This window comes from Choloepus didactylus, chromosome X (genome assembly GCF_015220235.1).
Source record: "Choloepus didactylus isolate mChoDid1 chromosome X, mChoDid1.pri, whole genome shotgun sequence".
In the NCBI taxonomy this organism is placed as follows: Eukaryota; Metazoa; Chordata; class Mammalia; order Pilosa; family Megalonychidae; genus Choloepus; species Choloepus didactylus.
This window is the reverse complement of record NC_051334.1, coordinates 112,645,040-112,712,259: the sequence shown is the minus strand read 5'-3', so window position 1 is coordinate 112,712,259 and position 67,220 is coordinate 112,645,040. Positions and strand designations below refer to the sequence as shown.

Below are 67,220 nucleotides of genomic sequence, written 5' to 3'. Positions count from 1 at the left end.
CTACAAATGCTAGAGGGGATGTGGAGAAATTGGAACTCTTATTCATTGTTGGTGGGACTGTATAATGGTTCAGCCACTCTGGAAGTCAGTCTGGCAGGTCCTTAGAAAACTAGATATAGAGTTACCATTCGATCCAGCGATTGCACTTCTCGGTATATACCCGGAAGATCGGAAAGCAGTGACACGAACAGATATCTGCACGCCAATGTTCATAGCAGCATTATTCACAATTGCCAAGAGATGGAAACAACCCAAATGTCCTTCAACAGATGAGTGGATAAATAAAATGTGGTATATACACACGATGGAATACTACACGGCAGTAAGAAGGAACGATCTCGTGAAACATATGACAACATGGATGAACCTTGAAGACATAATGCTGAGCGAAATAAGCCAGGCACAAAAGGAGAAATATTATATGCTACCACTAATGTGAACTTTGAAAAATGTAAAACAAATGGCTTATAATGTAGAATGTAGGGGAACTAGCAATAGAGAGCAATTAAGGAAGGGGGAACAATAATCCAAGAAGAACAGATAAGCTATTTAACGTTCTGGGGATGCCCAGGAATGACTATGGTCTGTTAATTTCTGATGGATATAGTAGGAGCAAGTTCACAGAAATGTTGATATATTAGGTAACTTTTTTGGGGTAAAGTAGGAACATGTTGAAAGTTAAGCAGTTATCTTAGGTTAGTTGTCTTTTTCTTACTCCCTTGTTATGGTCTCTTTGAAATGTTCTTTTATTGTATGTTTGTTTTCTTTTTAACTTTTTTTTCCATACAGTTGATTTAAAAAAGAAGGGAAAGTTAAAAAAAAAAAAAAAAAAAGAAAAACAAGGAAAAAAAAAAAGTTGTAGTGCCCCCTTGAGGAGCCTGTGGAGAATGCAGGGGTATTCGCCTACCCCACCTCCATGGTTGCTAACATGACCACAGACATAGGGGACTGGTGGTTTTATGGGTTGAGCCCTCTACCACAGGTTTTACCCTTGGGAAGACGGTTGCTGCAAAGGAGAGGCTAGGCCTCCCTATGGTTGTGCCTAAGAGCCTCCTCCCGAATGCCTCTTTGTTGCTCAGATGTGGCCCTGTCTCTCTAGCTAAGCCAACTTGAAAGGTGAAATCACTGCCCTCCCCACTACGTGGAATCAGACACCCAGGGGAGTGAATCTCCCTGGCAACGTGGAATACGACTCCCGGGGAGGAATGTAGACCTGGCATCGTGGGACGGAGAACATCTTCTTGACCAAAAGGGGGATGTGAAAGGAAATGAAATAAGCTTCAGTGGCAGAGAGATTCCAAAAGGAGCCGAGAGGTCACTCTGGTGGGCACTCTTATGCACACTTTAGACAACCCTTTTTAGGTTCTAAAGAATTGGGTTAGCTGGTGGTGGATACCTGAAACTATCAAACTACAACCCAGAACCCATGAATCTCGAAGACAGTTGTATAAAAATGTAGCTTATGAGGGGTGACAATGGGATTGGGAAAACCATAAGGACCACACTCCACTTTGTCTAGTTTATGGATGGATGAGTAGAAAAATAGGGGAAGGAAACAAACAGACAAAGGTACCCAGTGTTCTTTTTTACTTCAATTGCTCTTTTTCACTCTAATTATTATTCTTGTTATTTTTGTGTGTGTGCTAATGAAGGTGTCAGGGATTGATTTGGGTGATGAATGTACCACTATGTAATGGTACTGTAAACAATCGAAAGTACGATTTGTTTTGTATGACTGCGTGGTATGTGAATATATCTCAAAATGAAGATTAAAAAAAAAAAAGCTGTTATATCAAACATGTATTCATGTAAAACTAAAATTTAGTTTTCTTTCTATTATAATAATGAAACTTTCTTAAATTATTAGTTTGTTCTTAATAAAAGGTTATGGAAAGTAAAAAAAAAATAAACTAGAAACTAAAAAGGAATATTTATGTAATGCGTTAGGAATAACCTCCAGATTGACCTCTTAACTCTTTGTGATCTCTCACCCACTGAAGCCTTATTTTGTTTCATTTTTTCCCCTTTTGGTCAAGACGGTATTCTCAATCCCACAGTGCCAGGGCCAGGCGCATCCCTGGGAGTCCTGTCCCTCATTGCCAGGGAGACTTACACCCCTGGGAGTCATGTCCCACGTGGTAGGGGGTGTAGTGAGTTTCTTTGCAGAGTTGGCTGAGAGAAAGAGGCCACATCTGAGCAACAAAAGAGGTTCTCTAGGGGTGACTCTTGGTCATAATTATAAGTAGGCTTAGTTTCTCCTCTGCAGAACATCCTTTTAAATGTACAGCTGTGCTTGGAAGTAAGTAAACACCAAGGGTCAAAACACAAAGTAGAACCAAAAGCCAGGGCATTTAGTGAGAGTTGGAAGTTTTATCTACTCTGTGGGTGGGGTGAGGGAAGCTTGGTTATCTCACTAAGTAAGGTGCTTAGGTTTTTATATTTTTTTAAATTACCAAATACTTTATTTTCTGATGAAAAATTTTCCAGTGTGGAGACGTTTGCCTGCCTCACAACCTGCTTGCATTTGTGTGTACATCTCTGCACACTCATTCAATTTTATGTTTTATTTGCATTTCTTCTTCCATTCCTTTTTTAAAATGCAATTTTATTGAGATATGCTCACATATCATACACTTACAGTATCATCACATAGTTGTGCATTCATCACCAAAATCAATTTTAGAATGTTTGCATTACTCCAAAAAGAAAAATATAAAAGAAAACCCAAAACATCCCATACCCTTATCCCCCCACCCCTATCCCACTATTGTTGACCCCTAGTATTGGTGTGGTGCATTTGTTACTGTTAATGAAAGAATATTAAGATATTACTATTAACTACAGTCCATAGTTTGCAATAGGTACATTTCCCCCCATATGCTCTACTATTAACTCCTTGTAAAAGTGTCGTATATTTGTTCTGGTTCATGAAGGAACTTATTTATATTTGTAGTGTTAATCATAGTCACTGCCCACCACAAGGTTCACTGTGTTATACATTCCCATATTTTAACCTCTAGCTTTCCTTGTGGTGACATAAATGACTCTAAACTACTCCTTTCAACCACATTCATATATAATTCAGAATTATTAATTTTACTCATAATAACATGTTACCATCATCTATATCCACTTCCAAACATTTAAGTTCAACCTTGTTACAAATTCTGCACATATTAAGCAATTGCTCCCCGTTCTCTAGTCTCACTCTATCTCCTGGTAACCTTTGTGCTGGTTTGGATATATTATGCCCCCCACAAAAGCCATAATCTTTAATCCAATCTTGTTGGGTGGAAAGTTTTGATTGAATGTTTCCATGGAGATGTGACACAGTCAACTGTGGGTGAGACCTTTGATTAAATTATTTCCACAGAGGTGTGGACCCCACCCATTCAGGGTAGGTATTAACTAAATCACTGGAGTCCTATTAGAGAGCTCACATACAGAAGGAGTGCAGAGCAGCTGAGAGGGATATTTTGGAGAGAACCTAAGAGCTGACAGTGACGCTGACACTTGGAGATGCTTGGAGACATTTGGAGATATTAGCCCAGAGTTTGTTCCAGGGAAGCTAAGAGAGACAAGCCCAGAGACATTTGTGAGATAGCCATTTGAAACCAGGGCCCAGGATTAAAGGATCAGTAAATGCCAGCCAGGTACATTCCCAGCTAACAGAGGTTTTCCAGATGCCATCGGCCTTTCTTCAGTGAAGGTATCCTCTTGTTGAGGCGTTAGTTTGAACACTTTTATGGCCACAGAACTGTAAATTCGTAGAGAAATAAATCCCCTTCATAAAGGTCAATCCATTTCTGGTATTTTGCATGATGGCAGCATTAGCAATCCGGAACACCTATTTTCTAGATTTTATGAATATGAGTCTACATGTTATAATTAGTTCATATTAGTGATATCATACAATATTCATCCTTTTGTGCCTGACTCATTTCACTCAATATAATGTCTGCAAGGTTCATCCATGTTGTCACAGGCTTCCGGACTTAATTCCTTCTAACTGCTGGATAATAGTCCATCATATGTATATACCATATTTTGTTTATGCATTCATCGGTTGATGAACACTTGGGTGGTTTCCATCTTTTGGCAACTGTGAATAATGCTGCTATGAAATTTGTGTGCAAGTGTCTGTTTGCATCCCTGATTTCAGATCTTCAGGGACATACTGAGTAGTGGGATTGCTGAATCATAAGGAAACTCTATATTTAGTTTTCTGAAGAACTGCCAAACCATCTTCCACAGTGGCTGTACCATTTTACATTCCCACCAGCAATGAATGTGTTCCTATTTTTCCACATCCTCTCAAACACTTGTAGTTTCCTGTTTGTTTAACAGCAGCCATTCTAGTGGGTGTAAAATGATATCTCATTGTGGTTTTCATTTGCATTTCCCTAATAGCTAGTGAAGATGAGCATCTTTTCATGTACTTTTTTTTTCCCATGAACAAGAACATTCTTTTATGCAATTCCATTAAGCGCAGCTAAGAAGTACAAGAGATTCAACAATGATACAAAGCTTACATTCTATATTTCCTTTTTCTTATGTCTCAATTGTGTCCCTTTGAGCCACCTGTCCTCTATCCTCCAATCCCATCCAAGTTCATCATTAGCATTCAATTGTCATCTAGTTAGACTGTCTTTTTTTTTTTCAGTTGTGGAAACATATACAGCCTAAATCTTCCCATTCCACCCCCTCCCTAGCCTTCCATTAGTAGGATTAATCACATTTAGAATGTAATGCTCTTTCCCACCATCCATTACTAGAAATTTCCCTTCACCTCAAACAGCAACCCTACACTCATTTCTTAACTTCCCATTGCCCCTTCCCCCATTTCTCTTAACCCAAACTCTACTTTTCATCTCTATGGTTATATTCTCTGATAATTTCTTTGTGTTTACTGTGGGGCTTAAAATTAACCTCTTAAATCCATATCAATCTTCTTTTTCTTTGATACCACCTTCACTTCAATAGGACACATAAACTATGTTCCTATACTCCTTCATTCCCCCACCTTTGTACAGTTGTCTAAAATTACATATTTTACATTGAGTTCAAAACCACTGATTTGTCCTTAGAGTTTGTGTATTTTCTATCATGTAGGAAGTAAATAGTGGAGTTACAGTTAAAAAATTATTGACTTCTATTTGTATTCCATTGTGGTTGGACAATGTGCTTTGAGTATATTCAATTTTTTTTTTAATTTCTTGAGGCTTGTTTTATGTCCCAGCTTATGGTCGGTTCTGGAGAAAGATCTGTGATCACTAGAGAAAAATGAGTGTCCTGGTGATTTGGGATGTAAGGTACTATATTTGTCTGTTCAAATTCTCTATATCTCTTTCTCCTTTCTTTGTTTCTCTGTTGGTAGGGTTCCCTTTAGAATCTGAAGTAGGGCAGGTCTTTTATTGGCAAAGTCTCTCAGCATTTGTTTGTCTGTGAAAAATTTAAGCTCTCCCTCAAATTTGAAGGAGAGTTTTGCTGGATAAAGTATTCTTGGTTGGAAATTTTTCTCTCTCAGAATTTTAAATATGTCATGCCACTGCCTTCTCACCTCCATGGTGGCCGCTGAGTAGTCACTACTTAGTCTTATGTTGTTTCCTTTGTATGTGGTGAATTGCTTTTCTCTTGCTGCTTTCAGAACTTGCTCCTTCTCTTCAGTATTTGACAGTCTAATCAGAATATGTCTTGGAGTGGGTTTATTTGGATTTATTCTATTTGGAGTTTGCTGGGCATTTATGCTTTGTGTATTTATATTGTGTAGAAGGTTGGGGAAGTTTTCCCCAACAATTTCTTTGAATACTCTTTCTAGACCTTTACCCTTCTCTTCCCCTTCTGGGACACCAATGAGTCTTAAGTTTGGATGTTTTATTTTATCTATCATATCCCTGAGATCCATTTCGATTTTTTTTATTTTTTTCTCCATTCTTTCTTTTGTTCTTTCATTTTCTGCTCTGTGGGCTTCTAGGACACTGAGATGTTGTTCAGCTTCCTCTAGTCTTGTATTGTGAATGTCCAGAGTCTTTTTAATTTGGCCAACAGTTTCTTTTATTTCCATAAGATCTTCTATTTTTTTATTTACTCTTGCAATGTCTTCTTTATGCGCTTCTACGGTCTTCTTTATGTCACTTATATCCTGGGCCATGGTCTTCTTGATGTCCTTTAAATCCTTTGCCATGTTTTCGTTCCTCGATTGTAGTTCTTTGATTAATTTTGCGAGGTACTGTGTATCTTCTGATATCTTGATTTGTGTTTGGAGTTGGATTCTCCATATCTTCCGGTTTTATCATATGCATTAAGATTTTTTGTTGTTTTTGGCCTCTTGGCATTTGTTTTGCTTGATAGGGTTCTTTCAAGTTGTAAAAAAAAAAAGGGATATCAATCTAATTTTTCAGAAACACAGTTTGGTGACGTACACTTTCTCTAACTAACCAGCAGATGGCGTCTGTGAGTCACCTATATCCCTCAAGTCAGTTCTCAACCTTGTTCCCGCGGTGTGTGGGGAAATGATTCTTGTGGGTTCAGTTGGAGAACTTGGTTTGGGTGTGTTGCTGGAGCCGTCCACCCTGAATGTGGGGCGTGTGTACGGGTGGCCAGGGAGGAAGGGCAGTTTTAATGTTCAAATCCCCCAGGTTCCCGGAGATTCAAGGCCACCGCAAGAGTCTAAGCCTTCATTTCAGTTCAGCCCCAGACCCTCTCTCTCGCTGATCCACAAATCACCGGATTTGGTGTAGCATCCCTGGGTTCTCTGAGCGGATCCCCCCCAGCCGCGATCCTCCAGGAGCTCAGCCAAGGGAAAGCCGTGCTACGTCACCAGTGCACGCCATCCCTCAAGGGAAGCCCTGGGCCGCTGGGCCATGCGGCAGCGCGCTCTCAGCCTGAAGCAAAAATGGCCGAACGGAGCATCTCAGCCCCCTCCTCCTCGCACAGTTCCTCCTTCCCAGCTCCGGGACAACTGGCGGGGCTCTGGGCTGTGGGAACGGCCCTGGGTAGGAGTTTATCCAGCCCTCCGGGGGGCCAGCTGCTAGCCATGGGTTTCTTTCTGCTTCCAGCTCTCCCCTCCGTTCCCCCAGACCCAAGGGTATCTGCAGCGGGCTATCTTCCTGGCCAGACACTGAGAGGCTGGCCCAGCCCTCTCTTGCTGTGTTTTACTGCATGGTCCCACAATCGCAGCTGCAGCCGCTCCTGGGTTTTCCCCCTTTTTTTAAAAAAAAAAATGAGCCAGCCGGTCTCCAAACGCTGAACCCTGGCTTCCCCAGATCGCCGCGCAGCTGCGGGTCTTCCAGCCAGCTTACTCACTCGTTTCAGAATGCCAACTCCCGGTTTCACCAAGTATACAGCCCCTCTGGAGCTAGGAGCCCTCGTCCAGCTGGCACACTGCTGTAACCGGTATTCTGGGTCACTTTCTGGTTTTTAGCTAGTGTTTTTCACGGAGGCGTTTTTTCGCCCTGTCTCAGCTAGCTGCCATCTTAGTTTCCTCATGTACTTTTTAGCAGTTTGCATTTCGTCTTTGGAAAAACGTCTATTCATGTCTAGTGCTCATTTTTAAATTGGGTTGTTTGTCCTTTATTTTTGATTGTAGGATTTTTTATATATTCTGGATATCAAACCCTTGTCAGATGTGTGGCTTCCCAATATTTTCTCCCATTGAATTGGCTGCCTTTTATCCTTTTCACAAAGTCATTTGAAGCATAGAAGTATTCCATTTTGAAGAGGTCCCATTTACTTATTTTTTCTTTCATTGCTTGTGTTTTGGGTATAAGGTCTAGGATAAGAAACTACTGCCTATCACTAGATTGTGAAGATGCTTATCTACATTCTTCTAGGAGTTTAATGTACTGGTTCTTATATTTCAGTCTTTGATCCATTGTGAGTTAATTTTTGTAAAGAATGTGAGATGGGGTCCTCTTTCCTTCTTTTGGATATGGATATCCAGTTCTCTCAGCACCGTTTATTAAAGAGATTGTTCTATCCCAGTTGAGTGGATTTGGGAACCTTGTCAAAAATCAATTGACCAAAGATCTGAGGGTCTATTTCTGAAGTCTCAATTCAATTCCATTTGTCTATCTATCTAGCTATCTAGCTATCTATATTTTTATGCCAGTACCATGCTGTTTTGACCACTGTAGCTTTATAATATGCCTTAAAATCAGGAAGTATGAGTCCTCCCACTTTGTTCTTCTTTTTCAAGATGTTTATGGCTATTTAAGGCTCCTTACCATTCCAAATAACCTTGATAATTAGCTTTGCCATTTCTGCAAAGTAGGCTGTTGGAATTTTTATTGGGATTGCATTGAATCAGTAGTACAATTTGGGTAGAGTTGACATCTTAATGACATTTAGCCTTCCAATACATGAATATGGAATGTCTTTCTATTTATTTCAGTCTTTTAAAAATTTCTTTTAGCGATGTTTTTTTAGTTTTCTATGTACAGGTCCTTTACATCATTGGCTGTGCCAGTTTGAATGTATTATATCCCCCAAAACACCATTATCTTTGATGCAATCTTGTGTGGGCAGATGTATTAGTGTTGATTAGATTGTAGTTCTTTGAGTGTTTCCATGGAGATGTGACCCACCCAACTGTAGGTGATAACTCTGATTGGATAATTTCCATGGAGGTGTGGCCCTGTCCATTCGGCATGGGCCTTGATTTGTTTATTAGAGCACTATATAAGCTCAGACAGAAGGAGAGAGCTTTCTACAGCCAAGAGGGACACTTTGAAGAATGCACAGGAGCTGAGACAGTAGCTGAGACAGACACTTTGAAGGCAGCTGTTGGAAGCTTATGCAGACATTTTGGAGAGCGCCATTTTGAAACACAACCTGGGAGCAAGCAGAAGTCAGCCATGTGCCTTCCCAGCTAATAGAGGTTTTTCGGATGCCAATGGGCTTTCTCCAGTGGAGGTACCCTTTGTTGATGGACACTTTATGGCCTTAAGACTGTAACTGTGTAACCAAATAAACCGCCTTTATAAAAGCTGATCCATTTCTGGTGTTTTGCAAAAAGGCAGCATTAACAAACTGGAACACTGGCTAAGTTTATTCCTAGATATTTTATTCTTTTAGTACTATTGTGAATGGAATTTTTTTCTTGATTGCTTCTTTGGATAGCTCATTACTAGTGTATAGAAACACTACTGATTTGTGAGAGTTGATCTTGTATCTCTCCACTTTGCTGAACTGGTTTATTAGTTCTAGTAGCTTTCTCACAGTTTTTTTTATTTTCAGAACTTTCTAAATATAGGATCATGTCATCTGCAAATAGTAAGAGTTTTACTTCTTCCTTCAAATTTGGATGGCTTTTACTTCAGTTTAGCCTAACTGTTCTAGATAGAACTTCTAGCCCAATGTTGAACAACAGTGGGGACAAGGGGCATCTTTATCTTGTTCCAGATCTTAGAGGGAAATCTTTCAGTCTTTCACCAGTGAGTACGATGTGAGCTGTGGGTTTCTCACATATGCCCTTTATCATGTTGAGGAAGTTTCCTTCTATTCCTGTCTTTTGAAGTGTTTTTATGAAGAAAGGATGCTGGATTTTGTCAAATGGATTTCCTGCATCACTCAAGACGATCATGTAGTTTTCCCCCTTCCATTTGTTAATGTTCTGTATAACATTAATTGATTTTCTTGTGTTGAATCACCTTTGCATACTGGGGATAAAACCCACATGATCACAGTGTAAAATTTTTTAAATATGCTGTTGAATTCTATTTGCAAGTATTTTGTTGAGGATTTTTGCATCTATATTCACCAGAGAAATTTGTCTGCAGTTTCCTTTTCTTCTAGTATTTTTATCAGGCTTTGGTATTAGGGCGATGTTGGCTTCACAGAATGAGTTAGGAAGTATTCCCTCCTCTTCAATTTTTGTAAGAGTTTGAGCAGGGTGGTATTAATTCTTCTTGGAATGATTGGTAAAATTTACCTGTGAAGCCATCTGATCCTGGGCTTTTATTTTTTGGGAGGTTTTTGAAGTCTAATTCAATATCTTGTGATCGGTTTGTTGAGGCCTCCTATTTCTTCTAGAGTCAGTGTAGGTTGTGTGTTTTAGGAAATTGTCCATTTCATCTAAGTTGTTTAGTTTGTTGGCATACAGTTGTTCATAGGATCCCCTTATGATTTTTTTATTTCTACAGGGTCTTGATAATGACCCCACTTTTATTTCTGATTTTATTTATTTGCATCTTGTGTCTTATCTTTGTCAGTCTAGCTAAGGGTTTGTCATTTTTATTGATCTTCTGAAAGAACCACCTTTTTGTTTTATTGATTCTCTGTATAGTTTTTTTTGTTCTCAATTTCATTTATTGCCACTCTAATCTTTGTTATTTCTTTCCTTTTGCTTGCTTTGGGATTGGTTTTGTGTTCTTTCTCTAGTTCCTCCAGGTGTTCAGTTATGTCTTTGATTTTAGCTTTCTTCCTTTTTACTGTAGGCATTTAGGGCTATAAACTTCCCTCTCAGCACTGCCTTTGCTGACTCCAATAAGTTTTGATATGTTGTGTCCTTGTTTTCATTCATCTCAAATATTTACTGATTTATCTTGCAATTTCTTCTTTGACCCACTGATTGTTTAAGAGTGTGTTGTTTAACTTCCATATACATTTTTTTCCTTTTTAATTTTTATTGGGATTGTTCAGATACCATACAATTATCCAAAGATCCAAAGTGTACAATCAATTGCCCCTGGTACCCTCACACAGCTGTGCATCCATCACCACTTAATTTTTGTTCGATTTTTAGAAACTTTTCATTACTACAGACAAGAAATAAAGAGAAAGATGAAAAAAGAAAAAAAGAAAAAAAGAAAAGAAACTCGAATCTCCCATATACCTAACCAACCCCCCTCAATTGTTGACTCGTAGGGTTGGTATAGTACATTTGTTACTATTTATGAAAAAATGTTGAAATACTACTAACTATAGTATATAGTTTGCAATAGGTATATATTTCTTCCCTATATGCTCCTCTATTATTAATTTCTAATTGTATTGTCATACATTTGTTCTGGTTCATGGAAGAGATTTCTAATATTTGTACAGTTAATCATGGACATTGCCCACCATAGGATTCAGTTTTATACATTCCCATCTTTTGATCTCCAACTTTCCTTCTGGTGACATATATGACTCTGAGCTTCCCCTTTCCACCTCATTCATGCACCATTCAGCACTCACATCTTGCTACCGATACCTCTGTTCATTTCCAACCATTTAAGTTCATCCTAGTTGAACATTCTGCTCATACTAAGCAACCACTCCCCATTCTTAAGCCTTGTCCTATATCTTGGTACCTTATATTTCATGTCTATGAGTTTACATATAATTAGTTCCTATCAGTGAGACCCTGCAATATTTGTCCTTATGTGTCTGGCTTATTTCACTCAGTATATTGCCCTCAAGGTTTTGTCATCAACCCTTTTTTTTTAAATGTGGTTTTGTTCACATACCATACATTCCATTCTAAGTAAATAATTGATGGTTCTCTGTATGGTCATATATTTATGTGTTCACCACCTTCACCACTATCTATATAAGGGCATCTACATTTCTTTCACAAGGCAGGAGGGAGACTCAAAGAAGGTAGAGAGGCAAAAGAAAAAGAAAAAAGAAAGGGGAGAAAAATGACAGCTAGGAAGCAGCAAAAGGAAAAATAACCTTAAATCAAAGTAAAGAGTCAGACAACACCACCAATGTCAAGTGTCTAACATGCCTCCCCTATCCCCCCCATCTGCATTTACCTTGGTATACCGCCTTTGTTACATTAAAGGAAGCATAATACAATGATTCTGTTAGTTACAGTCTCTAGTTTACGTTGATTGCATCCCTCCCCCAATGACTCCCCCTTCTTAACACCTTGCAAGGTTGACATTTGCTTGTTCTCCCTCATAAAAGAACGTATTTGTACATTTTATCACAATTGTTGAACACTCTAGATTTCACCAAGTTACACAGTCCCAGTCTTTATCTTTCCTCCTTTCTCCTGGTGTCTCACATGCTCCCAACCTTCCTCTCTCAACCATATTCATAGTTATCTTTGTTCAGTGTACTTACATTGCCGTGCTACCATCTCCCAAAATTGTGTTCCAAACCATGCACTCCTGTCTTCTCCTATCACTCTGTAGTGCTCCCTTTAGTATTTCCTGTAGGGCGGGTATCTTGTTCACAAAGTCTCTCATTGCCTGTTTGTCGGAAAATGTTTTGAGCTCTCCCTCATACTTGAAGGACAGCTTTGCTGGATATAGGATTCTTGGTTGGCAGTTTTCCTCTTTCAGTATCTTAAATATATCACACCCCACTTCCTTCTTACCTCCATGGTTTCTGCTGAGAGATCTGCACATAGTCTTATTAAGCTTCCTTTGTATGTGATGGATTGCTTTTCTCTTGCTGCTTTCAGGATTCTCTCTTTGTCTTTGACATTTGATAACCTGATTATTAAGTGTCTTGGTGTAGGCCTATTCAGATCTATTCTGTTTGGAGTACGCTGTGCTTCTTGGATCTCTAATTTTATGTCTTTCATAAAAGATGGGAAATTTTCATTAATTATTTCCTCTATTATTGCTTCTGCCCCTTTTCCCTTCTTTTCTCCTTCTGGAACACCAATGATGCGTACATTCTTGCACTTTGTTTCATCCTTAAGTTCCTGGAGATGTTGCTCACATTTTTTCATTCTTTTCTCCATCTGTTCCTTTGTGTGTAGTCTTTCAGGTGTTTTGTTCTCCAGTTCCTGAGTGTTTTCTTCTGCCTCTTGAGATCTGCTGTTGTATGTTTCCATTGTGTCTTTTGTCTCTTGTGTTGTGGCTTTCATTTCCATAGATTCTACTAGTTGTTTTTTTGAACTTTCAATTTCTGCCTTATGTATGCCCAGTGTTTTCTTTATAGCCTCTATCTCTTTTGCAATATCTTCTCTAAACTTTTTGAATTGATTTAGCATTAGTTGTTTAAATTCCTGTATCTCAGTTGAAGTGTACATTTGTTCCTTTGACTGGGCCATAACTTCATTTTTCTTAGTGTAGGTTGTAATTTTCTGTTGTTTAGGCATGGTTTCCTTGGTTACCCCAATCACGTTTTCCCAGACCAGAACAGGCTCAAGTCCCAGAGGGAAGAAATAATTCAGTATCTGGTTTCCCTGAGGGTGTGTCTTAGAAAATTGCTCCACCCTGTGATGCCTCAGGTCACTGTGCTTTTCTCCCCAACAGGTGGCGCCTGTTAGCCTATAATTCTTGACTGGTGTGAGGAGGTATGACCATGTTCCCCCAGGCTCTGAGGTCTGGTTCTGAATGGAAAGGGCCTCACCCCTTTCCTCTTAGAGATAGACGCCCTGGGGGAGGTTGTTAGCATTTCAATGGTCTCTCTCTCTCTGCTTGTGCTATCTCCACCCTTCTCTGAGTCACAGCACTGGGAACTGAAAATGGCTAGGGCTTTCTCCACGAGCCAAAAAAGGAACAGATAGTCCCTTTCAGAACTAGTCCAAGGTGACCCTCCAGCTCTCCAAGGTCAGTCGTCACCCAAAGCCTCTGTTTCTTTTTTGGGGATTCGTACCTGTAGTGAGCAGTTCACACTCGCTACTTAAAACCCCAGTTGGAGCTCAGCTGAGCTCTATTCGCTTGCTGGGAGAGAGCTTCTCTCTTGCACCACGAGGCTTTGCAGCTCGGTCTATGGGAGAGGGGGTCTCACGACTTGGATCTGCAGGTTTTACTTACAGATTTCATGCTGTGATCTCAGGCATTCCTCCCAATTCAGGTTGGTGTATGATGAGTGGATGGTCTCGTTTGTCCTCCCACAGCTATTCTGGATTATTTACTAGCTGTTTCTGGGTTTTTTTTAGTTGTTCCAGGGGGACTACTTAGCTTCCACTCCTCTCTATGCCGCCATCTTCCACATTTTTTCATGTGTTTCATATGTTTTCATGTGTTTTCATATTTTCATGCCACATTTTTTCATGTGTTTCTTGGCCATTTGTATTTCCTCTTCAGAGAACTGTCTTTTCATATCTTTTGCCCATTTTATAATTGGGCTGTCTGTACTATTGTCATTGAGTTGTAGGATTTCTTTATATATGAAAGATATCAGTCTTTTGTCAGATACATGGTTTCCAAAAATTTTTTCCCATTGAGTTGGCTGCCTCTTTACCTTTTTGAGAAATTCCTTTGAGGTGCAGAAACTTCTAAGCTTGAGGAGTTCCCATTTATCTATTTTCTCTTTTGTTGCTTGTGCTTTGGGTGTAAAGTCTAGGAAGTGGCCGCCTAATACAAGGTCTTGAAGATGTTTTCCTACATTATCTTCTAGGAGTTTTATGGTACTTTCTTTATATTGAGATCTTTGGTCCATTTTGAGTTAATTTTTGTGTAGGGGGTGTGGTAGGGGTCCTCTTTCATTCTTTTGGATATGGATATCCAACTCTCCCAGCCCCATTTGTTGAAAAGACCATTACGACTCAGTTCAGTGACTTTGGGGGCCTTATCAAAGATCAGTCGGCCATAGATCTGAGGGTCTATCTCTGAATTCTCAATTCGATTCCATTGATCTATATGTCTATCTTTCTGCCAGTACCATGCTGTTTTGGCAACTGTGGCTTTATAATAAGCTTCAAAGTCAGGGAGTGTAAGTCCTCCCACTTCGTTTTTCTTTTTTAGAGTGTCTTTAGCAATTTGAGGCATCTTCCCTTTCCAAATAAATTTGATAACTAGCTTTTCCAAGTCTGCAAAGTAGGTTGTTGGAATTTTGATTGGGATTGCATTGAATCTGTAGATGAGTTTGGGTAGAATTGACATCTTAATGACAGTTAGCCTTCCTATCCATGAACATGGAATATTTTTCCATCTTTTAAGGTCCCCTTCTATTTCTTTTAGTAGAGTTATGTAGTTTTCTTTGTATAGGTCTTTTACATCTTTGGTTAAGTTTATTCCTAGGTACTTGATTTTTTTAGTTGCTATTGAAAATGGTATCTTTTTCTTGAGTGTCTCTTCAGTTTGTTCATTTCTAGCATATAGAAACATTACGGACTTATGTGCATTAATCTTGTATCCCGCTACTTTGCTAAATTTGTTTATTAGCTCTAGTAGCTGTATCATCGATTTCTCAGGGTTTTCCAGATATAAGATTATATCATCTGCAAACAATGACAGTTTTACTTCTTCTTTTCCAATTTGGATGCCTTTTATTTCTTTGTCTTGCTGGATTGCCCTGGCTAGCACTTCCAGCACAATGTTGAATAACAGTGCTGACAGCGGGCATCCTTGTCTCATTCCTGATCTTAGAGGGAAGGCTTTCTGTCTCTCACCATTGAGTCCTATGCTGGCTGTGGGTTTTTCATATATGCTCTTTATCATATTGAGGAAGTTTCCTTCAATTCCTACCTTTTGAAGTGTTTTTTTTATCAAAAACGGATGTTGGATTTTGTCAAATGCTTTTTCAGCATCTATTGAGATGATCATTTGATTTTTCCCTTTCGAATTTTTAATGTGTTGTAATACATTGGTTGATTTTCTTATGTTGAACCATCCTTGCATGCCTGGAATGAACCCCACTTGGTCATGGTGTATGATTTTTTTAATGTGGCTTTGGATTCAATTTGCAAGTATTTTGTTGAGGTTTTCTGCATCTATATTCATTAGGGAGATTGGCCAGTACTTTTCCTTTTTTGTAGCATCTTTGCCTGGTTTTGGTATTAGATTGATGTTAGCTTCATAAAATGAGTTAGGTAGTGTTCCATTCTCTTCAATGTTTTGAAAGAGTTTGAGTAAGATTGGTGTCAGTTCTTTCTGGAAAGTTTGGTAGAATTCCCCTGTGAAGCCATCTGGCCCTGGGCATTTATTTGTGGGAAGATCTTTGATGACTGATTGGATCTCTTTGCTTGTGATGGGTTGATTGAGGTCTTCTATTTCTTCTGTGGTCAGTCTAGGTTGTTCTTATGTTTCCAGGAAATTGTCCATTTCCTCTACATTATCCAGTTTGTTGCCATACAGTTGTTCATAGTATCCTCTTATAATTTTTTTAATTTCTTCAGGATCTGCAGTTATGTCACCTTTTTCATTCATTATTTTGTTTATATGGGTCTTCTCTCTTTTTGATTTTGTCAGTCTAGCTAGGGGCTTGTCAATCTTGTTGATCTTCTCAAAGAACCAACTTTTGGTGATATTTATCCTCTCTATTGTTTTTTTTTTTTGTTCTCTATGTCATTTATTTCTGCTTTAATCCTTGCTATTTCTTTTCTTCTACTTGGTTTAGGATTGGTTTGCTGTTCATTTTCAAGCTTCTTCAGTTGATCCATTAGTTCTTTGATTTTGGCTCTTTCTTCCTTTTTAATATATGCATTTAGTGCTATAAATTTCCCCCTGAGTACTGCTTTTGCTGCATCCCATAGGTTTTGGTATGTTGTGTTCTCATTTTCATTCGTCTCTATATATTTAGCAATTTCTCTTGGTATTTCTTCTTTAACCCACTGATTGTTTAGTAGTGTGTTGTTTAACCTCCAGGTATTTGTGAATTTTCTAAGTCTCTGATGGTTATTGACTTCTAATTGTATTCCATTGTGGTCAGAGAATGTGCTTTGAATAATTTCAATCTTTTTAAATTTATTGAGGCTTGTTTTATGTCCCAGCATATGATCTATTCTGGAGAAAGTTCCGTGAGCACTAGAAAAGTATGTGCATCCTGGTGATTTGGGAGGTAATGTTCTGTACATGTCTGTTAAATCTAATTCATTTATCAGATTGTTTAGGTTTTCAATTTCCTTATTGGTCTTCTGTCTGGTTGATCTATCTATAGGAGAGAGTGATGTGTTGAAGTCTCCCACAATTATTGTGGAAACATCAATTGCTTACTTTAGTTTTGCCAGTGTTTCTCTCATGTATTTTGTGGCACCTTGATTGGGTGCATAGACATTTATGTTTGTTATTTCTTCTTGTTGAATTGCCCCTTTTATTAGTATGTAGTGGCCTTCTTTGTCTCTCAAAACATCCCTGCATTTAAAGTCTATTTTATCTGAGATTAATATTGCTACACCTGGTTTCTTTTGGCTGTAGCTTGCATGAAATATTTTTTTCCATCCTTTCACTTTCAGTTTCTTTGTGTCCCTGTGTCTAAGATGAGTCTCTTGTATGCAACATATTGATGGTTCATTTTTTTTGATCCATTCTGCGAGTCTATATCTTTTAATTGGGGAGTTTAATCCATTTACATTCAACGTTATAACCATGAAGGCATTTCCTGAATCACCCATCTTCCATTGGTTTATGTTTGTCACATATATTTTTCCCCTCTCTCTATTAATATCCTTTATTGTACCCATACCGAATCTCTTTAGTACTGAACCTTTCTCCAAGTCTCTCTGTCCTTTCTTTGTTTCTCTGTCTGTAGGGCTCCCTTTAGTATCTCCAGTAGGGCAGGTCTCTTGTTAGCAAATTCTCTCAGCATTTGTTTGTCTGTGAAAAATTTAAGCTCTCCCTCAAATTTGAAGGAGAGCTTTGCTGGATAAAGTATTCTTGGCTGGAAATTTTTCTCGCTCAGAATTTTAAATATATCATGCCTCTGCCTTCTTGCCTCCATGGTGGCTGCTGAGTAGTCACTACTTAGTCTTATGCTGTTTCCTTTGTATGTGGTGAATTGCTTTTCTCTTGCTGCTTTCAGAACTTGCTCCTTCTCTTCTGTGTTTGATAGTGTGATCAGTATATGTCTCGGAGTGGGTTTATTTGGATTTATTCTATTTGGAGTTCGCTGAGCATTTATGATTTGTGCATTTATGGTGTTTAGAAGATTTGGGAAGTTTTCCCCAACAATTTCTTTGAATACTCTTCCTAGACCTTTACCCTTTTCTTCCCCTTCTGGGACACCAATGAATCTTATATTCGGACGTTTCATATTATCTATCATATCCCTGAGGTCCATTTCGATTTTTTCAATTTTTTCCCCCATTCTTTCTTTTATGCTTTCATTTTCCATTCTGTCATCTTCCAGGTCACTGATTCGTTGTTCAACTTCCTCTAGTCTTGTACTATGAGTGTCCAGAATCTTTTTAATTTGGTCAACAGTTTCTTTAATTTCCATAAGATTATCCATTTTTTAATTTAGTCTTGCAATGTCTTCTTTATGCTCTTCTAGGGTCTTCTTGATCTCCTTTGTCTCCCTTACTATGGTCTCATTGTTCATCCTTAGTTCTTTGAGTAGCTGCTCTAGGTGCTGTGTCTCTTCTGGTCTTTTGATTTGGGTGCTTGGGCTTGGGTTATCCATATCGTCTGGTTTTTTCATATGCTTTATAATTTTCTGTTGTTTTTGGCCTCGTGGCATTTGCTGAACTTGATAGGGTTCTTTTAGAATTTGTAGACCAATTGAAGTCCTTATCTCTAATTTATCAGATCTACAGCTTCGTGGAGTACACTTTCTCTAACTAACCAGCATGTGGCGTCCACGAGCCACCTGTTCTCCACAAGCCAGTTCTCCCTTGCCTTGTCTTTGTGGTGAGTGGGGGAGTGAGTCTTTTGGGGTCCAATTGGTGTACCAAGCTTGTGTGTGTAGTTGGTGTTGCACGCCCTATATATGGGGCGTGTTTCTGGGCAGTCAGGGAGGGGGGGTGGCTCTAACAATCAAATCTCCCTGGTGATCCTGGAGTTTTAAAGCTGCTGCAATAGTCTAATCCTTCAGTTCAGTCTTGCCACAGTTTGTCTCTGCCACTGACCCACAAGTCCTTGGTATTGGCGTATAGCTCCTGAGACTTGCGAGTGGGTCCCTCTTCCAGGCCGTGCACCCCATGGTCCTCTGTTGAGGGATGACTGTGCTATGTCACAGGTGAGTGCCGTCCCCCCAGGGTGGTTCTGGGCTGCTAGGCTGTGTAGGGAGGCTCCCAGTCTGCTGAAATAATGGCTGAATGGGGCTTTGTTAATTCACACTGCTCTACCTTCCCAACTCTGGGACAATCAGCTGAGGTTGTAGGGAAGGCTAATGTCCACGCCCAGTTTTGTGGTGTGTGCCTGTTATTTGAAGCTCTTCCATCACACTGGGTTGTCTGGGGCAGCTCTGGGCTATGGGGCTGGTGATGGGCAGGAGTGTTTCCTGTCCACCAGGATGATGGCAGTGAGTGGACACCCCCCTTTTCTTGGGAAGTTGTGGTGTTTAGTGAATTTTCTCAGCCACTGGATTATTGCATTTTGTCTCAGAGCTCTCTTAGTTCTGCTCTTGTCTTGAACTGCCCAAATTGCAAGTCTTTGAAGGTTTTTGTGTTGGGCTTCTTACAGTAATTGTTTTAGAAAAAGAAAAAAGGATTAAAAAAAAAAAGGGCCCTCCTCAGAGATCTAATGGGTTATTGAAATGCTAAGAGACAAAGCAACCAGGGCCATTAAGGAAAGGTCCACAGGGCAGAGAGATCAGCTTTTCTTCGGGATTTGCATATGAGCCTCAGGGCCTGAGCTCTGCCCTTCCCCTTTCTATGTTCACCAGAACTCCAAAAATCCTCCACTTTTATTTTGGAGTTTTTCTTGCTGTTTTTTTCTATGCCTGTCTCCTCTCTGCTGGGCTGGCTGCTCTCAGATTCTCTGGTGTCTGGTCTCAGTCTATCTATGGTTGGAGTTTGGATCAGTAGAATGAGTTTCCGATAAGGGCTGCCACTGCAGTTCTCCCTTCTCCTTCCCGGAGCTGACAGCCCCTCCTCCCACGGGACTGAGCCTGGCAGGGAGGGGTGCGGTTCCCCTGGCCACAAAAACTTACAGATTTCGCTGATCTCAGCAGTTCCACGTTTTCATGAGTGTTGTATGAAGTATGCCCAAAGTCAGATTGCTCTGTGGTGTCCAGTCCACGCAGTTCCTGGCTTTCTACCTACTTTCCTGGAGGAGTAACTAAAACATACAGCTCACCAGTCTGCCATCTTGCCCCACCTCCTCCCTACACCCTTCAGTTTTGCCAGTGTTTGCCTCATGAACTTTGGGGCACCTTGATTAGGTGCATAGAGATTTATGATTGTTACTTCTTCTTGGTGAAATGCCCCTTTTATGAATATATAGTGGTCCTTGTTTGTCTCTTATAACATTATTGCATTTAAAGCCTAATTTGTCTGATATTAGTATAATTGCCCCAGCTTTTTTGTTTGTTTACTGTTTGTGTGGAATATCTTTTTCCATCCTTTCACTTTCAACCTATTTGTATCTTTCAGTCTAAAATGAGTCTCTTGCAAACAGCATATAAATGGATCATACTTTTTTTTAAATCCATTCTGCCAATCTCTGTCCCTTGTTTGAGGAGTTAAATCCATTAACATTCAATTAAATTTATTACTGTGAAAGCATTACTTACTTCAACGATTTTATCATTTGGCTTTTATTTTTCAGACCTATTTTTTCTCTCTTTTTATCCTTTTAGTTACCCTGTGATATTCTTAATTTTTATACTCTCCTCCATGCTTCTCCTTCCTGTCTTTTCTTTTCAGCCAGCAGAACCCCCTTTAGTATTTATTGTAGGACAGGTCTCTTGTTAACAGACTCTCTCAGCTTCTGTTTATCTGTGAATATTTTAAACTACCCACCCACCCACCCTCCATTTTTGAAGGACAGCTTTTGCTGGGAAAAGAATTCTTGGCTGGAAATTTTTCTCTTTCAGTATCTTAAATATTTCTTAAATTCAACTGCCTTCTTGCCTCCATGGTTTCTTATGAGAAATCAACATTTAGTCTTATTTGCCTTCCTTTGTATGTGGTGAACCACTTTTCTATTGCTCCTTTCAGAATTCTTTCTTTTTGGCATTTGGCAGTTTGAGTAATAAGGCTTGGAGTGGGTCTATTTGAATTTCTTCTCTTTGGAGTATGTTGGGCTTCTTGTTTTTCATATTTATGTCTTTTATAAGGGTGGGAAATTTTTCAGCCATTGTTTCCTCAAATATTCTTTGTGGCCCTTTCCTCTTCTCTTCTCCTTCTGGGACACCCATGATGCCTATGTTTGTGTGCTTTATGTTATCAATCATCTTCCTGAAGCCCTGCTCAAATTTTTCCATTTTTTTTCTCCATTTATTCTTTTGTCTGTTTGAATTTGGATGCTCTGTCTTCCAGCTCACTGATCCTTTGTTTTGTCTGTTCAAATCTGCTGTTGTGTGTCTCTATTGTGTTTTTTATTCCCTCTGTAATGTCTTTCATTTCCATAAGATCTCTTATTTTTCTATGTATTCTTTCAAATTCTTCTTTATGCTTACCCAGTGTCTTCTTAATATTCTTTATCTCTTTAGCCATCTCATTGAATTTGTTTAGGAGATTTGTTTGAACATTTTTGATTAGTTGTTCCAAATCCTGTGTCTCCTCTGAGTTTTTAATTTGTTCCTTTGAATGGGCCATATCTTCCTGAATTTTAGTATGCCTTGAGATTTTTGCTGATATCTAGTCCTCTGATTATCTTGATTGTTTATTTGAAGGTCAGTTTCTTTCTCTTTTCTAGGATTTTGTTTTTGATTGTGTTTGTATTAGTGCTCTTCTTTGACAGTTGCATCATCAGAATTTCCCAGCCAAAACAGGGTCAGGTGCCCAGGAAGGGGGAGTAGACCAGATCCAATAGGCCTGTGATAGGGTCTGGAAAGACTCCCAAATCCCTTTTTTCACCTTTACTTTCCATCCTGCACAGCAGATGGTGGTCTTCAACTTACTATTCCCACCAGCCCTACAAAAGCAGACTTTTTTGTTTTTTTTGCCAAAATCACCTCTGAAGCATTTGAAACAATGGTGCTCATTGGTGTCTGACTGGAAGGGCTGAAACTGTCAGGATCCCATGTTTTCACATTGCCAGCCAATACCTGGTTCAGTGTTGGGCTGTGTCCCTCTCTGTACTTGGGGCAGAGGACTCCTGCAGCCATCCCAGTCTACAGCTGTCCCCCAGGCAAGGATTGGGTGACCCTCAAGGATGGGGAAAGAGTGCCAGGAGCTGCAGAGGGAATTACTCACAGTCTCTGACCATGGTTTCTCAGTCTCTTCATCCTGTACTTCCCTGGGCATTGTAATGACGTTCCCTGGTCCCTGGGTCACCAAACAGTTGATTTGGACAGTTTCTGTCTGGCTACTCACTGCTTTTAGGAGAGAAGTAGCTTCTGCTGCTCCCTTCCTAATCCCCCATTCTTGAAGCTCCTTCTTGATGCTCTTTTTATTTTCGACACTCCTCAGCAGCTTGTGCTCTGCTCTGGGTCTCTGTGGACTTGGGCCCTTGTCTGGATATGTTTGGGGATCTGATTCAGTGCTGTGACTGTTTTTATAGCCAGTACCCTGATGGGAGGTGAGAGGGATCCCAGTCACTGCCCCTGAACACTTCCCGAGTTGTGTGGGACTGAGCAACGGGGAGGGAAGAGGACTAGCTGGTCCTGGACAGAAGTTTCCTACCTGATATTTTTCTCTTTCTTCACTACAGCACTTGAGGAATCCTTCTCCAGTCTCTACCTTCCTACAGAGTTCTAAGCAACTGAGATTTGTCCTTTTTTTTTTTTTTTGCTGAATCTCTGGAGAGGTTTTTCCAGGAGATGTCTTATGCTGCCATGTTGATGACCTCACTCAGGTTCTTAGGTTTTAATGGTCATGGAGAGGCAGGAGTTAGGGCTTTGGGCCTATGTGAAGCAGGGAATTGGAACTGTGACACCTATATAAAGTTAGGACTTTCAAAAAGGATGGCCAAAACAAAAACCCATTACTAGCATAGGGAGACAACTGGGCTCTGTCTGGGAATGTGGAATAAAGGTATCCCTATGAGGATTTGTAACCTCAGACCTGCTCTCATATGGGCTTGGAATTCAAAATGTATATACCTCCTGAAAGGTCCAGAAATCCTCCAGGTCATAAAATGAGCATAGAGTGGGCCTTAGCTTTTGATATTCACTAAAGTACCTGGCAGAAGCAACATAAAACAGCTCTGGATGGATGTATCCTCCACAATATTCCCACAGATAAAGTCTGAATGAACATGACACCCAATAAAAAATTTCAAAACACATGATGAAACACCCACCATAAGTGAATGTTTGAAAACACAACAAACAGCAGGATTAAACCCCAAGATCTTCAGATAATAGAATCATCTAAATCACACTATAAAAATATGTTTAAAATGACTAAAGACATAACTGAAAATATAACAACAGAACCAGACACTATAAAAAATAAAAGGCAAAGTAGATTCAAAAAAGAATTCTAGAAATGAAAAATATAGATTTTAAAATTAAAAGTCAGTATATACAGATTAAACCATAGATTAGGAACAGCTAAAGAGAAAATTGGCAAACTGGAATATAGATATAAAAGAGAGATTAGAAATAAAAATAAGAAATATGGGTAAAGATACATAGAGGACAAATGGAACAAGAGTAAGATTCGAAGAGGCAATAGCTGAGAGATTCCAGAACTGATGAATTAAAGATGTGAATCTTTGTATTGAGGAAGTATAGTCCTGAGAAGGATAAAATATATCACATTTAAACCATTTTGATAAATCTTCGCTACATAAAAAAAGATCACTGTAGTGGGTTGAGTAGTGTCCCCCCAAAATTCACATCCACTTGGAACCTCAGAATGCAATCTTATTTGAAATAAGGGTCTTTGGTAATGTAATTAAGGTAAGGTTTGAGATGAGATCATATTGGATAAGGGTGGGCCCTAAACCCAATGAGATTTTCCATAGGCAGAAAAAGAGATGACACAAGGAAGAAACCCATGTGAAAACAGAGGCAAAGATTACAGTTATGCTGCCACACAAGCCAAGAAACAGCAGGGGCTACAAGAAGCTGGATGAGGCAAGAAGAGATTCTGCCCTAGAGACTTTGGAAGGAGTGTGGCTCTACTGACACCTTGATTTCAGACTTCTGGCCTCAAGACCGTAAGAGAATAAGTTTTTTGTTGTTTAAAAGATTGTTCTAAACACTTTACCCAAAAGATAATTATTTTACTATATTGGCATATTTTCCCCCCAGTCTTTTGTCCATATATGTTTATGTATGTTTACAAAAATTTTTTTTAAAAATCAATACTGTAACCATAATTTTGAATTCCACTTTTTTCTCAATATTTTACCAGAAGCATTTCTCCTTATCATTAAACAACAGCGGCAGCATAAATAACAGCTAACATTTTAATGCTGTGGTTATGATTATAGGTTGTAAAGTCACTTTTTAGGTTTAAATCCCAGCTCACAACTTATTAGCTCTTGGGAAAGTGTTCTCTCTCTGCCTCAATTTGCTCATCTGTTAAAACCTGCATCTTAGATTTATTGTGAGCTACTGTTTATTAAGTCATCTGCCAGGCACTGTGCAGGCAAGTGTTCGGACATACTTGAATAATTTCTTTTAATCCTCATACCAATACTATGGGTTATAAACTGTTATTGTCCCTATTTTACAGATGAAAAAAGTGAGGCTTAGAAATATTGTTAGGTGATTTGCCCCATATCACATGGCCAATGATGGTGCTTTGACTTGAATTCAGATTTGTTTCTCAACCTATGCTCTTGATTAGTCACATGGGATCAAGGCAAGGGAGTGAGATGCTCCAGTGTTCCATCCCCCTACAGAAGTTTTAAACAACAAACAAGAACTGGAAGAACCATCTTTTGTAAATTTTCAGAAAAGAGTTAAAGGGTTGCAGAAATAGGGCAAGTGCCATATAAAGAAAAAAAGAAACTTAAAAACAGTAGGATCTCATGGTGCCCTTGCTGGTGACTCACCTAATCCCTCCAGCTCAGCATGGAGCCTGCCCATGGGCCCAGTGTGGGTCCCTAGTATGGCTATGGAGGGAGCATAGTAACCCTCATGCACATACTAGGTGTATGTATATCTGTGTTAATCGGTCTGGTGGTAGCATGAAGGACAGAACCAGGATATTCATCCTGGGCTTGCCATCCCAGCACTTGTCCTGTGCACAGAGGCAGCTCACAGAGCTCTCTTACAGAACTCAATAGGTGAACAGTCAATAGCAGCAGCCTGGAGCAAAGGGCTAAGGACTGTGGTCCAAGACCATGAGGAAACACTGTTTCCTAAGTAAAAGAGGATATTTGGGACCTGTGTTGTTTCAGTTTGCTAAAGCTGCCAGAATGCAGTATACCAGAAATGGGTTGCCTTTTAACAATAGGGATTTATTAAGTTACAAGTTATAATTCTAAGGCTGTGAAAATGTCCAAATTAAGGCATCAAGAGGATACCTTCTCTGAAGAAAGGATGCTGGCATCCAGAGTTCCTCTGTCAGGTAGCAAGGCACATGGCCAATGTCTGATGGTCCTTTGCTCCCAGATTTTGTGGCTTTCAGCTTCTGAGTCCAGTGGCCTTCTCTTTGAGCATCTGTGGGTTCTCTCAGCATCTCCAGGGCATTTTTCTATCTAAGCTCTCTCCAAATGTCTCTGCCTTTTATCCGCTCATAAAGGACTTCAGTAAAGGATTAAGACCCAGCTTGAATGGGCTTGGTCACATCTCAATTGAAACAACCTAATCAACAGGTACCACCCACAATAGGTCTGTACCCACAAGAATGGATTAAAAGAACATGGCTTTTTCTGGGGTACATAACAGCTCCAAACCAGGAATTCCTAAGGGCCATGCATGCATGCCCAGGGCAAGAGTCATGTGCAGAAAAAGACTAAGGAGGAACCTACACCTTTGCCTCATGCTGTTCTCTAAACTTATTGATAGGAACGATAAGCTTTGAAGGTGAGCACTCACACAGGCCAATCTGCAAAGACTGGAAAATGTTTTCTTTTCTTTTCTTTCTTTCTTTTTGTTCTTTGTTAGCTCCTGGCATTCAAGGATATTTGTGTCATAAACTAGCTGGATTCAAGCTTAAGGAACAAGTGCCTCAGTGTCTAAAATCCAGAGAAAACTCATTAAATGTCAAAATGTCCAGGCTGCAACTAAAGATTACAAAACGTACAAAGAAACATAAAATGATGGTGCATGAACAAGAAAAGAATAAAGCATTAGAAACCATCAATGAAGAGGACCAGGCCTGGGAAATGCTAGACAAAGATTATTTTTAAGTTGTCCTAAATATACTCAAAGAGCTAAAGGAAAGCATGGGTAAAGAACTACAGGAAATCAGGAAAACAATAGATGAACACAAAAAGAATGTAAATAAAGAGATAGAAACTCTGAAAAGGAACAAAGCAGACCTGAAATCACAGTGACAGAAATAAAAAAAATTCCCTAGAGGTGTTCAACAGTAGATTGGAGGTGGCAGAAGAAAGAACCAGTGAACTTGAAGGTAAGACAATTGAAATCAGTCTAAGAAGCAGGAAGAGAAAAGAATGAATAAAAGTGAAAAGAGCCTGAGACAACTGTGGGACACCATAAAGCACATATATATGTCCCAGAAGGAGGAGAAAGAGAGAAAGGGACAGAGAGAATATTTGAAGAAATAATGGTTGAAATTTTCCCAAACTTAACCAAAGACATGACCATCCACATTGAGGAAGCTCAAGGAAATCCAAATAGGATAACCCAAATAGACTACACCAAAATATATGATAAGCAAACTGTTGAATGCCAAAGATAAAAACTCTGAAAGTAGCAAGAGAGAAGCAGTGAGTATACAAGGGAGCCTCAATAAGATTAAGTGCCAATTATTCATCAGAAACTGGGTAGGCAAGAAGGCAGTGGGATGACATGTTTAAAGCACTGAAAACAAAACTTGTCAACCAAGAATTCTTTATCTGGCAAAATTATCTTTCAAAATGCAGAGAGATTAAGATATTTCCAGATAAACAAAAGCTGAGGAAGTTTGTAACCACTAGAATGGCCCTACAAGAAATGCTAAAGGGAGTTCTTCAGGTTAAAAGAAAGGACACTAGACAATACATCAAAGCCACATGAAGAAATAAATATCTACAGTAAAGGTAATAACATGAGTAAATATAAATGCCAGTACTATTGCATTTCTGGTTGTAACTCCATTTTTTACTATCTACAGGATCTAAGATGCAAATGCATAAAAAGTAGTGAAAAATAAATGGTTTTGGACTTTTATACATATGGAATTTTGTAGTGAGGACTACATAAAGGTGCAGGTGCTGAGTACTACAGGAACATAAGGTGTGTATGCTATTGAAGTTAATTTGATATCAAAGCAAATAAGATCATTATAGATTTAGGATGTTAAATTTAAGCCCCATGGTAACCACAAAGAAAATATTGGAAAAAAATACACACTAAGGGAATTGAGAAGGGACACAAAATGGTTTGCTACAAAAAGTAAATTAAATACAAAAATAGGGAGTAATGAAAGAATGGAGGGACAAAAAATATGATTTACAAAACCAAAGGTCAAAGTGGCAAAAGTCTTGCATTATCAGTAGTAACTTTAAATGAAAATGGGTTAAACTCTCCAGTCAAAAAGCAGAGGTTGGCAGAATGCATAAAAAAGCAAGCCCTAACTGTGATGGTTAGGATCATGTGTCAACTTGGCCAGGTTATGGCACCCAGGTGTCTGGTCATGCAAGCACTGGCCTAACCATTACTGCAAGCACATTTGTGGCTGGTCAATAAACCAGAAGGCTGGTTTATTAAATCATCAGTCAATCGACTGTATCTGTGGCAGTCAATCGAGTGCATCTGTGGCTGATGACATCAACAAAGGGCATGTCTCCTGCAATGAGAGAATTCAATCAGCTGGAAACTTTTAAGGGAGAAGACAGAGAACTTTCATTTCTTCTTCAGCTAGCCAGCCTCTCCTGGGGAGTTCATTGAAAACCTTCAACAGAGTTGCCAGCTTGCTGCTTGCCCTAAGGATTTTGGACTTGTGCATCCTGCCCTACAGAATTTGGACTCATGCACCCCCACAGTTGCATGAGACACTTCTATAAAATCTCATATTTACAGATATCTCCTGTTGGTTCTGTTTCCCTAGAGAAGCCTAAATAATACACCAACTATATGCTGCTTCCAGAGATTCACATTAAATTGAAAGACACAAGTAGGTTGAAAGTGAAAGGATGGACAAAATATTCCATGCAAACAGTAATAAAAGAAAGTAGTGGGGACTATACTAACAGACAAAATATGCTTTAAGTTCAAAACTATTAGAGGGACAAACAAAGAAAGGCACTATATATTGATAAAAGGCTCAATTCAGGAAGACAATATAAAGATTATAAACATATATGTACCTAACAACAGAGCCCATACATATACGAATCATACATGGACAGATTTAAAGGGAGAAATAAACAGTTCTGCATTAATAGTAGGAGACCTAAATACACCACTTTCAATAATGGATAGAAAATCTATAAAGAAAATCAATAAGGAAACAGAGGACTTTAACAATACTGTAAAACCAACTAGACCTAGTTGACATATTTAGAACACCTAATCCAAGAGCAGCAGAATACACATTCTTTTCAAGTTCACAGGGATCATTCTCTAGGATAGAACATATGTTAGGTTACAAAGCAAGTGTCAATAAATTTTAAAATATTGAAATCATAGGAAGGACAGGAGGATCCAAGATGGCAGATTAGGAGAGACAGAGCAAAATACTTCTCCATGAAAAACACCAGATGAAAGACAGAAAGTGCTCTGGAATACCAGTTCCGGGGTTGTAGCAGCTGGACAAGGTCCACTACATCCACAGTGACTGTGCACTTGGTGAAACCAAGAGTCTACATTCGGAATCGAGTGAGTGAGGCTGCTGGGGAAATGGTAGCTGCGCCATGATGGGTAGAAACCTGGGGTCGGCATTTGGAGGCAGGTTAGTTTAAAAACCTTGAAAGTGGCTGTGGATCTAGCAGTGAGAGCCACACAGTCGAGCATGGTGGGGAGTGCCTTCCATGCCCCGGGCACCCACCTCAGTATCTGGCATGGATGATAGCCTTTCTCACACCCACAGCTAATTGTCCTGGAGCTAGGAATGACCCACTGCAGCAGGCAGAGGTCCGCAGAAGTGGGAAGTTACCAATCCCCATACAGCCATATTTTCAGTGGGTCGGGAGATACCCCTTTGCAGCCCCACAGCTGAGAGCTTCCCTTGGGGATTCTGCTTCCCTGTGATGTTGTGCAGTCTTCCTCTGTGGAGGCCCACAGAGTGCAAGGCTTGGAGACGGGGTCCTGCACAGAGGTCCCAAGAGCCCTATACCAATCCCAAGGACTTGTGGGCCCACAGCAGAGAAAGACTGTGGGGAGTCTGCACTGAAGGGTTGGACTCATGCAAGAGCTTTAAGACTCCAGGAAAGGCTGGGAGTTCTGGGTCTGAAAGCTGTCTTCCCTGCCTAACTTCTCAAGGCGCAGCCCCCACCCTCAGGGCTGGAGGTCCCTATTGCACACAGAAATATGGCACACTGATTGGACCTCCACAAGGTTTGGACTCCCACTTGCCATATAGATGAAGTTAGGGAGAACTGGCTTGAGGGTAATAGGTGGCTCGGGAGCACCCTGCTGGTAAATCAGGGAAAGTGCACTCCACCAAGCTGTGGCTCTGACAAATTATAGATAATTGTTCAAATAAGTCTGCATATTAAAGAACCCTATCAAGATAAGCAAAAACCAAGAGGCCAAAAACAACAGAAACTTTTAAAGCATAGGAAGAAACCAGAAGCTATGTATAACCCAAACACCCAAATCAAAAAAAAAAAAAAAAAAAAAAAGAGGGGACACAGTACTGGGAGGAACTAACCAAAGAAGTAATCACAAACAACAAGACCATGGCTCAGGATATAAAGAACAACATGAAGAAGACCCTACAAGAGCATAAAGAAGAATTTGCAAAAGTAAATATAGATAAGCTAGGGAAATAAAAGAAACTGTTGATCAATTAAAAAGATCTTGGAAACACATAGCAGCAGATTAGATGAACTCTGAGAATGAGTAGGTGAAAACTTCAAGAAAATGTTCTGGAGAGTGAAAGTACAAAAGAATGAATGGAGAAAAAAATGGAAAATTTGAAATGGATCATAGGGAGATGATGGACAACATGAAGCACACAAATATAAGAATCATTGGTGTTCCAGAAGGGGAAGAGAAGGGTAAAGGTCTAGGGAGGGTATTCAAAGAAATTGTTGGGGAAAACTTCCCAGCCCTTCTAAATGATATAAATATGCAAATCATAGAGGCCCAATGAACTCCAAACAGAATAAATCTAAATAAACCCACTCTGAGACATATTCTGCTCAGATTGTCAAATGCTGAAGAGAAGGAGCAAGTTCTGAAAGCCACAAGAGAAAAGCAATTCACCACATACAAGGGAAACAACATAGGACTAAGTAATGACTACTCAGCAGCCACCATGGAGGCGAGAAGGCAGTGATATGACATATTTAAAATTCTGAAAGAGAAAAATTGCCAACCAAGTATTTTTTATCCACCAAAGCTCTCCTTCAAATTTGAGGGAGAGCTTAAAATCTTCACAGACAAACAAATGCTGAGAGAATTCACTAACAAGAGACCTGCCCTACAAGAGATACTAAAGGGAGCCCTACTGGCAGAGAAACAAAGAAAAGAGAGAGAGGTATTAATCCCAGATAAAATAGATTTTAAGTGTAAGGATGTCATAGAGGCAAAGAAGGATACTATATACAATTAAAAGGGACAGTACAACAAGAAGAAACAACAATCATAAATGTCTATGTACCCAATCAAGGTGGCCCAAAGTACATGAGAAAAAAATTGGCAAAACTGAAGGAAGCAATAGATGTTTCTACAATAATTGTAGGAGACTTCAATACATCACTCTCTCCTATAGATAGACCAACCATACAGAAGACCAACAAGGAAATTGAAAACCTAAACAATGTGATGAATGAATTTGAATTGACAGACATATATAGAACATTCCATCCCAAATCACCAGGTGTTCTAGTTTGCTAATGCTGCCAGAATGCAAAACACCAGAAATGGATTGGCTTTTATAAAAGGGGGTTGTGATGGTTAGGTTCATGTGTCAACTTGGCCAGGTGACCCAGCTGTCTGGTCAAGCAAACAGTGGCCTAACAATTGCTGTGAGGACGTTTGAGGCTGGTTAATAAACCAACAGGCTGGTTTATTAAATCATCAGTCAATTGACTGCAGCTGTGACTGATGACTCACCAAAGGGCATGCCTTGCACAATGAGAGAATGCAATTGGCTGGATTTGATCCAATTAATCAGTTGAAGACTTGTAAGCAAGACAGATAGAGGACCTTCACTTCTTCTTCGGCTGCCCAGTGAAGCATTTCCTGAGGAGTTCATCGAAGTTGCCAGTCCGTTTCCTGAGGAGTTCATCAAACACATTCATCGAAGATCCCAGTTCATTTCCTGAGGAGTTTGTCGAAGTTGCCGGTTCATTTCCTGAGGAGTTCATCGGACAACTTCCTTGGAGTTGACAGTTTGTTGACTGCTCTACAGAATTTGGACTCATGCATACCCACAGTTGCGTGAGTCACTTTTACAATTTGATAATCAGAGACACCTCTCATTGATTCTGTTTCCCTAGAGAACCCTAACTAATACAGGGGTTTATTTGGTTACACAGCTACAGCCTTAAGGCCATAAAGTGTCCAAGGTAACACATCAGCAATCGGGTACCTTCACTGGAGGATGGCCAATGGTGTCCGGAAAACCTCTGTTAGCTGAGAAGGCATGTGGCTGGCGTCTGCTCCAGAGTTCTGGTTTCAAAATGGCTTTCTCCCAGGACATTCCTCTCTAGGCTGCAGTTCCTCAAAAATGTCACTCTTAGTTGCACTTGGGGTATTTGTCCCCTCTTAGCTTCTCCAGAGCAAGAGTCTGCTTTCAATGGCCGACTTCAAACTGTCTCTCATCAGCAGCTCCTGTGCTTTCTTCAAAGTGTCCCTCTTGGCTGTAGCAAGCTTGCTCCTTCTGCCTGAGCCTATATATAGTGCTGAATAGGCAAGGTCACACCTCCATGGAAATTATCCAATTAGAGTCATCACCCACAGTTGGGTGGGGCACATCTCCATGGAAACACTCAAAGGATTCCAATCTAATCAGCACTAAAACCTCTGCCCCAGAAGATTGCATCAAAGAACATGGCTTTTTCTGGGGGACATAACACATTCAAACTGGCACACCAGGTTGCACATTTTTCTCTAATGCTCACAGAACATTTTCCAGAATAGATCATATGCTGGTCACAAAACAAGCCTCAATAAATTTAAAAAGACTGAAACTATTCAAAGCACATTCTCCAATCACAATGGAATACAATTAGAAGTCAATAACCATCAGAGATTTAGAACATTCACAAATATCTGGAGGTTAAACAACACACTCCTAAACAATCAGTAGGTTAAAGAAGAAATAGCAAGGGAAATTGCTAAATATATAGAAATTAATGAAAATGAGAGCACAACAGATCAAAACTTATGGGATGCAGTGAAGGTGGTATTGAGGGGGGAATTTATAGCTCTAAATGCATATATTAAAAAGGAAGAAAGAGCTAAAATCCAAGAACTAATGGAGCAACTGAAGAAGCTAGAAAATGAACAGCAAACTAACCCTAAACCAAGTAGAAGAAAAGAAATAACAATGTTTAAAGCAGAAATAAATGACACAGAGAAGAAGAAAAAAACAAGAGAGAGAATAAATAAAACCAAAAGTTGGTTCTTTGAGAAGATCAACAAGATTGACAAGCCCCTAGCTAGACTGACAAAATCAAAAAAAGAGAAGACCCAAATAAACAAAATAATAAATGAGAGAGGTGACATTACTGCAGATCCCAAAGAAATTAGAAACATTTTAAGAGGATACTATGAACAAGTGTATGCCAACAAACTAGATAATGTGGAGGAAATGGACAATTTCCTGGAAAACATGAGCAACCTAGACTGACTAGAGAAGACATAGAAGACCTCAACAAACTAGTCACAGGTAAAAAGACCCAGTCACCCAGGGAGGAATGTAGACCTGGCACCATGGGACGGAGAACATCTTCTTGACCAAAAGGGGGATGTGAAAGGAAATGAAATAAGCTTCAGTGGCAGAGAGATTCCAAAAGGAGCCGAGAGGTCACTCTGGTGGGCATTCTTATGCACACTTTAGACAACCCTTTTTAGGTTCTAAAGAATTGGGGTAGCTGGTGGTGGATACCTGAAACTATCAAACTACAACCCAGAACCCATGAATCTCGAAGACAGTTGTATAAAAACGTAGCTTATGAGGGGTGACAATGGGATTGGGAAAGCCATAAGGACCAAACACCACTTTGTCTAGTTTATGGATGGATGTGTAGAAAAGTAGGGGAAGGAAACAAACAGACAAAGGTACCCAGTGTTCTTTTTTACTTCAATTGCTCTTTTTCACTCTAATTATTATTCTTGTTATTTTTGTGTGTGTGCTAATGAAGGTGTCAGGGATTGATTTAGGTGATGAATGTACAACTATGTAATGGTACTGTAAACAATCGAAAGTACAATTTGTTTTGTATGACTGCGTGGTATGTGAATCTATCTCAATAAAATGATGATTAAAAAAAAAAAAAAAAAAAAAAAAAAAAAAAAAAAAAAAAAAAAGACCCAGTCAGTCATCAAAAAGCTTCCCACAAATAAATGCCCAGGGCCAGAAGGCTTCACAGGGGAATTCTACCAAACTTTCCAAAAAGAACTAACACCAGTCTTACTTAAATTCTTTCAAAACATTGAAGAAAATGGAACACTACCTAACTCATTTTATGAAGCTAACATCACTCTAATACTAAAACCAGGTAAAGATGCTACAAGAAAGGAAAACTACAGGTCAATCTCCCTAATGAATATACATGCAAAAATTCTCGACAAAATACTTGCAAATCGAATCCAAAGACACGTTAAAAAAATCATACAGCATGACCAAGTGGGATTCATCCAGGCATGCAAGGATGGTTCAACATAAGAAAATCAATAATGTACTACAACACATTAACAAATCAAAAGGGAAAAATCAAATGATCATTTCAATAGATGCTGAAAAAAGCATTTGACAAAATTCAGCATCCTTTTTTGATGAAAACACTTCAAAAGGTAGGAATTGAAGGAAATTTCCTCAATATGATAAAGGGCATGTATGAAAAACCCACAGTCAGCATAGTACTCAATGGCGAGAGACTGAAAGCTTTCCCTGTAAGATCAGAAACGAGACAAGGATGCCTTCTGTCACCACTGTTATTCAACATTGTGCTAGAAGTGCTAGCCAGAGCAATCTGGCAAGACAAAGAAATAAAGGCATCCAAATTGGAAACGAAGAAGTAAAACTGTCAGTATTTGCAGATGATGTCATCTTATATCTGGAAAACCCTGAAAAATCGACGACACAGCTACTTGAGCTAATAAGCAAATTTAGCAAAGGAGCGGGATACAAGATTAATGCACATAAGTCAGTATTGTTCCTATACACTAGAAATGAACTAACTGATGAGACACTCAAGAAAAAGATTCCATTCCCAATAGCAACTAAAACAATCAAGTATCTAGGAATAAACTTAACCAAGGATGTAAAAGCCCTATACATAGAAAACTACATAACTTTACTAACAGAAAAGGAAAGGGACCTAAAAAGATGGAAAAATATTCCATGTTCATGGATAGGAAGGCTAAATGTTAAGATGTCAATTCTACCCAAACTCATCTACAGATTCAATGCAATTCCTATCAAAATTCCAACAGCCTACTTTGCAGACTTGGAAAAGCTAGTTATCAAATTTATTTGGAAGGGAAAGATGCCTCAAATTGCTGAAAACATTCTAAAAAAGAAAAGGAAGTGGGAACACTTACACTGCCTGACTCTGAAGCTTATTATAAAGCCACAGTAGTCAAAACAGCATGGTACTGGCACAAAGATAGACATGTTGATCAATGGAATCGAATTGAGAATTCGTAGATAGACCCCCAGATCTATGGTTGGCCCCCAAAACCAGTGAACTGGGATATAACGGTCTCTTCAACAAATGGGGCTGGGAGAGCTGGTATCTATATCCAAAAGTATGAAAGAGGACCCCCCACCTCACACCCTACACAAAAATTCACTCAAAATGGACTAAAGACCACAATATAAGAGACAGTATCATAAAACTCCTAGAAGATAATGTAGGGAAATATCTTCAAGACCTTGTATTATGAGGTCTCTTCTTAGACCTTATACCCAAAGCACAAGCAACAAAAGAAAAAATAGATAAATGGGAACTCCTCAAACTTAAAAGCTTCTGCTACTCAAAGGAATTTGTCAAAAAGGTGAAGAGGCAGCCAACTCAATGAGAGAAAATATTTGGAAGCCATATATCTGACAAAAGACTGATATCTTACATATATAAAGAAATCCTACAACTCAACAACAATAGTACAGACAGCCCAGTTATAAAATGGGCAAAAGATATGAAAAGACATTTCTCTGAAGAGGAAATACAAATGGCAAAAAAAAAACAGATGAAAAAATGTTCATCTTCCCTAGCTATTAGGGATATGCAAATTAAGACTACAATGAGATATCATCTCATACCAATTAGATTGGCTGCCATTAAACAAACAGGAAACTACAAATGCTGAGAGGATGTGGAGAAATTGGAACTCTTATTCATTGTTGGTGGGACTGTATAATGGTACAGCCACTCTGGAAGACAGTCTGGCGGTTCCTTAGAAAACTAGATATAGAGCTACCCTTCACTCCAGCAACTTCCCTTCTCGGTATGTACCTGGAAGATCTGAAAGCAGTGACACGAACAGATATTTGCATACCAATGTTCATAGCAGCATTGCTCACAATTTCCAAGAGATGGAAACAATCCAAATGTCCTTCAACAGATGACTGGATAAACAAAATGTGATATATACACATGATGGACTACTACATGGCATTAAGAAGGAACGAGGTCATGAAACATACGACAACATGGATGAACCTTGAGGACATAGAGCTAAGCAACATAAGCCAGGCACAAAAAGAGATATATTATATGTTACCACTAATGTGAACACTGTGAAAAATGTAAAATAAATGGTTTATATTGTAGAATGTAGGGGACCTATTGACAGACAGCAAATAGTGAAGGGGGAACGATAATCTAATAAGAACAGATAAGTTATGGAGGGTAAAATTAATGTTAAGAGAATGCTCAGGAATGACTATGGTTTGTTAATTTCTAGAGGTTATGGTAGGAACAAGTTTGCAGAAATGTAGTTATTTTAGGTTATTTGTTTTTCTTATTCTTTTGTTGGGTTATAGTTTGTTTATTTTCTTGGGGTAGGGTAGGAACATGTTGGAAGCAATGCAGTTATTTTAGTTTATTTGTCTTTTCTTATTCCTTTGTTTTGGTTTTGTTTGAAATGTCATTTTTTATTGTTTTTAAATTTTTTGATAAAGTTAAAGAAACAATGAATGAATGTTTAAAAAAAATAAATGAACAATGTGGGGAGGAGGGGAATTGAAGGTTTTGAATGTTCTTTTTTATTTTAATTTTAATTTTATTTTTTGGAGTAATGATAATGTTCAAAGATTGATTGTGGTGAATGCACAACTATATGATGCTACTATGAACAACTGATTGTACACTTTGAAGGACTGTATGTTATGTGAATATATCTCAATAAAATTGCATTAAAAAAAAGAAATCTTACAAAGGACCTTCTCTAACTACAACAAAATTCTGCTAGAAATCAATGACAGACAGAAAACTAGAAAATTCACAAATATGTGGAAATTAGCAATACACTCTTCAATAACCAATGGGTCAAAGAAGAAATCACAGGGGAATTAGGACATATTTTTAGATGAATGAAATAGGAACACAACATACCAAAGCTTATGGGATGCAGCCAAGACAGTGCTCAGAGGGAAATTTATAGCTGTAAATGCTTACATTAAAAAAGATCTCAAATCAGTAACCTAATTTCACATATGGAAAAACTAGAAAAAGAAATGCAAATTAAACCCAAAGAAGGGAGATGGAAGGAAATAATAAGATTGGAGCAGAGACAAATGAAATAGAGAAGAGAAAAACAATGGAGAGAATCAGCAAAACCAAAAGTTGGTTCTTTGAAAAGATCAATAAAATTGACAAACCTTTAGCTAGACTGACCAAGAAAAAAAGAGGGTGCAAATAACAAAAATCAGAAATGAAAGGGGGACATTACTGCAGATCTTACAAAATAAAAGGGATTATAAGAAGATATTATGAACAATTGTATGCCAACAAATTAGACAGCCTAGACAAAATGGACAAATTCCTAGAAACATACAAATAATCTAAATGTACTCACAAAGAAATAGAAGATCTCTACAGACCAATAACAAGTAAAGAGTTGAATCAGCAATCAATAAGGCCCAACAATGTGAAGCCCAGGACCTGATGGCTTCACTGGTGGATTTTACCAAGCTTTCAAAGAAGAATTAACACCAACCCTGTTCAACTCCTCCAAAAATTGAGGAAGAGAATATACTTCCTAATTCATTCTATGAGGCCAGAATCACCTTCATGCCAAAGCCAAATAAAGATATCACAAGAAAAGCAAATTACAGACCAATATCCCTTATGAATATAGATTCAAAAACAGAAAACTGAATCCAACAGCCCATTAAAGGATTATAGTCCACGACCAGGGGGATTTATGCCAGGAATGCCAAATGTGGCTTAACATACAAAAGTCAATAAATGTAATACAACACATTAATAGAATGAAAGGAAAAAACCACATGATCATCTCAATTGATTCAGAAAAGGCATTTGACAAAATTCAGCACCCTTTGTTGATAAAAACAGTTAGAAAACTAGGAATAGAAGGAAACTTCCTCAAAACGATAAAGTGCATGTCCACTCTGACCACTTCTATTCAGCATTGTACTGGAATGTCTAGCCAGGGCAGTTAGTCAAGAAAATGAAATAAAGGTCATCCAGATTTGAAAAGAAAAAGTAAAACTATATCAATTTGTATATGAAATGACTCTCTCTATATAATTGTACAGTATCCACACACACACACAAAACTAGTGGTGCTAATAAATGAGTTTGGTAACGTTGCAGGCAGGATACAAGATGAATATGCAATAGTTGTATTTGTATATGCTTGCTATGAACAATCCAAAAATGAAATTAAGAAAACAATTCCATTTATAATTGCATAATAAAGAATAAAATACTTAGGAATAAACTTAACCAAGGAGGTGCAAACTACAAAACATTGTTGAAAGAAATTAAAGAAGACCTAAACAATTGGAAAACAATTGGAAAGATACCCTTTTCTCAAGGAATGGAAAACTTAATATTGTTAAGATCCCCAAAACGATCAATAGATTCAGAGCATTCTCCCCAAAAATCCCAGCTGCATTTTTTTTTTTTTTTTGCCGAAACAGAAAAGCTGATCTTAAAATTCATATGGCATCTCAAGGTACCTCAAAGAGCCAAAACCATCTTGAAAAAGAACAAAGTTTGAGGGCTCACACTTTTCAATTTCAAAACTTACTTAAGTTACAGTAATCAAAACAGTGTGGCATTGAGATATAATATAGCAATGGAATAGAATTGAGAGTCCAGAAATAAACCCATATACCTATTGTCACTTGATTTTCAATAAGGGTGCCAAGACCATTCAATGGAGGGGAAAGAATAGTCTTTTCAAAAAAGGGTGCTGGGACAACTGCATGGTCACATGCAAAAAGAATGAAGTTGGCCTCTTTCCTCACACAATATACAAAAATTAACTCAAAGTGTATCAAAGACCTAAATGTAATAAGTACAACTATAAAATTCTTAGAAGAAAACATAGAGGTAAATATCCATGACCTTAGATTTGGCAATGGATTCTTAGAAATGACATAAAAAACACAAGCAAAAAAAGAAAAAGAGAGAGAAATTGGACTTTGTCATAATTAAAGGGGAAAATCACGGCCCTGCATGCCTGTATGTTTAACTAGATTGTAAATTTCCTAAGGGCAATTTTTGTGTCATTCCTATGAAACACTTATATTTTAAGCACTTAAAAATGTTTCAAATCAAATCTGGCACATTAGATTCTCAACTAAAATTTTTTGGATGAGTGAATTTATAGGTGAAGAGTTACTATGCTTCTCACCTTCCTCTCCACTCATAGTGCGCTGTGATACTTCTGCGAGAGACCTATTTTTATATTCCTAACGTTTATATCTGATTTTTTTCCAAAAAGAATTCCAAGCAGTGTGGGCAGCCAACTCAGCACCCGGCAGTCGGCCTAGTGGCACGGTCCCTGGGCCTTCAGTACATGTCGTGGTGACTGTTCTGCAAGGCGGAGCGTCGAGTGGTGCCTATGACTCCTGCCTAAAAGGAATTTGTTTCTTATGCTGTTTCTTATATGTTTCTTATATTCATACTGCTTCTTTTTCTCATTTGGTGTCTTTTGGGCTCTGTGATGGTAACATGTTCCCACACCTAGCTACTTTAATGAGCCAGCAGCTTACCCTGCATTAGCTTCAGAGTAGTGAAAATGCCTGCTCCTTTCTTAGAAAACAATAGGTCACCCTTTCTGCTCAAAATCCCCCTTCCCAAGCTTTGAAAGAGTTAGCTAGAAGAAATAAAAAGGTAATGATTAACAGACTCTAAAACATGAACACAAAAAATAGTTATAGGTTGCTTGGTACTAAATAATAGGAACTGTTATGCCTGTGCCCAAACACTGTGTCTTGCTACGCTTCAAGGAATCTGTCCCTGCAAACCCATTGATCACTGTGTAAGAATAAATAATGTCTGAAATTTAGCCAAACTATTCTAGTATTGTATGCCTAAATGCTAGTGTGTATGTTATAGAAAATTATAAAAATAAAGCTCTGATGCTCTGCTTGGTCGGAGATTTCATCTTCGTACCCAGACACAACAAGGTGTCTGTCTCGTTTCTTCGCCGACTCCAGCTCCCCTATCAGGACCCTGCCCGTTGCTGAGGGTTAGGCCAGCCCTCGGCACAAGCAGCTTTCAGTGTTATCTTGTTCCACACAAGAGGAAAATAAGTAAGTAAGTGGGAGAGGATATGACTATATAAGATAGGTCAAAGTTCAACACATCCCCATAAGAGTCACAGTAGTTAGAAGTGGACTGCAAATTTGGTCCTGAGCTTCCTAGCAACCATCAGAAAGAAAGTTAATTACAGAATTCACATTGTCCATATGACTGAAAACAAACAAATTGCTCAGCTGTTTCACTTACTGAAAATAGAATTTTTTTCTTTGAGTGCTCATAAAACGATTCTTTTTGATATAACCGTCTTCAAGAATACTCTACAGGCAATGCAATATAAATTTCATTGTTCTATTTTGTATTATGACACCACCACACAATTTCATAAAAATGAATCGACTGATTCCAAAAGGGTCCAAAACGATTTTGTCGAGAACCAAGCTCTGGTAATCTAGCATACCTGAATGGAAAAAAAATCACGTATCCACAATTTATTCTTCAGAATTAAGTTTTATCTAAACTTATTTGACCTTAGGCAATAGAGAATTCTCGACTACTATCTCTAACTGGCACCTGTAATGTCTCCATTATTATCTTTATATCTTTTTTTTTTTTAATCATCATTTTATTGAGATATATTCACATACCATGCAGTCATACAAAACAAATCGTACTTTCGATTGTTTACAGTACCATTACATAGTTGTACATTCATCACCTAAATCAATCCCTGACACCTTCATTAGCACACACACAAAAATAACAAGAATAATAATTAGAGTGAAAAAGAGCAATTGAAGTAAAAAAGAACACTGGGTACCTTTGTCTGTTTGTTTCCTTCCCCTATTTTTCTACTCATCCATCCATAAACTAGACAAAGTGGAGTGTGGTCCTTATGGCTTTCCCACTCCCATTGTCACCCCTCATAAGCTACATTTTTATACATCTGTCTTCGAGATTCATGGGTTCTGGGTTGTAGTTTGATAGTCTCAAGCATCCACCACCAGCTACCCCAATTCTTTAGAACCTAAAAAGGGTTGTCTAAAGTGTGCGTAAGAGTGCCCACCAGAGCGACCTCTCGGCTCGTTTTGGAATCTCTCTGCCACCGAAGCCTACCTCATTTCCTTTCACATCCTCCTCCTGGTCAAGAAGATGTTCTCCGTCCCACGATGCCGGGTCTACATTCCTCCCTGGGAGCCATATTCCACGTTGCCAGGGAGATTCACTCCCCTGGGTGTCTGATCCCACGTAGGGGGGAGGGCAGCGATCCCACCTTTCAAGTTGGCTTAGCCAGAGAGAGAGGGCCACATCCGAGCAACAAAGAGGCACTCAGGAGGAGACTCTTAGGCACAAATATAGGGAGGCCTAGCCTCTCCTTTGCAGCAACCGTCGTCCCAAGGGTAAAACTTATGGTAGAGGGCTCAACCCATCAAACCACCAGTCCCCTATGTCTGTGGTCATGTTAGCAACCATGGAGGTGGGGTAGGTCAATACCCCTGCATTCTCCACAGGCTCCTCAAGGGGGCACTACATCATTTTTTTTTCCTTGTTTTTCTTTCTTTCTTTTTTTTTTTTTTTTAACTTTCCCTTCTTTTTTAAATCAACTGTATGAAAAAAAAAGTTAAAAAGAAAGCAAACATACAACAAAAGAACATTTCAAAGAGACCATAACAAGGGAGTAAGAAAAAGACAACTAACCTAAGATAACTGCTTAACTTCCAACATGTTCCTACTTTACCCCAAGAAAGTTACATAATATAGCAACCTTTCTGTGAACTTGTTCCTACCATATCCATCAGAAATTAACAGACCATAGTCATTTCTGGGCATCCCCAGAACGTTAAATAGCTTATCTGTTCTTCTTGGATTATTGTTCCCCCTTCCTTAATTGCTCTCTACTGCTAGTTCCCCTACATTCTACACCACAAACCATTTGTTTTACATTTTTGAAAGTTCACATTAGTGGTAGCATATAATATTTCTCTTTTTGTGCCTGGCTTATTTCACTCAGCATTATGTCTTCAAGGTTCATCCATGTTGTCATATGTTTCACGAGATCGTTCCTTCTTACTGCCGCGTAGTATTCCATCGTGTGTATATACCACATTTTATTTATCCACTCATCTGTTGAAGGACATTTGGGTTGTTTCCATCTCTTGGCAATTGTGAATAATGCTGCTATGAACACTGGCGTGCAGATATCTGTTCATGTCACTGCTTTCCGATCTTCCGGGTATATACCGAGAAGTGCAATCACTGGATCGAATGGTAGCTCTATATCTAGTTTTCTAAGGAACTGCCAGACTGACTTCCAGAGTGGCTGAACCATTATACAGTCCCACCAACAATGAATAAGAGTTCCAATTTCTCCACATCCCCTCCAGCATTTGTAGTTTCCTGTTTGTTTAATGGCAGCCATTCTAACCGGTGTTAGATGGTATCTCATTGTGGTTTTAATTTGCATCTCTCTAATAGCTAGTGAAGCTGAACATTTTTTCATGTGTTTCTTGGCCATTTGTATTTCCTCTTCAGAGAACTGTCTTTTCATATCTTTTGCCCATTTTATAATTGGGCTGTCTGTACTATTGTCATTGAGTTGTAGGATTTCTTTGTATATGCAAGATATCAGTCTTTTGTCAGATACATGGTTTCCAAAAATTTTTTCCCATTGAGTTGGCTGCCTCTTTACCTTTTTGAGAAATTCCTTTGAGGTGCAGAAACTTCTAAGCTTGAGGAGTTCCCATTTATCTATTTTCTCTTTTGTTGCTTGTGCTTTGGGTGTAAAGTCTAGGAAGTGGCCGCCTAATACAAGGTCTTGAAGATGTTTTCCTACATTATCTTCTAGGAGTTTTATGGTACTTTCTTTTATATTGAGATCTTTGGTCCATTTTGAGTTAATTTTTGTGTAGGGGGTGAGGTAGGGGTCCTCTTTCATTCTTTTGGATATGGATATCCAACTCTCCCAGCCCCATTTGTTGAAAAGACCATTATGGCTCAGTTCGGTGACTTTGGGGGCCTTATCAAAGATCAGTCGGCCATAGATCTGAGGGTCTATCTCCGAATTCTCAATTCGATTCCATTGATCTATATGTCTATCTTTGTGCCAGTACCATGCTGTTTTGGCAACTGTGGCTTTATAATAAGCTTCAAAGTCAGGGAGGGTAAGTCCTCCCACTTCGTTTTTCTTTTTTAGAGTGGCTTTAGCAATTCGAGGCATCTTCCCTTTCCAAATAAATTTGATAACTAGCTTTTCCAAGTCTGCAAAGTAGGTTGTTGGAATTTTCATTGGGATTGCATTGAATCTGTAGATGAGTTTGGGTAGAATTGACATCTTAATGACATTTAGCCTTCCTATCCATGAACATGGAATATTTTTCCATCTTTTAAGGTCCCCTTCTATTTCTTTTAGTAGAGTTATGTAGTTTTCTTTGTATAGGTCTTTTACATCTTTGGTTAAGTTTATTCCTAGGTACTTAATTTTTTTAGTTGCTATTGAAAATGGTATCTTTTTCTTGAGTGTCTCTTCAGTTTGTTCATTTCTAGCATATAGAAACATTACTGACTTATGTGCATTAACCTTGTATCCCGCTACTTTGCTAAATTTGTTTATTAGCTCTAGTAGCTGTATCGTCGATTTCTCAGGGTTTTCTAGATATAAGATCATATCGTCTGCGAACAATGACAGTTTTACTTCTTCTTTTCCAATTTGGATGCCTTTTATTTCTTTGTCTTGCCGGATTGCCCTGGCTAGCACTTCCAGCACAATGTTGAATAACAGTGGTGACAGCAGGCATCCTTGTCTTGTTCCTGATCTTAGAGGGAAGGCTTTCAGTCTCTCACCATTGAGTACTATGCTGGCTGTGGGTTTTTCATATATGCTCTTTATCATGTTGAGGAAGTTTCCTTCAATTCCTACCTTTTGAAGTGTTTTTATCAAAAAGGGATGTTGGATTTTGTCAAATGCTTTTTCAGCATCTATTGAGATGATCATTTGATTTTTCCCTTTCGAGTTTTTAATGTGTTGTAATACATTGGTTGATTTTCTTATGTTGAACCATCCTTGCATGCCTGGAATGAACCCCACTTGGTCATGGTGTATGATTTTTTTAATGTGTCTTTGGATTTGAATTGCAAGTATTTTGTTGAGGATTTTTGCATCTATATTCATTAGGGAGATTGGCCGGTAGTTTTCCTTTTTTGTAGCATCTTTGCCTGGTTTTGGTATTAGATTGATGTTAGCTTCATAAAATGAGTTAGGTAGTGTTCCATTTTCTTCAATGTTTTGAAAGAGTTTGAGTAAGATTGGTGTCAGTTCTTTCTGGAAAGTTTGGTAGAATTCCCCTGTGAAGCCATCTGGCCCTGGGCATTTATTTGTGGGAAGATTTTTGATGACTGATTGGATCTCTTTGCTTGTGATGGGTTGGTTGAGGTCTTCTATTTCTTCTCTGGTCAGTCTAGGTTGTTCATATGTTTCCAGGAAATTGTCCATTTCTTCTACATTGTCCAGTTTGTTGCCATACAGTTGTTCATAATATCCTCTTATAATTTTTTTAATTTCTTCAGGATCTGCAGTTATGTCACCTTTTTCATTCTTTATTTTGTTTATATGGGTCTTCTCTCGTTTTGATTTTGTCACTCTAGCTAGGGGCTTGTCAATCTTGTTGATCTTCTCAAAGAACCAACTTTCGGTGATATTTATCCTCTCTATTGTTTTTTTGTTCTCTATGTCATTTTTTTCTGCTTTAATCCTTGTTATTTCTTTTCTTCTACTTGGTTTAGGATTGGTTTGCTGTTCATTTTCTAGCTTCTTCAGTTGATCCATTAGTTCTTTGATTTTGGCTCTTTCTTCCTTTTTAATATATGCATTTAGTGCTATAAATTTCCCCCTTAGCACTGCTTTTGCTGCATCCCATAGGTTTTGGTATGTTGTGTTCTCATTTTCATTCGTCTCTATATATTTAGCAATTTCTCTTGCTATTTCTTCTTTAACCCACTGATTGTTTAGGAGTGTGTTGTTTAACCTCCAGGTATTTGTGAATTTTCTAAGTCTCTGATGGTTATTGACTTCTAATTGTATTCCATTGTCGTCAGAGAATGTGCTTTGAATAATTTCAATCTTTTTAAATTTATTGAGGCTTGTTTTATGTCCCAGCATATGATCTATTCTGGAGAAAGTTCTGTGAGCACTAGAAAAGTATGTGTATCCTGGTGATTTGGGATGTAATGTCCTGTATATGTCTGTTAAATCTAATTCATTTATCAGATTGTTTAGGTTTTCAATTTCCTTATTGGTCTTCTGTCTGGTTGATCTATCTATAGGAGAGAGTGATGTGTTGAAGTCTCCCACAATTATTGTGGAAACATCAATTGCTTCCTTTAGTTTTGCCAGTGTTTCTCTCATGTATTTTGTGGCACCTTGATTGGGTGCATAGACATTTACGATTGTTATTTCTTCTTGCTGAATTGCCCCTTTTATTAGTATGTAGTGGCCTTCTTTGTCTCTCAAAACATCCCTGCATTTGAAGTCTATTTTATCTGAGATTAATATTGCTACACCTGCTTTCTTTTGGCTGTAGCTTGCATGAAATATTTTTTTCCATCCTTTCACTTTCAGTTTCTTTGTGTCCCTGTGTCTAAGATGAGTCTCTTGTATGCAACATATTGATGGTTCATTTTTTTTGAGCCATTCTGCGAATCTATATCTTTTAATTGGGGAGTTTAATCCATTTACATTCAACGTTATAACCGTGAAGGCATTTCTTGAATCGGCCATCTTATCCTTTGGTTTATGTTTGCCATATTTTTCCCCTCGCTCTATTAATATCCTTTATTGTACCCATACCGAATCTCTTTAGTACTGAACCTTTCTCCAAGTCTCTCTGTCCTGTCTTTGTTTCTCTGTCTGTAGGGCTCCCTTGAGTATCTCCAGTAGGGCAGGTCTCTTGTTAGCAAATTCTCTCAGCATTTGTTTGTCTGTGAAAAATTTAAGCTCTCCCTCAAATTTGAAGGAGAGCTTTGCTGGATAAAGTATTCTTGGCTGGAAATTTTTCTCACTCAGAATTTTAAATATATCGTGCCACTGCCTTCTTGCCTCCATGGTGGCTGCTGAGTAGTCCCTACTTAGTCTTATGCTGTTTCCTTTGTATGTGGTGAATTGCTTTTCTCTTGCTGCTTTCAGAACCTGCTCCTTCTCTTCTGTGTTTGACAGTGTGATCAGTATATGTCTCGGAGTGGGTTTATTTGGATTTATTCTATTTGGAGTTCACTTACCATTTATGATTTGTGTATTTATGTTGTTTAGAAGATTTGGGAAGTTTTCGCCAACAATTTCTTTGAATACTCTTCCTAGACCTTTACCCTTTTCTTCCCCTTCTGGGACCCCAATGAGTCTTATATTTGGACATTTCATATTATCTATCATATCCCTGAGGTCCATTTCGATTTTTTCAATTTTTTTCCCCATTCATTCTTTTATGCTTTCATTTTCCATTCTGTCATCTTCCAGGTCACTGATTCGTTGTTCAACTTCCTCTAGTCTTGTACTATGAGTGTCCAGAATCTTTTTAATTTTGTCAACAGTTTCTTTAATTTCCATAAGATCATCCATTTTTTTATTTAGTCTTGCAATGTCTTCTTTATGCTCTTCTAGAGTCTTCTTGATTTCCTTTATATCCCGTACTATGGTCTCATTGTTCATCCTTAGTTCTTTGAGTAGCTGCTCTAGGTGCTGTGTCTCTTCTGGTCTTTTGATTTGGGTGCTTGGGCTTGTGTTATCCATATCGTCTGGTTTTTTCATATGCTTTATAATTTTCTGTTGTTTTTGGCCTCGTGGCATTCGCTGAACTTGATAGGGTTCTTTTAGGGTTTGTAGACCAATTGAAGTCCTTATCTCTAATTTATCAGATCTACAGCTTTGTGGAGTACACTTTCTCTAACTAACCAGCAGGTGGCGTCCACGAGCCACCTGTTCTCCACAAGCCAGTTCTCCCCTGCTTAGCCTTTTTGGTGAGTGGGGGAGTGAGTCTTGTGGGGCCCAATTGGTGTACCAAGCTTGCGTGTGTAGTTGGTGTTGCCTGCCCTGTATGTGGGGCGTGTTTCTGGGCAGTCGGGGAGGGGGGGTGGCCCTAACAATCAAATATCCCTGGTGATCCTAGAGTTTTAAAGCTGCTGCAATAGTCTAATCCTTCAGTTCAGTCCTGCCACAGTTTGTCTCTGCCACTGACCCACAAGTCCTTGGTATTGGCGTATGGCTCCTGAGACTTGCAAGTGGGCCCCTCTTCCAGGCTGTGCACCCCGGGTTCTCTGTTGAGGGATGACTGTGCTATGTCACAGGTGAGTGCCGTCCCCCCAGGGCAGTTCTGGGCTGCTGGGCTGTGTAGGGAGGCTCCCAGTCTGCTCAAATGATGGCTGAATGGGGCTTTGTTAATTCACACTGCTCTACCTTCCCAACTCTGGGACAATCAGCTGAGGTTGCAGGGAAGGCTAATGTCCACGCCCAGTTTTGTGGTGTGTGCCTGTTATTTGAAGCACTTCCGTCACACTGGGTTGTCTGGGGCAGCTCTGGGCTATGGGGCTGGCGATGGGCAGGAGTGTTTCCTGTCCGCCAGGATGGTGGCTGTGAGCGGACACCCCCCTTTTCTTGGGAAGTTGTGGTGTTTAGTGAATTTTCTCAGCCACTGAATTATTGCCTTTTGTCTCAGAGCTCTCTTAGTTCTGCTCTTGACTTGACGTGCCCAAATTGAAAGTCTTTGAAGCTTTCTGTATTGGGCTTCTTAGAGTAATTGTTTTAGAAAAAGAAAAAAGGATTGAAAAAAAAAAAAAAAAAGGGCCCTCCTCAGAGATCTAATGGGTTATTGAAATGCTAAGAGACAAAGCAACCAGGGCCATTAAGGTAAGGTCCACAGGGCAGAGAGATCAGCTTTTCTTCGGGATTTGCATATGCGCCTTAGGGCCTGAGCTCCGCCCTTCCCCTTTCTGTGTTCACCAGAACTCCAAAAATCCTCCGCTTTTATTTTGGAGTTTTTCGTGTTGTTTTTTTTTTTTTTCCTATGCCTGTCTCCTCTCTGCTGGGCTGGCTGCTCTCAGATTCTCTGGTGTCTGGTCTCAGTCTATCTATGGTTGGAGTCTGGATCAGTAGAATGAGTTTCCGATAAGAGCAGCCACTGCAGTTCTCCCTTCCCCTTCCCGGAGCTGACAGCCCCTCCTCCCACGGGACTGAGCCTGGCAGGGAGGGGCGCGGGTCCCCTGGCCGCAAAAACTTACAGATTTCGCTGATCTCAGCAGTTCCACATTTTCATGAGTGTTGTATGAAGTATGCCCAAAGTCAGATTGCTCTGTGGTGTCCAGTCCACGCAGTTCCTGGCTTTCTACCTACTTTCCTGGAGGAGTAACTAAAACATACAGCTCACCAGTCTGCCATCTTGCCCCGCCTCTATCTTTATATCTTTAACAAAGTTACCTTTGACATCATTTTTATGAATGTTCTAGAACTCTCCAGATCACATGACTGAACGGGAAGCCATTATACTGTCTCAAGGAGTTGGAACATGGAGTTCCCTGAGGGAGAGCCCCCAAGTCTCTCAGAAAACATTTCAACACCAACAGCTTCAACATCAGAAGTAACAAGCTACCAAGATGCCCAAAGTTCTGATGACCATGGTGCCGAAAGTAGAAGTGACCACGGATCCCAAATTCCTGCCGACCCTGGCGCTCAAGCTGATGCCGACTGCGGTGCCCAAGCTGATGCCAAAACTACTCTGGAAAACTTGCCGGAGGGGAAAGGTAAGTGGCTTCGAGTTTTTTTTCACAAGCCAAGACTCCTCTTTGGGACAGTGGAACTGCTAGCATTTGAACCGCGACCATCTTTAGGGCAAATAAGTGGCGTAACTTGTGTTCCACTCCAATAGATATAAAATAGTGGCTCTGCTAAGGGGAGAGAGGGGGTGGCAATTACATGCGAGTAGTTTCTGCGCGGATACTAGGTATTTAATAAGTTAGTGTGGTGCGTTTGTCTCCAGGCGAGGTCACCTCGCCCAAGGGAAAAATCAGTCCAATCTAACGGATTTGAGAGGCAAACAAATGGGCCACTCCTTTTACAGGTGTCGTTGTATACTGGTGGAAATAGTCTGGACGCCTCACAGGTCGCCACTGTAAAAAGGTGGAAAAGTATTGCGTTGTGGAAACTTGGGCTTGTTCCTCGAGGTCCCTCCGCGCTCGGCGCCCTTTCGAACCTTCCCGCCCCGCACGCGACTAACCGACTGAGCGCCTCAGGGCAGCCCTGGCTGCCCAGTTGAGCATTCTCGCCGGCCTGCGCGGGGGCCCACTCACGCCCCGCCCGGAACCCACGGTCCGGGTCCTCACACCCTTTCCGGTCCCGGCGCTAGTTAGCGGAGGAGCGGGTGAGTTGGTCCGGCCGGAAGGCTCCGGGAACCGGGTCAGCGCTCGGCAAAGGTGCCCGGCTGTTCCCCTCTCCAGCCCGCCTCAGCAGGAAGGCACGAAGGTCCGGGCCCTTTGGCCCCGGGGAAGGTTTTCAAGGGAATTGGGATCAAAGCCTAGGAGCTGGAAAGCCTTGGAAGTTTAATGCCCCCGGGAAAAGGATGGAGTGGTCATTCTCTCCACACCGCTGCCAGATGCTGTGAACTTGAGAAAATACCAACTTTGGTATTTTGATTGGAGCATGCTGCCGCGCGCCGGCCCGCTAGTTATTATTCTGCTAAAGCGCAGTGGAGCTAGGGTTGAATGAGGGAAGGCGGTCCTTTTAATTTAATTAGGTATCAAAGAGCGCTTGCTGGAAAAAGTGGATGCCTTTACTTAAAGTAAATATGATGCAACCAGTTCTTTTGGTAAATACAGGTAGCAAATTAAAAATAAATAAAACTCATTTCATCCAAAGTTGTCCAACTTCTCTCCCATCAGACCTTTTTTTTTGTTTCATTAGGGCAGTTTTTTGTTTCATTAGGGCTACTTTGAAATAGTTTCAGTTCTTGCATTCTCTCTCACATAAGAGAGGAGTTGCCAAAAAGGAATTGCAATGAACAAAATGCCCTAGTCTTAGTTCTGCTGAGAAATCTAAAAGTTACTACTGATCTGATAAAATCTTGCTTAGCAGCTAGTTCTTCAAATAATGTTTCTGCTCCCAGCTTTAGGTGTTTAATTCTTTGTTCCGTTAGGCAAGGTGCCCAGCCCCGGGATTTTTATTTAATTTACTTTAATTTAAATAACATTTTTTTAGGTTTGTATTTCTTTTTTTGTCTTTATATATAATGGTTATATAGGTGTTTCTGTATGAAATGAATAGAGAAGTAATAACTATCACAAAAAATGCGATTGTGATTCCCACCCCACCCCCTCAATTTCTCGGACTTTTAGTCTCTCTCTTTTCCCAGTGTCTGCTTTTCCACTGGGAAAAGGCTACTGCAAACTGCTGACCTTTCTGTATTTTCTATGTCTTTCTGATTGTTTCCAAAGCCAACCAAGGGACTGAAATCATAACTAGTGAATGATTTCACCCTGAGGTCCCAGACCCACTTGCATGTGTTTGAAAAAAGGCAGGGGGAGGGGGCTTCAGTGCTCTTAAATGAGATTCAAATTCAGAACTCCAAGCCCAGTTAATGGTTTACAGAGTATTAGGGACTGCACATTAACTGGATTTTGTAACTTGGTGTATAATGTAAGAAAACTTTGTCAGATTTCTCAAAGGTGGAAAGAAAATTATCTTCAATTGAAGAGGTGCGAACCCTAATACCCAAAATGCAAGCCACCACAGATACATTTCAAATAGGTGGAAAATAAGATTAAAAATAAAGGTTGAGGGAGATTATTCACTTTACAAAAGCATGCATTATGGGATTCCTTTAAATGACTTTTAGGGGTATTTCAAATAAATGGTGGTTATGAGGATTAAATGAAAGAATAGACCTAATGCACTCAATATAGTACCTGACACATAGAGTAAACGCATGAAAATTTTGTAATGAATAAATCAAATCAGCTTTTAAATTCTACTTATGTCACCCTTCAAGGACGCATTTATTGCATGAAGTTAGGTGCACTTATACAGATAATCTATCCATAAGAACTGAACTAATTTTTCCCTAAAGTAACTCAGAGGCTCTTGACGCTGGCCTTAGAGTCATAAAAATCTGCATTCTCTTCCATGCACTGCTTAATTCCTACCCATCCATTAAGGTGAATGAAATACTGAAAATGAAGCTCTTGTTTCCTTCAAATCAGTGTGGAACATTTCTGCCAGAAGTTTCTAAGTTGATTTCCATCTTCATTTAGCATTCTTCCCTGCAGAGATCATGTAGTTTACCTAAGGTAGCCACTACCTGTGTCACTGAAATGTAGGCCTTTACCTGAGTGTCTGATAATATCATTTAAAAAATGAAATCATGTTTCATGATAGCTCTTGCCTCGTTTGATATAAATTATTAATTTAAAAAGAATTGTTATGTTAATTCCGGTTGGCTTTGGAAAATCTGCACATATTGGACGGGAGATAAGGTGACTTTTAGAAATACTCAAGTTGTGTCAAATAAAGTATTTCAGAGCTGTACACATATTCCAGTGAGGATACTGAGCAAGGTCCTGTATAATTTAACCAGCACTACCATCAGTGGTCAATAGAGGGAGCAAGAGAAATTTTTAGTGACTTGGTTTTGTTTTTGTTTGTTTTCATCAACTCAAAAACAAGAGATGAGTGAAAGCCAACATGAACCTCTTCACGAGCTTGAGAACCAATTTATATTGCGTCTGCCTCCGGTAAGAAACGCTTGCATGTCAGACCAAATGTCTTCAGTGCTTAAGTATTAGTTCTACTTAGATTCTGTAGCATTTCTATGTAAGATGGCTATATAACAACTCAGAACACTGGTTTCCCAGGGATCATGTTCTATCAGGCAGTCCTATCCTAATGCGTTCTCTTTGGGCAGTGCTTCTTTCCACTGATTATGTGGGTTGATTTCCTGACAAACAGCTGAGACAGTGATGGATTCAGCCACTTACCACAGACAATAAGAGCTAAGACTCGTCTGAAATTCTCTGACACCTCAAAAGGGACAACACGGGGAACCAGTGCTGAGTCTCCTACAAATTCATCACCGTGCAAGACTGTTGAAGCTCATCTCGACATTGTGTTAGGGTCTCTTCTCACAATGATACTTGTATTCAAGCATTTTGTAATCTAAAAAAATATATTAGGAATAGGGTTCAAAAAAGTATTTCCCCAATTAGGCCTAGTTAATATACTCAGTTCTCTTCAGCAATTTCCTTGCAAATACAACTGAGAGGCAGGAATGTAGATCTTAGAGAAGCCACTAACTGTAGAGAACGAGATTAGAGTCAATCTCATCCTAATCTGATTTATATAATGTGCATGATACATGGCATCATTATAAAGGTTTGGAAAGTTTAAAGTTTTTAATTTAAGGAAGGTCTTCTGACATATCTGTTCTATTAGCTGTCAAGTAGACAATTCATCCTTCTGATTTTTCAATTTATCTCCTTTGTAGGAATATGCTTCTACTGTCAGGAAAGTAGTACATTCTGGAAATGTCACCAGTAAGGATAAACTAAGAATTGACCTATATCGTAAATAGTTAATATCTATTCACCATATATTGAACAATAACTTATTAAGGGACTGCTGTGTGCCAGGCATTACACGAGGTACTAAGGATGTGAAAAAGGATGGAATGTAGTCTCTGCCTTGATGGGCTCACTGTTCAGAGAGGCATATATCATTCGAGGGAGTATAAGGAAGTGTATAAGGAAGAACTCAAGGACTCAGGGGTCAACTGGGATTTTCAATACTGCTGATTATCTCCTACTAGATACCAGCTTTGTGATTTTTTTACTGTCTAAGGGAAGAACAAATGAATGCACTGTTCTTTGTTTACAAATATGACATTTCTTTACTTAAAATAATATTTATTAGTTTTTTTTTTAAAAACAGAGAAGTGTATAAAGAAGAAAACAAACAAAAAAAAAATGGCCCTTAAAAATTCCACCATTCAGTTAACCACTATTGACATTAAAATATTAAAATAATACAAGTTCATGGTTAGAAAATTCAAATAAAACAGAAAAGATTCAAAAGGAGAAAAATGAAACTCTTCTCCCTCATAGTGCCCCAAACTCAATGCCAAAGGTAGCTAATATTACCTGTTTCTTCATCTTTTTTTGACATTAGGATTCACTCTTTGTGTTGTACAGTCATTTTTTTTAAAAAAATTTAATTCTAGTAACATATATGCAACCTAAAATTTTCCCTTTTAACCACATTCAAATATATAATTCATTGGAGTTAATTACATTCACAATGCAATTTAGCCACCATCTATTACCAAAACTTTTCCATCACCCCAAACAGAAATTCTGTGCCAATTAAGCATTAACTCCTCATTCCCTACCCCCACTCCGGCCCCGGGTAACCTCTATTCTAGTTTTTGATTCTATGAATTTACTTATTCTAGTTATTTCATATCAGTGATATCATACAATATTTGCCTTTTTGTGTCTGGATTATTTAACTCAGCATGAGGTCTTCAAGGTTCATCCATGTTGTCACATGTATTAAAACTTCATTCCTTTTTATAGCTGAGTAACATTCCACTTTATCTATCTACCACATTTTCTTTATCCAGTCATCTTTTGATGGACACTTGGGTTGCTTCCAACCTTTTCTTCTTTTGTTTCCTTACAGACAAAACTTTTATGCATACCAGCATTTATATATTTTAAATGAATTTACATAAAAAGGATCATGTCAAACATAGTTCTCCATCTTTCTTTTATTCACTTAGTATTAGATTACACCTGAATCCTCTTGGGTCCAAAGACATTTTTGTTTTTGAGACATCTGGGAAGGATTCAGAGTTAAGTATATAGCTATAGAATTTTATCTTTGTGACACTAACTAGAAATTAAAACTTGGGACTCATTAGCACCATTTTCACTGAAACCTTTGAAACACACATGTACAATGACAGATTGAATAGTGTCAAAATGAATGAGTTCAAAGGAATGGAATTTGCCTTTCAGGATGAGAGTGAAACATGTACCACTTCACCAGCATTTAGTTCACAATCACTAACAATAAATTTAGCTACTTTTAAACAAGTGACATAAACTGGGAAAAGAGAGCTTCATATACTCTGCCTTCTTTTCTCTGGCAAGTTCCTAATTGTGTTCACAATTCTGGCATTATGAGAAATAGTAGGTTTCACTGAAAGACTAGTCTGTCCCACATAAGTCTTCATTACTCAAATCCTAGTTAAGCTTAAAAGTTCATTGGGAAGATGGTAACTTTAATCTTTAATTCTCTTCAGCTGATAGACGTCATGCAGTTGTTGAGGTAGAAGATGTCTCTCTAACTGCTAAGCTGGTTGATTTGCCTTGCGTTATTGGAAGCCTGAAAACTCTTGATAAAAAAAACTTTTATAAAACAGCAGATGTTTCCCAGGTATGGGCTAGTTTTTTAATCTACTAACTCACATCCTTCAAGGAGTACCTTTCTCCCTCCTTTTCTCTTTCCTTCAGTGCTCCTTTCTACTTGGTGAATGTCTGCTTGCCATTGCTAATTTCTAGATCAGGAATCAAACATCATGTTCTGCTTTGGTGTTTGATCCTTAATCTTTCACTACTTTATTTTTTTTCATTATTCTTCTTTTATTATATTTTAAATACATATTCTTTAATATTTGTACAGTATCTGATTTTAAGATTTAAAAAATAAATATAAATGCAAAGAAATACATAGAACATTTTTCAGATAAAATAAAGCCCAGAGAGGTGAAATAACTAGTTCAAGGTCAAACAGCAAGATAATAAAGTCAGGACTAAACAATGTTTTCTTTAATAAGGAACTACAAAGTGTTTTTTTTAAAATTCAATTTTATTGAGATACATTCAAATACCATACAACCATCCAAAGTGCACAATCAATTGTTCACAGTACCATCATATAGTTGTGCATTCATCACTCCAATCTATTTTTGAACATTTTTCTTGTACCAGAAAAAGCGAAAATAAGAATAAAAAATAAAAGTAAAAAAGAACACCCAAATCATCCCCCCACACCCTATTTTTCATTTAGTTTTTTTGTCCCCATTTTTCTACTCATCCATCCATACACTGGATAAAGGGAGTGTGATCCACAAGACTCTCACAATCACACTGTCACCCCTTGTAAGCTACATTGCTATACAAACATCTTCAAGAGTCAAGGCTACTGGGTTGGAGTTTGATAGTTTCAAGTATTTACTTCTAGCTATTCCAGTGCATTAAAACCTAAAAAGGGTTATCTATATAGTGTGTAAGAATGTCCACCAGAGTGACCTCTTGGCTCCATTTGGAATCTCTCAGCCACTGAAACTTTATTTCATTTCATTTCGCATCTCCCTTTTGGTCAAGAAGATGTTCTCAATCCCACAATGCTGGGTCCAGGTTCATCCCCGGGAGTCATATCCTGCGTTGCCAGGGAGATTTACACCCCTGGGAGTCAGGTCCCACGTAGTGGGAGAGGGCAGTGAGTTACCTCCTGAGTTGGCTTAGCTGGAGAGAGAGGGCCACATCTGAGCAACAAAGAGGTACTCGGGGAAAGTCTTAGGCACAATTATAAGCAGGTTTAGCCTCTCCTTTGCAATAACAAGTTTCATAAGGGCAAGTCCCATGATAGAGGGCTCAGCACATCAAACTGCCAGTCCTCAATGTTTGTGAGAATATCAGCAACAATCCAGGTGAGGAAGCCCGACACTCTGCATTTCCCCCCAGCTCCTCAGGGGAGCCCTGCATATATATTTTTATTCTCTGTCCAAATTACTTTGGGATGTGTCGCTATTTCACGCTAACCTATGCAAACCTACCAGGTCTCACTTCCTATTAAAAGTTCCATGTAATTAAGGTATTTGAACAAACTGTATATCACTACTTTATTTTATCCAAATAGCTTGTAGAGTCTCCTATTTGTTATTTATAACGTCTTTCATTAATTTAAAACTATAAGCAGCTGGGATCTTCTGAACTTTCTGCTAAAGCAGTATGCTGTTAACTCTGGAAATTTAAATTGGTTCTTAGTCATAATTTTTGCTATTTCTTGTTTCCTCTCTAAGTCAAAATGCTAAGATATACTTGTTTTCAATATATTCCCTCAGCGATGGTAAACACTCCAGCTAAAACAAACAAACAAACAAAAACACCTTGAAGTCCATATGCAGTGCTGCCTTACTGAGAGAGAAAGAGAGAGAAAAAATATGTAATACTTGATTTGATTTTCTGGAAATGCCAAGTATTAGTCTCCTTAACTTCTGTGCCCCAGGATTTCTGGTAGTAGGAATGATCCTGATTCATTACCAACCCAAGATTCAGAGCCATAGTCAACTTCTTTGCCTTTGTTAAATGTAGATGCTTTTGTGCACTGCTGATAGTGATCTCCCTTCTTCTCCGGAAGAACCAGCTACCTCGACTGATCTTAATGTAATCAGGAAACATGAATGGGAGAAACAGAAGAAATATGTCTGGAAGCATGGCAGTAAGTCACCAGTCCCTTGCTCATTCTGGCTGACTACATGTATCTGCTGACTCCTAATTACTGATGAACCAGGAACTTGTTACCTCACTTAGGAGTTTGGTTCATTAGGCTCCCAAACACTTTCAGAGGATTGAGTCATGTCTTGAGCCAGTGGCTTATACCAGCATGAGCTTTCTTTTTATTAAATTCAGATAGATATGTTACTACCATCAATCATATATACATCTCACCATGTCATATTTATTTTAGTTACTCCACCACTTAAGAATGTCAGAAAGAAAAGGTTCTGGAAAACAACAAAAAAGGTTGGTTACATAGTCTTTGCGTCTTTGCTGGATGGATTGGAAGAGGATTATGTGTTGGAAGGAAAGGGAAAAAGTCAGTTGGGGATTAATTTATTCATTCATTTATATGTTTAATATAAATGTTTAATAAACATTTATTGAGTGCAAGTTAAATGCCAGGCACTGTGTGCTAGTGGTTGGGAATATAGCAGTGAACAAAAGCTGACCTGAGATTATAGGCTTGTTGCTTAGAAATCTGGAAGTGTCATTGATTTGAAACTTTTGCTAAAGCTTTTAGTTTCCAATTGCAAGATCTAGTTTTAAAAGTGAACCAATCCAGAATCTAAGAACTGGAAATTGTGGTTATATTCCTAACCTTACCTCATACTTGTAGGATGTTGGGCAAACTACAGGGATACTATGGCTTGGCTTTCACTTTTTTTAATTAAACTTTTTTTTTAGATAATTGTGGATTTACATGCAGTTGTAAGAAATAATAAGAGTCCCCAGGTACCCTTTATCCAGTTTTCCCCAAGTTAACATTTTATAAAACTGTAGTACCATATCATGACCAGGGAATTGACATTGATACAATTCACCAATCTTATTCAGTTTGACTTATACTCAAAAAATTTAGTTCTACATGATTTATCACAAGCACAGGTTCATGTATTCACCACCAGTCAAGATAATAACGGTCTATCATCACAAGAATCCCTCATGTTGTCTTTTTATAACCACACTCACCTCGCTCCTACTTCTATATCCCTAACCCCTGGCAATCAATAATCCGTTATCCATCTCTACAACTTTTTAATTTGAGGAATGTTATATTAGTGGAATCATACATGGTAACATTTTGGTATTGGCTTTTTTCACTCAGCATCATTCCCTTACGATCCATGCAAGTTGTTGCATGTATCAATTGTTCCTTTTTATTGCTGAGTTGTGTTCCATAGTATGGATGTTCCACAGTTTGTTTAACCATTCACCTATTGAAGGATATCTGAGTTATTTCTATTTGTAATGACTATTACAAATAAAGCTTCTATAAACAAGTTTTTGTGTGAACTTAAGGCTTCATTTCTCTGGGATAAATTTCTAGGAGTGCAATTGCTGGGTCGTATGGTAGTTGCATGTTTAGTTTTTTGTTGTTGTTTTTGTTTGTTCGTTTTTTTAATATTCATTTTATTGAGATATATTCACATACCACACAGTCATACAAAACAAATGGTACATGCGATTGTTCACAGTACCATTACATAGTTGTACATTCATCACCAAAATCAATCCCTGACACCTTCATTACCACACACACAAAAATAACAAGAATAATAATTAAAGTGAAAAAGAGCAATTAAAGTAAAAAAGAACACTGGGTGCCTTTGTCTGTTTGTTTGTTTGTTTGTTTCCTTCCCCTATTTTTCTACTCATCCATCCATAAACTAGACAAAGGGGAGTGTGGTCCTTATGGCTTTCCCAATCCCATTGTCACCCCTCATAAGCTACATTTTTATACAATCATCTTCAAGATTCATGGGTTCTGGGTTGTGGTTTGATAGTTTAAGGTATCTACCACCAGCTACCCCAATTCATTAAAACCTAAAAAGGGTTGTCTATACTGTGTGTAAGAGTGCCCACCAGAGTGACCTCTCGGCTCCTTTTGGAATCTCTCTGCCACTGAAGCTTATTTCATTTCATTTCCCCCTTTTGGTCAAGAAGATGTTCTCCATCCCACGATGCCGGGTCTACATTCCTCCCCAGGAGTCATATTCCACGTTGCCAGGGAGATTCACTCCCCTGGGTGTCTGATCCCATGTAGCGGGGAGGGCAGTGATTTCATCTGCCAAGTTGGCCTAGCTAGAGAGAGAGGGCCACATCTGAGCATGCATGTTTAGTTTTATAAGAAACTGCCAAACTGTTTCGAGAGTGGCTATACCACTTTACATGCCTGCCAGAAATGTTCTTCATTTTGATGAGGTCTAATTTATCATTTTTTCCCTTTATGAATCATGCTTTTGGTGTCAGGTCTAAGAACTCTTTGCCTAGCCTAGATCCTGGAAATATTCTCGTATGTTTTTTGTAAAAGTGTTACAGTTTTACATTTTACATCTCAGTCTGTGATCCATTTTGAGTTAATTTTTATATAAGATGTGAGGTTTAGTTCAAGATTCATTGTTTTACCTATGAATGTCCAGTTGCTCCAGCACCATTTATTGAAAAGGCTATCCTTTCTATATTGTATTTCTTTTGTGCCTTTGTCAAAAATCAGTTGGGCAAATTTATGTGGTTTATTTCTGGGTTCTTCTATTCTGTTCCATTGATCCATGTGTTGATCTCTCCACCAATATATCACACTGTAGCTATACAATAAGTCTTGAAATTAAGTAGACTGATTCCTCCCACTTTATTTTTCTTTGTCAAGATTGTTTTAGCTATTCTAGGGCCAGTGCCTTTACATATACATTTTACTATAAGCTTGTCTATGTCCCAAAAAAGTCCTCTCTGGAATTTTGATGGGAATTACATTATACCTATAGATCGATTTGGGAAGAATTGACGTTTTTACCATGTTGGGTCTTCCAATTCATGAATACAGTAGCCTTGGCTTTTGTACTCTGTCAGTCAATAGCATTTATTGAGTGCCTATTAAATGTAAAACTAAGTTAAGAATACTTGTAGAGCTCGTTAAGCTTTACTGAGGTAAAGCAATCATAATATAACTTCATTGTTTGTTGTGTTTTATTTCGTAGCTCGTTGATTTCAAACAAATCGAAGAAATCAGCTTTGCTGAGGTAGAGCAACCATAAGTTCGTTGTTTATCCTTAGTGTGTTTTATTTCATAACTCATTAGTTTCAAAGGAATCATAAAGTTTACTTTCAAGTCTTCCTTCTTACCTCTTACCCCCACCCCCACTCCCGTACACATATACACTGAATTTGGTTCACTGAAAAATGACTTCATTGTTTAATGTCTGATAACTCCTATGGGAAAAGATACAATTTGGCCAGTGACCCGGTGTATTCTAATCTTCCTTTTTCTCTGATATTTATTTTAAAGGCCGTTTCTTGGAGGCCGGGGTTCACTTTTGTTGTTTGCCATTTTGTATTCTCCCTCAAAGTCCTGATTTCTATTCATGGCATGACAAATTGGTTGCTTTGGAGATAATTATCTAAAACTGGATTCAAGGGAGAACATGTAGCTAAGATCCAGTTTTTGTAGGAATATCTATAATAATAAAGATGTGAGGAAGTGAAATCACTTCTAAACAATTAATAAAAAATTATAGTTCTTTTCCAATATGACTCAGGGCAAATAATTCATAACTGAGGCTTAAAGGTTACACCTCTGATAGAGGTATTTACCATAGAGTTACACACTGAAAAGATTAAATGTCTCAAGTAATTTGTTTGCTTGGAACAAAATAAGCTTACCATACAAAAATCCAGGCCCTAGACAAAGATTCCTTCACAAATAGTTCTACTTAAAGTAGGAACTTGGTTGGATGGGTATCTAATCATTTCAATTCATTTGTATATAAGAAAAGGAGCATTCCTTCAGAGCACAGAGTGTTAAATGATATTACTGGTACTTGCCTCCCACTTTGTTTAAGTACGTTGACTCTCCGGACGTGGAAAAGGAAGTGAAGAGACTGCTGTGTTCAGATGCCGAAGCTGTCAGCGCCCGTATCCTTTTATACCAAACCTTTCCTGTGTACTCTGTTACACCCCATATAGAACTGCCAACAAGCCCTCACTTCTGGTATTTGTGTGCTGTTTTGATGTGTAGAACTTAAGATTTATGGAAATGTTACTTTTTAGCTAGGAGCAGTAAATTCATGTAATGTAAATTCATTTAGTTGTGTAATTCAATTTAAGGCACTTCTCAAACTAGAAATCCAGATACAAGTGGCCTGACGTTGGACTAAATTAAATAGTACTTCCAGCCAAAGAGCCTTTTCCCTTTCAACTGTGCCTTCTCTTTTCCTTCTGCCTTTTCCTTGACTGACCCTCCTTTCAGGATGGGAAGTCATTGCTGAAGATGAAACCAAGGAAATAGAAAGTCAAGGCTCTATTCCAGGCTTTGAGAGCTCCCCAGGAATGATTGGCCGTGAGCAGGGTCATGTCTCATCAGGTACATTAGTAAAGGCAAAGCAGGAGTTCAGAGATGACAGGTATTGACTGTGTGTAAGATCATTCTCCATGGACTCACACTTCAATCACAGAAAAAGAATGTCTTTGTCCGTCTTCCCTCTTATTGGTCCTTTGGTATTTTAGGGGTTTTAGATTGGTGTTCTAATCTTTCATCCATCCCTGGTATTCTAACCTCCCATGGGCCCTTGGATTCTATAAATGTCTTTATCATTGAATACATGCAAAGAACGTTACAGTGTTTCACATTTCCTGTCCTTGTTTTGTGAAGGGAATAATCTTCCTGTGAGAAAAATGATTTATAAAATTCACTGACTGCCCAGTGAATTTGAAGGCAAGTAGTATAATTATAGGAAGCATCTGAAAAGCTTTGGATAGTTTCACCTTCTTGTTTAAAATCAACAGAATATGCTATGCTTCGGGAGATGTTCAGTGATTCTAGCAGTAGCAGTGATGAGGATGATGAAGATGATGAGGAGGACAAGGAAGAGGAAGAGGAGGATGAGGAAGAGGAGGAAGAGGAGAATGAGGAGGAGGAAGAAGAAGATTCTGAAGAGGATCTGGAAAGGGAACTTCAGGCCAAGTTCATGGAATCTAGCCAGTTCACGGCAAAAGAAGGAGCCAGTTCGCAAGGTAAATCAGAGGAAAACACAAAGGAGTGGGACAGGGTGGGTGGCAGTGCTCAAAGTTAACTCTAATCACGCTTTAGATGCAGGACTAAGTTTGAGAAGTTAATGCTCAGATGTGTAGTGGAGTTTTAGTTGATTTGGATCTCTTTCACTATTTTAGGCTATATTTAGATACATAAAGTTTCTGTCTATCTCTGTTAGTCCTGGAAATTCAGAAGCTGGTTCATTACACGGAGAAGAAGCTCCGAGAGATTCAGAGAAAAGCACAAAGACAGGAAGGTCTCCTCATGAAAGTTGAAAACCTGACACTCAAGGTATGTTCTTCTTGGTTGATATAAAGAAATCTTTTTTTTATTAGAGAAGATTTAATATTTACTACTATTAACACCTTGCATCATGTTACAATTTGTCACAATTGAGGAAAGCACGTTTTTATAATTGTACTATTAACTATAGTCCACGGCTTAACTGAAAATTCACCGTTTATGAATGCAGCTCCATGAATTTTTTTAAAAATTTTATTCTTTTACTATATATACAACCTAACATTTCTGCTTTTAGCCACATTCAGATACATGTTTCAGTGTTGTTAATTACATTCACAATGTTGTGCTATCATCACCACGATCATTACCAAAAACATGTTACCAAAACATTTCCATCATTCCAAATAGGAAGTCTGTACATTTTAAGCCTTAACTCCCTATTCCCTATCTCTACCCCATCCCCATATAAAGAAATTTTGATATCTCACTTTCAAAATTCCATCTTTGTGTTTCCACTCATGTCATCTCTATGCAGCAATATTGTTTATTCATGAACCTAAACAACCTCTTAGAAGCACCTAATAAAAGATAGCCTTCTTTCCTTTTATCTGAGTAATTTTGATCCTCTTATATAAGCATTTTTAGGAAGGGACCAGATGAATTGACATAATAATATCCAATTTTTGTTAAGCATTAATTATGCTAAATATTTTACATGTATTATCTTATTTCATCTTCAAATCCATGAAGGATAGGTACTTCACTATTCTGATCATATAGGTAAGGAATTGAAACTCAAAGAGGTTAAGTGACTTTCCCAGGACCACAGGAAGTAGTATTTATATCAAAATGTATTCACTACAGTGAAAGAGAATTAAATTCATTTTTTAAACTTTATGATACATGCTTAAACAAGAGTAAATAACTTGCTTTGATTTTATTAATGCATGTTTAAAAGCTTCAACTAAAGGAAAATGTATGTTTAGGCCGTGAAGGGAATTCTGAAGCATCTGGAGAATTCCTTGCCAGATTTCATTTCTGTAGAGCCATAATCATTGGAGAGGAGCAATTTTACACAGAAGTATACCTATTTAGGGTGTCGTCTTTTAGGATAACCAAGGTGAGATAATAGATGTGGACATACTTTGAAAGATACAGATATATGGCATTATTATGATTGTTGTTGTTGCATGCTGTACTAGTTAGGAATAGTAATATTCTGCCCTAGCAAGGGGAAATGGAGGAGCTGGCACCAAAGTCCAAGACAACTCTTTTAATAGGCCACCACAGCCAAAGGATCTGTGCTAAACTAGAAAAAGGTCACATGAAGGCAGTCCAACTTTTTATTTTAGGGCAAGAAAAAAGTGTTTTGTAGAGTGTATAAAATCAAATAGGATGGAGCTATAGTTAGTGGTGCAGTTTTAATACTCGAAATCCTTTAAAAAGAGTACCCTTTTGTTGTGGCTGACAGTTTTCCCACTTATGAAATTATTTGCCAAATTATTTGTTTCCTTTGGTTCTCTTTTCTTCGGAGTCTCAGCGGTCATCATTTAAAACATTTGTTTTCCAGAATCATTTACAGTCTGTGCTGGAGCAGCTTAAATTTCAGGAAAATGAAAAAAATGAGCAGGTAAGAAGTGTGTTTTCAAATCAATCAGAAAACATTTGATAAAAAGAACCCCCTACCCCAGGCAAAGAGTGAGATAAAGAGCCTCTCAGGTGGAACATATGCACGGTCCCACATTGGAAAAAACTCGGCCCCTTTGAGGACCTCTGGAGTATTTAGAACTAGGAAGGGAATGGCTTAAGATAAGGTTGGAGAAGTAGGCAGGGGTTAGATCATATGGCTTCTTGCAGGCCATGATAAGGAGGATGGGTTTTAGTCTTAAGTGCAATCAGAAACCCTTAAAGAATTTTAAGCAGGAGAGTCACATCTAATTTAAACTTTTAAAAAAGATTATCCTGATTATTACCTGGAGAATAGATTTTTTTGGGGGGGGCATGTGTAGAAGCAGCAAGACCAATTAGGAGGCTGTGTGTAGTCTAATAAGAGATAATGGTAACTTGGACTAAGATGGTGGCAATGTAGATATATTTATTGGCTGCTAAAATTTTTATAGCAGCTTTATTGAGATATAAATTCACATGCCATACAATTCACACATTTCTTTTCTTTTTTCAATTCATCCATTTAAAATATACAACTCATCCATTTAAAATATACAGTTGAGCAGCCATCACCACAGTCAATTTTAGGTCATTTTCATCATGTCAGAAAGAAACTCCATACACTTTAGCTACCACTCCCCCCCCCCAAAAAAAAAACTCCCCATCCCTTCCAGTCATAGCCTGTGCATTCTACTAATATACTTTACCTATTCTGGATATTTCATATAAATGGAATCATATAATATACGGTCTTTGTGATTGGCTTCTTTCACATAGCATAATGTTTTCAAGGTTCATCCATATTGTAGCATGTATCAGTACTTTTTTCCTTTTTATGGCTGGATAATATTCCAATGTATAGATATACCACATTTTGTTTAACTGTTCATAGTTGATGAGCATTTGGGTCGTGTCTGTTTTTTAGCTATTATGAATAATGTTGCTATATATGAGAGACTGTATTTTAAAGGTGGAATTGACGGGACTTGGTGATGGATTCTTACTGGGTGTTAAAGGAGAAGGAAGTGGTAAGGATGTATGACAGATTTCTAACTTGAAAAACTATATTTTTAAAGTCACAAGACTGTGAAGAGTAAAAAGAGAAGAGGGCAATATAGAATAAATGAGGGTCAAGCAGCAATATAGAAAATTTATGCTATCTCTAGCCCTATACTGTTAGAGGTAACAATTTTTAAAGAGTCTAAAGGTTGTATTATGAGGATGGGCTTAGCATGGGGCTCTTAAGGTAGAGGCACTCTCCCCCACCCCCATCGCTACAAGGCCAGGGGAATTCTTATGTTCTATAGATTCCCTTCCCATCAGCAAATCACTCATCCAAATACTTCTTATAAATAGTAAGTTGAATGGTTAATGCAAAGATTGCTTTAGTACCCACCAGGCATCTTGTTTTCATCCATGTAAGTAGTTAGTATTGAGGAGTGCTATTTTCAACATAGAAATATAGCTATAAACTTTATTCACTCCTAAGAGTTCTTTATGTTAGCTAATTTATTCAACATAGATTCATTGGGTACCTACTTTAAGCTAGGTTCTACAGAGAGCTACAAAATGCTTAAGACATAGTCTTTGCCTTCAGCTGGGGAGAAATCCATGAGAGGGATGGATATTTAAAGGAATGAGAGCTCACTGTTGAGTGTTGTCTGTGGTGATTAGGGAAAGCTTCATGGAGAAGATGGTGTTTGGAGTCTTGAAAGATAGGTAGGGTTTTAATAAGAAGATAGGGAAAGGAGGGCATTCTATGCAGAAAACAGCATGCACAAAGGCTGAGAGTGGTCACACCAAGCTAAAGAGCTTAGGTCATAATAATCCATCAAAGCTTTTTTTTCTTTTTATCTTGGGAGAAACTCAAGAAGATTACCCTGCCAGCAGTGTATAGGAGAGACTAGAGAAAGATGAAAGAGATAGAAGGAATCAGTAGAATTTAACAATTGATTGGATTTATAGGGCAAGAAGGGAAATAAAGAAGAGTATCTGGGAAATGGTATACCAATAACTAAAATAAAGATGACAGGAAGGGGATTATTGGGGGGGAGAGTGATAGGGAAGACATTGCGTTTAGTTTGAGGAGTGTTGAGTAGAAAGCACCTTTGAAAATGGGAGATCAGAGAGAATCCAGTGCAGAGAAATAGTCATTGAGGCTGTGGGGATAGACGAGTTAGGCCGATTGACCGTTCAGCGAGAAGTCTCAATGCAGGGAAAAACCTACCTTTAGGGGTAGTGGAAGAGGGAAAAACCCACAAATGAGAAAGAACTGGAGCAGTCAGTGGTTCACTGTGAGGAATCACTGTGAGAAGAGCCTCTAAATTACTGCAGGTAGCAGTTATAGCAGTCTAGAAGGTGATGTGCAGTTTAGGATTGTTTTGTAATGCTTCATTCCTTTCATTTAACAGAATGAAAATCCATTCTGGTATGGGTGACCTAAATTGGATAATAGTAAAAAACAATCTTTGTCCCAAAGGTAGTATACCTCTCGTGATGCTATTGGACACCTTACCATTTCAAGTTTAAAAAAAAAAAATCCTACACCATAAAAGATGCAAGACTTCTGACTTAGAAAGCATAAAGATAAGTAGAATCTGACCCTGCTTCCAAGTATCTTATGGCATGGCAAGAAGAATGAGGAGGTTAGGAAGGTTAGGAAGAATGGGACAAGAGGCTATCCCAATTGCCTTCTCGCCTGACTCAGGACATGGCTACAGTGATTCCGTCTCCTTTATCCCTACAGTGAGTTGTGATCTCTATACACTTTTCCCTGAAGCACAAATTCTTAGCAGCAAGCATATCCAATTTTAAAGTGTCTTTTTATAACTTTGACATAATAAAGCACAGCATCATTGCTGCAGCATCTTGTATGTATTCTTGAATGTGGAAGACTGTAAGAAAAAGATACCTTATAAATGCCAAATGACAGTCATTCTTTTTGGTTCATATAAGTAAATTCCAGATCAAGTAATGGAACTTAGGATTTCAGGTGAATTTTTCATGCTTTTCTACCTCTCCCTACAGCTCATTTCACTAAGGGAGCAATTGAAATATTTTATGGAGAAGTGAGGAGAGCCTTCAGCCTGGCACATAGACCTTGGATTCACCTTACAGACTGAAGACTGTATGAAATTGTGCATGTTTATATCCTTTAGTTGCCTTATGCCAAATCAATTGTATTTGTTTCTCTAAACTGTTTTTGTTAGTTATAATGTCTTCAAAGTTTGTAGTCATATAGAAAGGGGCAGGATGTAAAAAGTAGTAGACTTAAGTCCCAATTCAACCATGGGACTTTTGCTTCTCTTTATCAATTTGAGAATTATTTATATTGCTTTTGTTCTCTGGTACCATCAGAGGATTCAGCCATGCTTACCAAAGGCAGGCAGTCCAGCTTGCAGGCCATGCAGCTGGTTTGCATATGCTCTAGCTTTTCTCTCTTCTGTCTATTTTGAGTATTTTCTCCAACATAGAATTAAACAAGTCATTTCTACCAAGGGTTAGGACCTGCCTCAGTGAATTTAAGCACCTACCTCACAGCAGTTCATATTAGGTTGTGTCCTGTCTCTGTTCAGGTGTAATAGGGGCTGCTTTCCTGTTCAGGGATGATTGCTTGCACTGCTATCTTTGTTCTGTTGTGTTTTTATGACCATGGCTGGTTGTTCATAGCCAGCTAAGGAAGCAGTGAGGCAGAGCAGAAATGAAGAAATTGTGAGCTGAACCTTGACATCATAGCCTCCATCAGAAAAGGTTAGAAAAACCAGATGCCTATGATGCCTGTGAAGACTTCCTTAACAACCCAGGGTTGTTTTTTAAAGTGGTATTGTTTAGGTTTTCTGGTATGTATTCTTTAATCAATAAATTAATTCTTTATTTTCAATGGATTGCTG

At 38.7% G+C, this 67,220-nt stretch overlaps 1 protein-coding gene across 1 annotated transcript; it reads left to right on the top strand.

Annotated features, from left to right (window-relative positions):
* Positions 1–48,346: 48,346 nt before the first annotated feature.
* TAF7L (TATA-box binding protein associated factor 7 like) lies at positions 48,347–66,402 on the top strand. Its single transcript, XM_037822212.1, has 13 exons — positions 48,347–48,581; positions 51,496–51,563; positions 52,313–52,391; positions 54,131–54,264; positions 56,205–56,331; positions 56,581–56,636; positions 59,369–59,410; positions 60,230–60,302; positions 60,637–60,750; positions 61,173–61,400; positions 61,598–61,710; positions 63,233–63,292; positions 66,358–66,402. Exons 1-13 carry the CDS (start codon positions 48,347–48,349, stop codon positions 66,400–66,402), a joined length of 1,374 nt encoding a protein of 457 aa, XP_037678140.1.
* The last annotated feature ends 818 nt before the right edge of the window (positions 66,403–67,220 follow it).

Coding starts and splice junctions, on each gene's coding strand:
- TAF7L (XM_037822212.1), top strand. CDS start 48,347: ATGGAGTTCCCTGAGGGAGAGCCCCCAAGTCTCTCAGAAAACATTTCA. Junction 48,582..51,495: donor AAACTTGCCGGAGGGGAAAG/GTAAGTGGCTTC, acceptor CTCAAAAACAAG/AGATGAGTGAAAGCCAACAT. Junction 56,637..59,368: donor TCTGGAAAACAACAAAAAAG/GTTGGTTACATA, acceptor TTTATTTCGTAG/CTCGTTGATTTCAAACAAAT.